General features: G+C 38.0%; 1 protein-coding gene across 2 annotated transcripts; it reads left to right on the top strand.

Annotated features, from left to right (window-relative positions):
- Positions 1–12,106: 12,106 nt before the first annotated feature.
- Positions 12,107–64,687, top strand: ARMC1 (armadillo repeat containing 1). 2 transcript variants are annotated; one of them, XM_003408328.4, is made up of 7 exons: positions 12,107–12,345; positions 17,024–17,244; positions 21,427–21,518; positions 48,835–49,024; positions 59,592–59,708; positions 59,794–59,868; positions 60,651–64,687. In XM_003408328.4, exons 2-7 carry the CDS (start codon positions 17,062–17,064, stop codon positions 60,840–60,842), a joined length of 849 nt encoding a protein of 282 aa, XP_003408376.1. In that variant the 5' UTR covers positions 12,107–12,345; positions 17,024–17,061; the 3' UTR covers positions 60,843–64,687. The 2 variants fall into 2 exon arrangements, with proteins under 2 accessions (XP_003408376.1, XP_023401508.1); XM_023545740.2 differs by having other exon boundaries at positions 12,108–12,341.
- Positions 64,688–72,089: the final 7,402 nt, after the last annotated feature.

Below are 72,089 nucleotides of genomic sequence, written 5' to 3'. Positions count from 1 at the left end.
AGTAGTTTTCTGGAGGATTCCTTAGGGTTTTCTGTGTATAAGATCATGTCATCTGCAAATAGAGATACTTTGACTTCTTCCTTGCCAATCTGGATGCCCTTTATTTCTTTATCTAGCATAATTGCTCTGGCTAGTATTTCCAACACAATGTTGAATAAGAGCGGTGATAAAGGGCATCCTTGTCTGGTTCCCCATCTCAATGGGAATGCTTTCAGGCTCTCTCCCTTTAGGGTGGTGTTGGCTGTTGGCTTTGTATAAATGCCCTTTATTATGCTGAGGAACTTTCCTTCTATTCCTGTTTTTCTGAGAGTTTTTATCATGAATGGGTGTTGGACTTCGTCAAATGCCTTTTCTGCATCAATTGATAAAATCATGTGATTCTAACTTTTGTTTTACTTACGTGGTGAATTACATTAATTCTTTTTCTAATGTTGAACCATCCCTGCATACCTGGTATGAATCCCACTTGGTCATGGTGAATTATTTTTTTGATATGTTGTTGAATTCTATTGGCTAGAATTTTGTTGAGGATTTTTGCATCTATGTTCATGAGGGATATAGGTCTATAATCTTCTTTTCCTGTGGTGTCCTTACCTGGCTTTGGTATAGCATTCCGTTCTTTTTATGCTCTGAAATACCTTTAGTAGTAGTGGTGTTAACTCTTCTCTGAAAGTTTGGTAGAACTCTGCAGTGAAGCCACCCAGACCAGGGCTTTTTTTTTTGTTGGGACTTTTTTGGTTACCTTTTCAATCTCTTCTTTTGTTATGGGTCTATTTCGTTGTTCTACCTCTGTTTGTGTTAGTTTTGGTAGGTAGTGTGTTTCTAGGAATTCATCCATTTCTTCTAGCTTTGCAAATTTGAGTACAGTTTTTCATAGTAATCTGATATGATTCTTTTAATTTCAGTTGGGTCTGTTGTAATAGCGCCCATGTCATTTCTTATTCGGGTTATTTGCTTCCTCTCCTGTTTCTCTTTTATCAGTTTGGCCAGTGGTTTATCAATTTTCTTGATTTTTTCAAAAAACCAGCTTTCGGTCTTGTTAATTCTTTCAATTGTTTTTCTGTTTTCTATTTCATTTAGTTCTGCTCTAATTTTTATTATTTTCTTCTGGTGCCTGTGGGTTTCTTTTGTTGCTCTCTATTTGTTCAATTGTAGGGATAATTCTTTGATTTTGGCCCTTTTTTCTTTTCGGATGTGTGTATTTATTGATATAAATTGGCCTCTGAGCACTGCTTTTGCTGTGTCCCAAAGGTTCTGATAGGGAGTGTTTTCATTCTTATTGGATTCTCTGAATTTCTTTATTCCATCCTTAATGTCTTCTGTAATCCAGCCTTTTTTGAGCAGGGTATTGTTCAGTTTCCAGGTGTTTGATTTCTTTTCCCTGCTTTTCCTGTTCTTGATTTCCACTTTTATGGCCTTATGGTCAGAGAAGATGCTTTGTAATATTTCAGTGTTTTGGATTCTGCTAAGGCTTGCTTTATGACCTAATATGTGGTCTATTCTAAAGAATGTTCCATGTGCACTAGACCAGAAAGTATACTTGGTTGCTGTTGGGTAGAGTGCTCTGTATATGTCTGTGAGGTCAAGTTGGTTGATTGTGGCATTTAGATCTTCCATGTCTTTATCGAGCTTCTTTCTGGATGTCCTGTCCTTCACCAAAAGTGGTGTGTTGAAGTCTCCTACTATTATTGTGGAGCTGTCTATCTCCCTTTTCAATACTGATAGAGTTTGTTTTATGTATCTTGCAGCTCTGTCATTGGGTGCATAAATATTTAATGTGGTTATATCTTCTTGGTGTATTGTCCCTTTAATCATTGTATAGCGTCCTACCTTATCCTTTGTGGTGGATTTAACTTTAAAGTCTATTTTGTCAGAAATTAATATTGCCACTCCTGCTCTTTTTTGATTGTTGTTTGCTTGATATATTTTTTTCCATCCTTTGAGTTTTAGTTTGTTAGTGTCTCTAAGGTGTGTCTCCTGTAGGCAGCATACAGATGGATCTTGTTTTTTAATCCATTCTGCCATTCTCTGCCTCTTTATTGGTGCATTTAGTCCATTTACATTCAGGGTAATTATGGATAGGTATGAATTTAGTGCTATCATTTTGATGTCTTTTTTTGTGTGTTGTTGACAGTTTCTTTTTTCCACTTAATTTTAAGTGCTGAGTAGATTTTCTTTATATATTGTCCCTTTCTCATATTTGTTGTTGATTTTGTTTCTGCTGATTCTCTATTTTTTCTTGTATTTTATTTTGATGAGTAGGATAGTTTGTCTCCTTTGTGATTACCTTATTATTTACCCTATTTTTCTAAATTTAAACCTAACTTTTATTTCTTTGTATCGCTGTATCTTCCTCTTCATTTGGAAGGTGTGCGATTACATTTCTTAATCCGTCTTTATTATTCTAATGTTGCCTTCTTTCATATAATAACATAGCTGTTACCCTGTTTTGAGTTTTTTTTTAATAATCTTGCTTTGTTTTTTTGGATTTCCCTGTCTGGGTTGACTTTTGGTTGCTCTGCCCAGTGTTCTAGTCTTGGGTTGATACCTGATACTATTGATTTTCTAACCAAAGAACTCCCTTTAGTATTTCTTGTAGTTTTTGGTGTGGTTTCTACGAATTCCCTGAACTTGTGTTTATCTGGAAATGTCTTAATTTCACCTTCATATTTACGAGACTGTTTTGCTAGATATATGATTCTTGGCAGGCAACTTTTTTCCTTCAATTTTTTAAATATGTCAACCCATAGCCTCCTTGCCTGCATGGTTTCTGCTGAGTAGTCTGAGTTTATTCTTACTGGCTGTCCTTTTTAGGTTACTTTTCATTTATCCCTAGCTGCTCTTATAATTCTGTCTTTATCTTTGGTTTTGGCAAGTTTGATTATAATATGTCTTGGTAACTTTCTTTTCAGATCTACTTTATGTGGAGTTCGATGAGCATCTTGGATAGATATATTCTCATTAGGGAAGTTTTCTGCCAACAAATCTTCAACAATTTGCTCTGTATTTTCTGTTATCCCTCCCTGTTCTGGTACTCCAATCACTCATAGGTTATTTCTCTTGATAGAGTCCCACATGATTCTTAAGGTTTCTTCCTTTTTTAAAAAATTCTTTTATCTGATTTTTATTCAGATATATTAGTGCCAAGTGATTTATCTTCGAGTTCAGAAATTCTAGCTTCTACTTGCTCAGTTCTGCTCCTCTGACTTTCTATTTAGTTGTCTACTTCTGTAATTTTATTGATAATCTTCTGAATTTCTGATTGCTGCCTGTCTATGGATTTGTCCAGCTTATTAAACTTTTCATTATGTTCCTGAATAATCTTTCTCGTTTCTTCAGTTGCTTTATCTGTGTGTTCCTTGGCGTGTTCTGCGTATTGTCTCATTTCCTTCCTGATGTCTCAAAGGGTTCTGTATATTAAACTTTTGTATTCTGTCTCTGGTAATTCCAGGAAGGCAGTTTCATCTAAAAGATCCCTGGATTCTTTGTTTTGAGAGCCTGTTGAGGTGATCATGGTCTGTTTCTTTATGTGACTTGATATTGACTGTTGTCTCCGAGCTCTCTATAAATTATTAGTTTATGCTTGCTTACTGTTTCATAGCTGCTTGCTTTGTTTTGTTTTGGTATACCCCTATGGGTTTTTTTTTTTTTATGGGTTGCTTGAGTGAGCTAGCTTGATTATTTTCGCATTTGGAGCTCTGACGTCTGGTCCCCAGATGGCTAGAGCTGTTATCAGGTATATCAGTCTAGGAGTCCATTCAGTTTTCTTGTATGAATTCTGCTCAGGTTTCCAGGTATCTGATCATCAAGTGTGTGGTACAGGCTCTGTCCTACAGTCTTAGAGAGGCAGGGGTGATTGGCATATATACCAGTATCTGATTGCAGCAGGGGTTCATGCTCTGAACAAGGCAGGGGGCTGAGAACCAACCCCCAAGTGTCTATGAGGAAAGCGCGTCCCTGTTCCCTAGAGCGTGCAGGTGGGTGGGTGGGTTCTGTAGATGGACCATGGGCACCCAGAGTTTTTGTTTGTAAGGACTGTGAGGTACCAGTTATCTTTGGACCCCTGTCGCGGGTGCCTGGGTGACCTGAGCGGAGCTACCAGTCCTGAGGTCCCTGATGTGGGTAAGTGGGGACCTTGTTTAATAGGCAAAGCAGTGTTAAACATCAAACACCCACCTTTCTACCACACAGCTGAAATGGTTGGGGTCTGCCAGCAAGGGCCTATTCTCTCAAAATAGGCCCACACAGGTACATGCAGAAGGGAAAAGTGGTCAAAGTCCACGGACGGTTTATGCCTACACAGGAGCTGCTTCTGTCCTGAGCTCCCCAGTTAGTGGGGCTAGCAAATTCCCTTTCCCGCCAAATGCAAACTTTTTCTTTCCCCATGGCTGGGAGGATGGCTCTAGGTGCTCAACAGTGACTGTCTCAGGCCCAGGGAATTCAGCTACTAAAGCCATTTTGCGGGTGGGGGGTGCCGTGTTAAAATACATGCAAGTACTTAGCTTTTGCCGAGAGTGCTGTTCTCCTCAGGTTCCGGAGGTGTGAGTTGGCTGTATGGCTTGCTGCTTCTCCCTGAGGAAACTGCAGCCGAACGCTAGGACGAGCCCACCGCCGCTGCCAGTCCGGGAGTGGTGCCTGAGGGCTCCCCGCGATTCAGGTCCAGTAACTCCTCTCCGCTTCTGAACGGTCTCTTCCTCCCCCAGCACCTCAGTTTGCTTTCTAAGCTTGCCTTTGAAGCTCAGGGCTCCCAGCTTGTCACAAATATACTCGTTTCACTTGTTTTTTCAGGCCTTTGTTGTAAAGAGGGCTCACTGGAAGTGTCTCTCTATTCCGCCATCTTCGCTCCGCCTTCCAGAACAATTTCTTAATAAACTTTGTGATGTCAGTTGACCTAGATGTTCCCTGAAACCATGCTCCCCAACCCCTACTACTCTGTCCCTCAAAGTGTTTGGTTGTGTTCAGGAAACTTTTTAGCATTTGGTTTAGTCCAGTTTTTTTTTTTTTTTTTTTTTTAATGTGTTTTATTCTGGAGTTCTTTACCCAGTTTTTTTGGCAGAATCCAGAATAACTGAAACTTCATCTGCTAGTTGTTTTTATTGAATAGAGTGGAAAGAATCAGAGCTCTTTCTTATTCACTGTGTGGCCTTGAAAAAGTCACTTGACCTTTCTGTGCCTCCAAATTCCCAACTGGAAATTATAGGTGTATAAAGTCATTTTCCCCCCAGCATTTATTTAGGCAAAGAGATTTGTCAGTTATTTGGTGTATATTAGACAATAGAATGGTGACCAAGGCAAGCTATTACCCTCCTTGTAGAGATTTAACAAAAGGTCAGATTCCCAATTACTCATATTGGTAAATGGTGGTGAGGCAGGGTATTTTTGTAAAAAGAACGTGGACTTTGAAGCCAGACAGAACCATGATCAAAATATGTTTTTGCCACTTAGCAGCTGTGTGGCCTTGAGTAAGCAGTCAGCCTCCCTCGGTCTCAATTTCCTGACCTGGACAGTGAGGACATTAGCTGCTTTAAAGGGTAGCCTTGGGGGCCAATTGTGTAACATTTGTAAAATGTGAAGGACAGTGCCTACTTAGCTTATCACAAGGGCCCAATGAATAATAGCCAAGAAGTTTATACAGTCAGCCCATGTGGTTGAGTTCAGTGTTTCGTGAAATAAGAAACAGGCTTTTTTTTTTTTTTTTAGCTTTGTTAACTTTCTTCCCCAGGTCCTGTCTACCTTTTCAGGTAGTATATGTCCATATGGTCTGTCAGCCAGTTTATCTTATTAGGTTTAATGATTGCCCCATCTGTTGATGGACTTGAATAGCTCTAGGTGATTCCTTCTCTATAGAAAATATAACATGGTGAATCTTCTGCGTGGTAGAAGACCACTGGGTAGGCCAGTGACGTGCCTATGTGAGGGTGCTTTAAGACCAACCCATTGTCGTTGAGTAGATTCTAACTCATAGCGAGCCTGTAGGGCAGGGTAGAACTGCCCTATAGGGTTTCCAAGGAGTGTCTGGTGGATCCAAACTGCCAACATTTGGTAGCTGTAGCTCTTAACCACTATGCCACCAGGGTTAATATGTCTGGGAGAGATATGTCTTAAAGAGAAGTTGAGGCTTAATATGTCTGGGAGAGATATGTCTACAGGACAGCCAAACCAGAAAAAAAAAACAAAAACCTGTTACCATCCAGTTGATTCCGACTCATAGTGACCCTACAGGACAGAGTAGAACTGCCCCATAGAGTTTACAAGGAGCACCTGGTGGATTTGAACAGCTGACCTTTTGGTTAGCAACCATAGCATTTAACCACTATGCCACCAGGGTTTCCACAGGACAGCTAGTCAAGGCTAATTCCTGGACCAACCTTACACCACATAAGGTGAGAGTTCAGCGATGCCTGTTAATGACTAATAGTTCAAGCCCATTGGTTTACAATTTCTAATTGGTGTTAAAGGCAGATATTGCAGGAATGGGGTTATGTTTTAATATGCTTCATTCATGTAACCAGTGTAAATGAGTGAAACCATGGTGCCCAATGAAGAATTGTTAGCTATTTCACCATACATTATGCAGTATGTTTGGCTATTCTGAGCCTTGAAACTATTTTCTTCTTAGATCAGTGTACAAGGTGCCAAAAAGATCTGCCTCCAGTAGACCAAAGGATCATTGCCTTGCAAAGATTGTGACAATCCTTTCTATAAACCAACTCTTGAGATTGACCCTGACCTGCAGAGCTCTTTTTCATGTTTTGTTTTTAAAACTGTTAAACTATGGAAAATGTCAAATGTACACAAAAGTAAAAGGCATAGTACAATGAATCATGTATATGTCATTCAGCTTCAGCAATCAGCGATTTATAGCTACTGGCTTCATTCCCTTCTTTGAATTCTTTTTAAGCTAATTTCATTTCATCTATAAATATTTCAGTGTGTCTCACTAAAAGAAAAGGATTTTCTTAACGTAACTGCAATACCATTATCAGACCTAAAAAATTATTTTTTAGTACATGAAATCAGTGTTCAAATGTCCCCGATTGTCTCATTTTTAATTTTTTTTTGCAGTTGTTTTTATGAGTCAGCATCCAAAAAGAGCCACACATTACATTTGGTGGATATGTCTCTTAAATCCACAGATTTCTCCCCTCTCCTTTTTTTTTTTTTTTTTTGAAGAAACTGAGATTTTTGTCCTGTAGAAATTTCCCATATTCAGGATGATTGCTTTCCTGTAGTGACATTTAATAAATTCCTTTGTCCCTTTTTAATTTCTGTAAACCAGTAGTTAGATATAAAGGCATCATCTGACTCAGGTTTACTTTTTGGTAAGAAAATTTCTTAGGTGGCTGTGTGTACTTCCAGCGGGAGGCACATGACGTTCGTGTCTCTCTTCCTTGTATCGTTAACAGTTATGAATGGTCATTGCATATATCCAAGATCTTATTAATGGTCTTCAAAATGGTCATATCCCATCATTCCTTTTCATTTCTTACCGGATTGGTTACCTTGAGGCCTGTTTGTAAGAAAAGCAGGTTGAATGCATGTTCCTTCCTATTACCAGTCTTTAGAAGGATTATCCACCGTCTATGGTGTTAACCTGAAGTGCAGTTCATATAAGAAAGGCAAGTGAAAGACTTGACTTGATTCTCTCCTGTTATTCACCAGTTTTCAGAAAAATGAGTTGATTTACTTCAAATCCTCTAAACATCATGTTTATGATGTTTCTTTTTCTCTTCTATTTATTCTTTTCCCTCCTCCCCTCCTCCTCCTCCTTCTTTTTTTTTTTTTTTAGGGTATCAGTCAACACTGATGATGTAACCATTATAAATTTGTTTTTATCTGACCTTTTTTGGGCAGCAGATTTTTATACACAGACATGGGACTGGATTTACACTTATGGAACATGTAAACAGTGGGTTAGGTGCACTCACATACACTGTTTTATTTAATCCCCACATGAGTTTTGGGAAGCAGGTGCCATGATTCCTGTTTTTCACAGAGGAGGAAACTGAGGCCCCCAGTAGCTAAGCGACTAGTCCAAAGTGATACAGTCAGCAAGTGGTTAAAATCGGATTTGTCATCTGACCCACTTCGCACCGTGTGGCTTTTTTAAATGAAGTCCTACAGACACTGAGTCCCTAAGGAGGGCCCACTGAATATCCCTCCCACCTCCTCTTGTACCTTTTGTCATATATCCTCTTCATACTTAACTGTTTTGTCCCTGAGTTTGTCACTCATACCTGAAAAAGCAGTTCCCTGGGACTGAAATTAAAAAACCTTTCTGCCCTATAATCAGACTCTTGGCTTTTTGTTATTATTGAGTACATTTTTATTACATTTACATATATGATCTTACCTAAATGCACACTTAGCACATGATATGTATATATCTACACTACTATTCCCAGTAAAGTTTTCTTTTTTTTTTTTGTTTAACTTTGTTGACTTTCTTCCCCAGGTCCTGTCTACCCTTTCAGGTAATATATGCTGCGAACCTAGACTGTATCTTTCTATTTTCCTTGCACACTTAATAACATACAGATATGTACTTAAATAAACATTTGTAGGAATTGATTTGTCATTGTTTCAAAAAGTGGCATCATATATATACCTTTCAACATCTTTTATCGCTTAACATTGTGGAAATCCCTCTATGTCATCTTCTATAGCTCTGATTTATTTTTCTTAAGGGGTACATAATGGTCCATGGCCTCTAGATGTACCATGACTTACCAAAATATTCCACGATTGACATGAATTCATTTGACGTGTGTTTTTTCTTTTTTGCCAGTATGAACAATGCTACAATAAATATCTTTGATGTTATATATATATACTGGTACTTTTTATTTCTGTGGTTTAGATTCTTAAGCATGGAATTGCTAGGCCAAAGGATATGTTCTTTTTTTAATAATTGATTTTGCTGGATTGCTCTCTAAAAAGCTATAATAACTTCCATTTCCACAGCAATGTATGAGAGTCTTCTGCCAGCAATATTTTATCACTTAGATGTTTGCTGGTCTGATCAACATCAAGTCAATATTCTCATTGTTATATTAATTTGCATTTCCCCAATTACAAGTGAGTTTATATGTCTTTGCATGCTTATTGACCACATGGTTTTCTCTTTATTAAATGCCAATTTATAGCCCAACTTCTATAGGGTTGTTTATTCCCTTTTTGGCAATTTGTAATCACTGAGTTTTGCTCACTGAGTTGCATATTTCCCCCAACCTTTTCTCTGTTAACATGGCTAATTATCTTTTTGTCAATAAAAATTGCTTTTAAAAGCAAGTCAAATAAGTCCACTTTTTTCAACTTCTGACTTTACAGTTTTGATTAAGTTCTCCTCTACTTCCAGCTTTTATCTGTAGTCTCCAAGATTTTCATAAAGGATTTTTGATATTTTTTACACTTGAATATTTAATCCGTGTGGATTTTTTTTTAATGATGAGATATATGGATCCAATTTTATTTTCATCCATATGGATAGCCAGAGGCCCTGTTTTTAATTAACATTCTCATCCTTTAAATTTTTTTATTTTTACATGTTTTATTCTCTACCTAATAGTTTTATAGTAGTTATAGAATTGATGAATAGATACATATGCAGATATCAGAGCTATATGCTCAATTTTTCTTACCTGAAAGGGGTACTTAATCAAAAGTTTCAGAAACCACTGTACTAGACCATGAGCACCTTGAGGGCAGGAATTATGTTTTTACTTATCTTTGAATCCATAGCTAAAATAGTCTTTGGCACATTGTATGTGTTCAAAAAATAGTTGTTAAATAGTTGATTGAATAAGACAGCCATTGTCTGAATCATTCATCCTAAGCAACACACCTGTTGAGAAACTCGACGTTCCAGCTGTGTCCTATGGCAAGCAACCTGAGGCTAAGAATAAGTGATGACTCATAATGGTGGGTAATATAACTTCACTGGTATTAAGTTTATACATTTTTAATATGGGGATATAAATTCTTAAAATCTTAAAGGAATTGCCTGTAGCTTATAACCCATAGGTACTTCAAACCCACTGCCTACAAGTTGATTCCAACTCATAGTGACCTATAGGACAGAGTAGACTGTCCCTTAGAGTTTCCAAGACTGTAAATCTTTACAGAAGCAGATTGCCACATCTTTCTCCCACGGAGCCACTGGTGGTTGCGAATCGCCAAACTTTTTGGTTGCTACTCAAGTGCTTTAATCACCACGCCACCAGGGCTCCTATAGATGTTTACCAAAACCTAAATTCATTGCTGTTGAGTCGATTCCGACTCAAAGCGACCATATAGGACAGAGTAGAACTGCCCCCTATGGTTTTTAAGGAGTGGCTGGTGGATTAGAACCGCTGATCTGTTTGGTTGACAGCCTGAGCTCTTAACCACTATGCCACCAGAGCCCCCATAGGTGCTTAGGCAACTGGTAATTATATTTTGTGACTATATCCCCTGCGTTTTAATGCCAATCTTTGTATAGTAGTTTGCCAGGAAGAATTAGTCTCCTCAATACCTTAGTAGCAGAAGCAAGATTATCTTTCATTTTGGATTGTGAATTTGCAAAGGACAAAGACTCCGTTGAACATACATCCTGGACGATGTCAAAAACCTATGTCCTCAGTTACTAATTGGAAAAATCCCGGTGTCTTTTCCTTAGTAAACAAATTAACCATAGCAAAAATAGCAAGCATACTTTTCCAGGTTATTGAGCCTTTGTTTTTAATAACAATATTGAAGTAAATTTCATTTTCTTATCCAAATGTGTTTAACTTGACTGTGCCCTTTGGACTTCTTATATTTGCTTTTTTTTTTTTTTTTTTTACACAGATTTCTACATTTTACAATTGTTCCTTTTTTCCAATTCCAGCCCCTGATTGGTCTGGCTGGTCGTTACAAATGAACCTGGTGCTTCAAGCATTAGGCATTACGTATGTGTCACCGATTTTTTCTTTTTGTTTTAGACTCAGTGTTCGTCTAGCACCACTCCTTCTTGTGGTTTTGGGAAACAGAAACCACGTCAGACCTGTTTTTCCTACAAGTCCAATAGCGTGAAAAAGAACAGTAACTGTTTTCTACGTAGCTTTACTTTTTTTTTTTTTTTCACTTTGCTCCTATTTTCTTCTTGAGTTGATTAGAAGGAAGAGAAGGATAACAAAGAATTGCAGGGAAATTCAACGGAATGTAAGGAAATTCAAGTTTTAATTCAGTTACTGACAAATCAGAGCGAAAGAGACATTAGCACAGAACACAGTCGGGGAAATTTATTCTTATCAACACTTTTTCCCCGTTAGAGGTATTTCTAATTCTTTTGTCATTAATATATAAGTCAGATGGCAGAATCAATCTGTAAAAAAGAGAATCCAATCTGTTTAGTGGGGTTACTGGGTGCATTATTCTTTCTCAAAAACTGGCTTACAGGATTTAGATTACATTTATATTTAGAGAAATACTTTAAAAAATCAAATCTATACCTAAAAAACAACTTGAGTGCTATCAATAAAACAAGTACATAAATTCTTTGTTAAACTAAACGGAAGACAATATTAAGAAACAAAATCTTCATGTGGAATGTGAGAAAACTCTAAATGATCCAAAATCCCTTAAAAATTCTTTCCAAGAGGAAACTACTGCTTAAAAAAACCCAACCCAACAAATACTACTTTGCGGCCTTCTCGCTGCTAGCAAGACAAGAGTGGACACCCACGGGAAATGAAGGACATTCAAGAAACGTTCACAGTGAAAACTGAAAAAAAAAAAAATGATTATATACTATGAAATCTTATCAAACTGCTTTATTGGAACTGAAAGAGTTGCTAGAGAAGAAACATTCAATCTCAATTTCTCAACACAGGGAAAACGTTCTCTCAGCTTTGGAACGCTGGGAGTTGTAGTCAGCAAAGTGCTACAGTTTCTCAGCTGGAATCAAGTTTCTCTGGCTAGTGCTTGGTGGACGGAGAGTCGCTAGGCCCAATCGAGTGTTTCTGGCTTCTCATTGGACCCGTCCATCCAACGGTTTAGCGCATTGCTCCCGATCACCAATGAGCGCTTTAGTCTAAGAAGGTCTTCACGGATTGGATAGGTCATCCTTGCTTTAGACTCGGTATCAACTAATAGGAGGGCACAACCGACGGAAGTGATAGGGTCTCTCGGGGAGAATCTGCAGCGCCTGTCCTCCCATTGCCTTGGCGTTTTGGCTGTTTGGCATAGTCTGGTCGCCCGCAATCGCCAAGGCCGCAGCTGCGAACGCAGGGCCAGCTCCGCGTCCTCTGGGGCCCTGTACTTAAGTCACTGATGTGGCCCTGATGGTGCGGCAGGCTCTGGACTGCTAAAGCTCTGCAGCGGTAGGTAAGGTCCGCGGGCGGCACACAAAGCGCTGGAGCAGGGAAGGCCGCGAAGAGCGGTCCCTGCACCCAGGCTGCGGAGTTGCCTAGGCGGGGGCGCCGTGCTTCTGTTCGGGAGGACCCAGCAGTGCGTTCCCAGAGAGCCGCGTTAAGACCATGTGTCCCCTGAAAATTTTAGCTTTGTTCACTTCCCATCTTGTCCCTCTCACGTCCAGTTTTTTACTAACGCTGAGCATTATTATTGATGGGTGTCATCTCATAATCTTTCCTACCAGGTTATTTTTTTGTTACTTTCTGTTAGTTTTGCACCTGCATATTTCCTAAAAGGGAAAGGGCATTATTGTGTTTGGCTTAATTGAAGAGACACCAGTGTTCATATCTCTGTATTTTAAAAACTTCTTGGGGAATTTGTGCGGTTGGCAGTTCTGTTCTTGGTACTTAGTGTGCCGATGTGTTAGGGCAGCACAGAATATACCCCAACACCTGCCAGGATTGAGGTTCCCAGAGAATCAGGTATTGATCATGTTTGGAATTTCCCAGGCATGCTGTTGGTTCAGCACGCATTCTTTTTTTTTTTTTTTTCTTCCATTCGTGACAACCATTGATTTTAACTGAGGAATCTGAGGCTTTCAGGAGGTAACTCAGCTTTTCAAAAAGTTACAGTTAGTCACAAGTAAGGGGATCTCAATGCCTATGCTATTTTTTAAAATTCGTTTGATCGAATAAGGTTTTAGTTTGTGTGTTCTCTCTGTGCTGCCCTTAACATGTGAGAGCTAAATAATTATCTGAATGGAATGGTAAATCTTGAGCGAAAGAAAGAAAATCTTTCAGTTATCTCACATGTATCATCTAACTTCTTGTTTCTCAAAATGTGGTTGCCTGTCCAGCAACATAGGCTGGAACTTGTTGAATGCACAATGTCAGATACCACTGCACTACTGAATCGGAATCTGCTTTTTTACAAGATCCCTTAGGTGATCTGAATGCTTGTTAAAGTTTGAGGACCACTCATTGTTTTATAATGATTTGTTTATCCAAAATGAAATAAAGAGAAAATAAAAGTATGCAGTGTACCCACTTATGTTCTAATAAGATTGGAAAGCAGAAGTCAAGGAGAAAAGTTTTTCACGTTTTCCTCATTTTCTAGTGAGGCTATGATAATTGTAATTAAATATATAATATTTTAATTTAGTGGCCAAAATTTTAAAATAGCTATGAATAAATAGTAATTCAGAAATACCATATAATACATCAGGTGCTGGTTTTTAAAACAAAGAGCAAGCTGAGACAAAAGAAATGTTAAATATTACTGCTGGCAAACATGCTGTTGGTAGAGACTAATTCTCCGCTGGAGTTTTCCCCCACTATTTTGTTTCATTGATCAAGAGCTTCCAGCCAGTTTCTTTGGAGGGAAGAGGTAGATTTGTTACTGCTAGTGGTTTTTCTAGTTTATTGATTTATCTGGTAATAAAACTGAAACCTAGTTCTAAATTGTTGCTCGCTAATGAAAGAAAGTAATTTTAGAGTTTTAATGTTTAGGGTTTTATTCAGATGTTCATAACCATGTTAAAAAAGGCATGAATTTATAGACCATCATAAAGTTTTTGTGGCTCCTATTTGAACCAGAAATCACATGATGTATGTATTAAAATGCAAAGTCTTGGATCCTATCCTTAAAGATACCTGTTTAGGTCTTGGGGTTGGGCCTGGGAATCTGAATTAACAATCCCAGCAGAATCTGATATAGGCTACCCAACAGGTTTTAGAAGGCAACTTTCCCCCCCTACACCACTTAGCCTAATCTCTGAGTATTGAGTCTATTGCTTTTTTCTTTTATCTTGGCTTTTTTTTTTTTTGCAATACTAATTATAATATTTTCATTTTGAGAAAATTACCTGCCAAATACTGTTTTGTAATTGTGTGCCATCGAGTCAATTCTGACACCTAGCAGCCCTATAGGGCAGAGTGAAACTTACCCATAGAGTTTCCCGTTGCCCATAGAGTTTACCAGGCTACAAACTTTATGGGAGCTGATGGCCTGGTCTTTTCTCCGAGAGCCGTTAGTGAATTTGAATACTGACCTTTTGGTTAGCAGCCAAGTGCTTGAACCACCACACAGACATCACACCCCTTGCTGTCGAGTTGATTGTGACCGTATGGACAGAGTAGAACTGCCTCATAGGGTTTCCAGGGCTGTAAACCTTTATGGAAGCAGACTACCACATTTTTCTCCTGCACAGCGGCTGGTGGATTCGAACCACCAGCCTTTCAGTTAGCAGCCAAGTGCTTAACTAGTTGCCACCAAGGCTACTTAATGTACCATCAGGGCTCCTTAAATACTATTCTAGTAAAACCTTTATTTTGCATTTGCTGCAAATTTTTTTTGTTTTAATTTAACTGTTTAATGTATATTATCTGGAGTATGATTGTTTCTTGCCATGTGATGTGAGTTGAAGGTCTTTAGCAGTAGTTTTAAAATCGCTAAGAAGTTATTCCTATTCCATTTATTGAATAATTTTACTATTTTTCATTGATTTAGACGTATGTAACTTGTTGGTTGCTGTCGAGTTGATTCTGACTCATTAACTAATATATTGAACACTTAATGTACTCAGGCAGTAGTCTGTTGTCATTTAATCTGGATGGTAACCTATTTGGTACCTGTTACAGTCAGTATGAATTTATAGATGAAGACCCGAGGCAAAGAGAGTTTAAGTGATTTGCCTAAAATCACAGTGTTACCAGTGGTGAAGCCTGGCCTGACACAGGAGTCTTCTTTCTTACACTGAATGTCTAAGATAGCTTTCTTGAGAGAAGTGTCTTTACATCCTGCCACCCCAGCCAATACAACTGCTTTAGGTTTTATGTTGTTGTTAGTTGCTGTTGAGTTGGCCTCCAACACTTGGTGACCCCATGCACAATGGGATCAGACTATTGTGATCCATAGGATTTTTATTCGCTAAATATTTGGAAGTAAGTTGCCAGGCTTTTCTACCTAGTCCTTCTTAGACCTGTTCAGCATTATAGCAATATGCAAGCCTCCACTGACAGATGGGTCGTGGCTGTGCTTGAGGTGCATTGGCCGGGAATCAAACCCAGGTCTCCTGCTTGGAAGGTGAGAATTCTCCCTCTGACCCATCGCTGTCCTCACTTAATCTTCATAGCTTTGTATATTTCAAACATGATAAGGCCAGTTCTGCTTCATTACCTTTTTCTCCAAAAATAGCTTTAATAGTATCTCTGGAGTTATAGAATAATAATTTTGACTCCTCCCCAAAGTTGGAATTTTTCTTGAACCTGCATTAAACTTATTAAGAGTCTTCACTGAGATAGTTATAAAACAGTATAAATTTAAATTATGATTAGTATTTTTCCCTTTTGGCATTTGATAAATGTTAATTAGGAAAAAGCCAACAAAATAACTTATTAATTTGTGGAAAATATTTATATCTTTTTATTCTTCCTAAAAAGGAATATGGTTTGTAACTTGGTTAATTGAAGTTATTATTTTTAACTTTGTGCATACATGAAAATTATTCCTTAATATTGTTTCTCTGACTTTTGTCTGTTTAGCGTGTTACATTTTCTAAAATATCGTGTTTACTTTTACAGAAAATAGATATGCTGAATTTAAAATGACTGTGTGAAAAGTAGAGCCCTGGTGGTGCAGTGGTTAAGCATTTGGCTGCTGACAAAAAGGTTGCCAGTTAGAATTCACCAGCTGCTTCTTGGAAACCCTGTGGGGCAGTTCTGTTGTGTCCTATAGGGTCAGAGAGTCAGAATTGACTCGATGGCAGTGGGTTTGGGTTTTTTTTTTTTGGCGTGGAAAGTGGAAAGACTGCTGACCAGTTTCCAAACCAAAACCAAGCCCATTGCTTTCGATTCCCCATAGTAAAGAAGGTTTTACTCTAGTTTACACTAACTTTTGTGACATGCGGCAAATTATTTAACTTCTCTGTGACTGTTTCCTTATCTGTCAAATGAAGGATTAGGCTGAATTACCTCAAATTCCACTTCACTCTTCCTGTTCTTACTTCTCTCTTAGGCAGTAGAATACTGCACACTCAGAGATGAACTGGTAGGCTTAGGTTCAGTTGTGGTTCACTGGGATCTCCCAAACTCCACCGCCCAAGGCATAGGACAAGATCCCCTTCCTAGCTTCTTTGTTAACTGACCTCTTTGACACAATTCCTTTTCCTAGAAGATTTTATTTTTCTTAGATCCAGTATCTTAGTATGCTGGGTCTTGTTATTAGATAAACAAGAAAAAAAAGTTGTTGGCTAGCCTGAGGCACTTGTTTTAGGCTCAGAAATGTTCTGCAGAGGAAGTAAAAACATTGGCAGTGCTACACTTTGGAAGTACAGCGAAGGTTACAAGCATGAACTATAAAGATCTTGTTTATTATGACTTTAGTGTTAAAATATGTATGCTAAAAAGGAATTTATTGGAATATTGAGGATGGCATATGTTCTTTGAACATTGTGCACACATAGATAACTTGATTTCTTCAGTTAGCTTCTGATGTTCATTTTACTCTTCTTGAACTGTGGAATTGCCAATTCTTAAGTTTGTGTGAGTTGAATTCATCAGTTTCTTTTAAAGGTATTATAATCTTGGTTATTTAGTAAATGCCGTAATATACCTTGGTATCCTAGAACTAATTTTGCAAACTATTTCTACAGAGTTTAAGAAGATCTTGTTCAAGTGTATGGCATAGAAGATGAATTCCTCCTCCTCCACCATGAGTGAAGAACCTGATGCTCTATCCGTAGTTAACCAGCTACGGGATCTAGCAGCAGACCCGTTAAACAGAAGAGCCATTGTCCAAGATCAAGGATGTCTACCTGGCCTTATTTTATTTATGGACCATCCTAACCCCTCTGTTGTTCACTCGGCTTTGCTTGTAAGTTGTCTTTAGTAATTCCAGTCCCAGTGTTTTTATTTTTGCCATTAAGGAGAATTTGAAGAAGTGTTAGATGACATGGTAAAAAATTCAGAGAGGCTAGAGTGAATAGTAGTAAGTCTCCTTCTTGTCTGTACGTGTATGTGTGTGTGTGTGTGTATGTATATATAAATATATGTTGTTGTTTGGCGCCTTTGAGTTGTTTCTGACTCAATAGCGACCTTAGTACAACAGAGTGAATCACCGCCCAGTCCTAAGGTTTTCCCTGGCCAGTTATTTTAGAAGTAAATCACCAGGTCCTTCTTCCTAGTCTGCCTTAGTCTGGAAACTCCACTGAAACCTGTCTACCATGGGTGACCGTGCTGGTATTTGAAATACTACTAGCATAACTTCTAGCATCACAGCAACACGCAAGTCACCACAGTATAACAAACTGACTTATATGTATATAGAAGGCTACATACATACGTATGTCCGTATGCATGTGTATAGTCTTTACACAAATACGTGGAATGTTCTTCAACTTGTTTTTTTCACTTGACAAGAAATCTTGAGGATTGTATCATATCAGTACAGATAGACACTCAAACTAAAAGGGCATTTGGGTTGTTTTTTTGTAACAACTTTTTTTGGGGGAAATGTACCATACAATTCAGCTATTTAAAGTGTACAAATTGTTGGTTTTTATTTTAGTCACAGAGTTGTACAGCCTTTACCACCATTAATTTTACAATCTTATCATCTTAAAAAGAAACTTGTACCCTTTAAGTGTCACCCCCAACACTTCCCCAGCCTTACCTGCCCTAGGCATCCACTAATCTACTTTCTGTCTCTATATATTTGCCAGTTTTGGACATTTCATATGAATGAAATCATATAATATGTGGACTTTTTGACTTTTTTTTTTCCACATAGCACGATGTTTTCAGGGTTATCCTATTGTAGTATGTATTAGTACTTCATGGCCAAGTTACATTCCATTATATGGATATGCCATATTTTCTTTTCCCATTCATCGGTTGATGTACATGGACTTCTTGTTTTAATATAAAGTGAAAAAGAAAAAATAACAAAAAGGGAGGAAAAAAGAGAAAGAAAAGAGAAAAAATTACAGAGAGCTGAAACCCAGAGGTAAAATTTGGTGTTTGTCTACGGAATCTGAAATGTTCAGTTAGTTTAGCCGTTGTTCTAAAGCTTGATCAGATAAAAGGTTCATTAGCCCAGATTGAAAACACAATTATCGTCGCAGTCACAAATTGCTCCAATTCATAGAGAAAAAGAACTGATTTATTTCAGGAGTCAGTATATGCAGCAGTGAGGTAAGGAATGGGTTGGAAAACTTAACGTACGGCAGTATATTTTATGGTCATTCTAAGTTTTTACTTTAGTCAATAAAATATTAGTATGAAATTGAGTAACAGATAAAAGTGGTTGGCTAGAAAGTGGTCATTCAAGAAATTGATTACATAATTTGAATATCCTTGTAACCTTTAAGAGGATTTCTAACATTGACATTTTCCCTTTTCTCCTTAAGAGCTCCCTTTTCTCTCCATTTTCTTCCTTCTTCACACATGAATTTCTCACCATGTCATCGTACCCCATGTCATCTACTACTGCAGCCTTTTCTGTGACCTTTTTTCCTATATTGCAGACACCCAAACTAACAAAATTTTGTTTAAGGGTCTATTCAACTAGGCTGCCTTCTTCATTTCTATTCCTGATTTGTTAAATGATGCTGCGGAAAATTCCAGTTTGCGTTTTTATTTGACTTTCTATGTTGTTTCTTAAGATTTATCCATTTTTAATAGCTGTATAATATTCTTCTGAACTGTTACAGAATTTACTTAACCATTTCTTTTTTTTAATTTTTAAGTTCTATTTTTCCTTGCCTTCATAATAGTGTGTGTAAAAGAAACTAATGTTACCTTAACCAGGGAAGGATGGGAGGGCTGTTATAAGAAAGTAAGGGTACTGGAACCTAAGAGTGAGAAGTGCAGGACTAAAACTAGTGATGAGAATGCATACTGAGACTGTGGGAGATGATCTGTGTCTCTTCCTGGGGCTTTGCAGGTATCGGTTTCTGTTTCTGCCTTCTCCCCTCCTTCTCTGCTGACCTGTTGGTGTACAAAGTTCCCGTGTGGCTGCTCCTAGATAGCAGCCTTGTTTGACTCACAGTGATCCCATGTAACCGAGTAAACTGTTGCATAGGGACTTCTAGGCTGTAATCTTTACGGGAGCAGATCTCGAGGCCTTTCTCCCATGGAGCCTCTGGGTGGGTTCAAACTGCCAGCCTTTCAGTTAGCAACTGAGTGCTTAACCATTGTGCCACCAGGGCTCCTTAGCTCCTGGTTAACATGTCCCTGTAGCATGACCCCCCAACTGGTGTTTTTGAGTTCCCAGTTCCAATTGTAGGAGAGGAAATCTGGTCCCCTTAGCTAGGGCCACGGGAGGGCAGATGGTCTCTGCCATCTGAGCAGCTGAGACCTGGGAGAGCATACTCCTAGGAGAAGGTGTGGCCAGTCTCTTCAAACTGAAAACAGATGGAATATTGGCATCTCTAGTATACTCACATATCTATGATTTCCCTTTTAAATTTTTCCTTTGCTACATCAGAGTGAATATTTTTGACTTCTGATCCCAAAACTACTTTGCAGTAAATTTAGGATTATGGAATTGGTAGTTTCAACTTTAGTGTGGTCTTTTCAGCAGTGAGTTTAGTGACTCAGATTTTAGCATATTGCTTTTAGTGAGTAGGATTCACCCTCGGGGCTGTGGTGCCTTACTAGTGGTTATAGTCTTCTGGCAAAGCCCTCTCTGAAGCTTTTCTAGGTTGTTGTATGTTACGTAAACTGGACTCTCTGGATCTCTGAAGCCCTCTTGCTGTGTAACTCCCTTCTCTTCATTTTTCTGCTCTTCATAATGTAGCCAATCCTGCCGCCTCGACTCTGATCCCTGTCTTTATAGCTCAGCAGGGCTGCTGGGCTCTATTTGGCTTATCTCTCCATGTGCTGCAGCCTGGAAACTGCCTCCAAGGCAGTAAGCTAGGGCAGCTGTAGGGCTCACCTCATCGTTGCCATTCTCTCAGTTATAGGTTGCCTTTTGCTCATTGTCTGAAAGCTTTTTTTTTTTTTTTTAATATACGCTATTCTGTTTGCTTTTTTTTTTTTTTTTTTTTTAATGAGGTCCGGGTAGATCTCATAGCAGGTGATTCCTTTAGGGACTGAAGTGGAAGTCATGGCGGGAGTAATGGAGAAGAGTAAGAAGAAAGGATAGGAAGTTGTAGTCTGAGGGAGGTCTTTGAACTTGTGATTTGTAGATGTCACTGTGTTGGATAATGACAAAGCATTTTGGAAATGGTGAAGGTCATTTGACTGAGATGGCAGAGTTTGGGTGGTGGTGTCCACAGAGGTATTCCTCAGAGAGCCACATATGAATGATGAGAAGTGATAGGAGCTCTGTAGATGGTAGCAGTAGTGGGAGGGGACAGCTAAATGTAATCCCTAAAGAAGCAGCTTGTGAAGGAAAATGTATATTAAATATTTTGAGAAAAGCACCCTAGAAATGTTAGTTTAACTCACAAAATAGAAAATTTAATAAAAAAAGATATTTTAAAGATGAATTGTTTCGAGGTAAGAACTAGCTCATTCTGTAAAGGTTTTGTTCCCTCAGCAGTTAACGTACAAAAAACATCTGGGGAAACGATGGCTATTGAGACTTTTCCCTGAAATTAAGGACAACAAGAGATTAAGTTCCTTGTATCTTATGTTGTCAAAATGGAGTGGTGAAAATAAAATCGGAACAACCTAGTTCTGACCCTGCAAATAAGAACCTTCACTTCAAAGAGTAGGTCCAGCTACTACAGGATCATTCCTACCCTAGGGGACTGCTCTGATTTTCACATTTAAAGGAGAGTTTCTAAACAGTTCAAAACCTATTGATTCTTCAAACAAAAACCTATTTTTTTCTTTTTCCTCTTTGCCCTCTCCCCTTTTGTCTCCTACTTTACTCTGGCTCTACTTTTTCTTTTTCTTTACAAAGATCAACGTATTATTTTTGTAATGGATATGTTCCAAGTAACACTGGCTAAAGAGTGGAATAAAGTCCTCCTGCAGTAAGTGAGAAGTGGTTTTAATTTTGAGTAGTTTGGACATGTGAATTAACCTATTACCATTTTTGCTGTAGGCCCTTCGATACTTGGCAGAATGCCGTGTTAACAGAGAAAAAATGAAAGGAGAACTGGGTATGATGTTAAGCTTGCAAAATGTTATACAAAAGTAAGTACAGTATGTAGTGTCTCCTGATGAAGTAGAAAAATGGATTTTCTTGTTAAATGTATACTGTTTGTTAATGTATAATTTTATTGAAACTTTCATTCTTAACATAAAGGTGTACTTTTTTTAGGTTATATGCCCAAAAATATTCTGATGGTTAATGTCTGATTATTCCTAAACATTGGTATTGATAATAATCCATGTGAAAATGTTTAGATTTTGTTTAAAATGCTGATAATCATTGTACTTATAAATTTTTTTTTAAAGAAAATCCTACATTTTGTGATGTTTTGTAAATTGATTTGCTAACAAGAGTAACACAGGTGACTAATCACATTTGAAAACATTCAGTATAATACTAGTGGTACAAAGTTTTCTTGTTACTTCATTCTGGTCTTACTCAAAAAAAGCTTCATCAAGATTATGGATATAAAAAGGGCTTTGGTGAGATTTTATAAGCATCATTGACAGGTCTTAGAGACTTAGAACCAGTTAATTTGACTAATTTTAAGAAATTGATTTTTTTGTTGTCGTTTTTTATAATTTATTTTATTGTTGAGAATATACAGCAGAACATACACAAATTCAACAATTTCTACATGTACAATTCAGTGACATTGATTACATTCTTCAAGTTTTGCAACCATTCTCACCTTCCTTTTCTGAGTTGTCTCCCCCATTAACATAAACTCACTGCCCCCTAAGTTTCCTATGTAATCTTTCAAGTTGCTGTTGTCAGTTTGATCCCATATAGGTAGATCTTAAAAGAGCACAATGCTCAAGGCAAACATTCTTTACTAGTTAAGCTAAACAATTGTTTGGTTTTAAGAAGACTTTAGGGAATATTTCTGGTTTAAGGTTTAAAGATTATCCTAGGGCAATAGTTCAGGGGTTCATTCACCCTCCATGGCTCCAGAAAGTCTGGAGTCTATGAGAATTTGAAATGCTGTTTGATCAGGATTCTTCTATAGAATCTTTGATCAAAATGTTTGGTAATGTTAGCCAGGCATCATCTAGTTCTTCTGGTCTCATGGCAAAGGAGGAATTTGTTAATGGAGGCAGTTAGCCACATACTGGTTTCATTCTCCTGTTCTTGACTCTTCTTCTTGCTCTGTTGCTCAAGGTGAATAGAGATCAGTTATTGTGTCTTGGATGCCCAGTTGCAAGTTTTTAAGACCTAGGCACTATACAGTGAACTAGGAGGTATACCAGCACTGAACATGTTATTAGGCCAGTTAACTGGGATGTCCCATGAAACCATCACCTTAAACCTCCAAGTCAAGGAACCAAATCCCTTGAGGTGTTTGGTTGTACATAACCACCCTCAGCATCTTTTTTTTTTTTTTTTGTCATTGTTGCAAATGTATTTATTAGACAACTTCTGCCAATTCAGCTTTTTATAGATGTACACCTTATTGACAGCAACTACATTAATTGGTTATGCAACCCAGCAAAACATACACCAATTCAAAAATTTCTGCATGTCTAATTCAGTGACATTGATTACATTCTTCCAAGTCATGTGCCCATTCTCACCCTTCTTTCTCGAGTTGTTTCTCCACTACTAACACGAAGCCACTGCCCTCTAAGTTTCTTCTCTTTTTGAGTTGCCATGGTCAGTTTAATCCCATGTAGATAGTTCTTTGAAAGAACACAGTGCTCAAGGCAGACACTCTTTACTAATTAAGCTAAATTGTTGTTTGGTTTAAAGAAGACTTCAGAGGATATTTTTGATTTAAGATTATTTTAGGACAGTAGTTTCAGGGTTCATCCAGTCCTTATGGCTTTAGAAAGGTAGGATTCCATGACAGCTTGAGATTCTGCTCTGTATTTTTCCCTCTTTGATCAGAATTCTTCTATAGAATCTTTGATTAAAACTTTCAGTAATGGTAGCTGGGCACCATCTAGTTATGGTCTTATGGTAAAGAAGAGTTGTTTATGGAGGCAATTAGCCACCTAGTCTGAGGAAATGGATGGTTTTTAACTGTACCCTTATTTTTCTAAGATTTTCATATACATTGCCTCTTTTTGATAGTTACAACTTTTGGAGGCGGGCTTGATAGAAATTAACTTGGTTTTGTGGGTGAGGAAAATACAGAGACACCACATTCCTTATCTAAATCTCCCCAACTGTATTTGGTGTAGCGGTTAAGAGCTTGGCTGCTAACCAGAAGGTCAGCAGTTCGAATCCACTAGCCGCTCCTTGGAAACCGTATGGGGCAGTTCTACTCTGTACTGCAGGGTCACTATGAATATCAGTCGACTCGATGGCAGTGAGTTTGGTTTTTGGTTTTGTTGCCTCTAGTGATATTTGGTTTTGCTCTGTTTTGGGACCTTGCTGATTTCCTTGTAAAAAGCTAGAAATTGAAGATTGAGTGTTTTGACATTTTACGATATTTGAAAGCAAAAAAGTCTAGCTTTCTCAGTTAACATCTTAGTTTGTATCTTGATCTTAACTAACATGGTATACAAGGTGTGGCTGTCTTTAAAACTATAGTAAGTAACCATTTAATTTATTTGTTTTTTTAAAAAACTTATCTTGCAGTTTCTTTGACTTCAGTGATCACAAAAGTCCTCCTATAATTCCCAGACATTTTAAATGAAATTGTATCAGTGGAGAATCATCTCAACTGACATCCAAGACAACATATAAGCAACATCATGATAAATGAAGAAAACATTGAAGTTGTCAGGATTTCATCTTACTTGGATCCATGATCAACACCCATGGAAGCAGCAGTCAAGAAACCAAACAAGGCATTGCATTGGGCATATCTCTTGGAAAACACCCCTTTAAAGTGTTAAAAAGCAAAGATGTCACTTTGGCAATTAGGGTGCGCCTGACCCAAACCTTGGTATTTTCAATTGCCTCATAAATACATGCAGAAGCTGGACAGTGAATAAGGAAGACCAAAGAAGAATTGATGCCTTTGAATTATGGTGTTGAAGAATATTGAATATACTGTGGACTACCAGAAGAATGAACAAATCTGTCTTGGAAAAAGTACAGCTAGAATGCTCCTTAGCAGTGAGAGTGGTGAGACTTAGTCTCACATACTTCGGACATGTTATCAGGAGGGACCAGTCCCTGGAAACGGACATCATGTTTGGTAAAGTAGAAGGTCAGCAAAGAGAGGAAGACTCTCAACAAGATGGATTGTCACAGTGGCTGCAACAATGGGCTCAAGCATAGTAACGATGATGAGGATGGTGAAGGACTGGATAGTGTTTCGTTCTGTTGTACATAGAGTCTCTGTGAGTCGGAACTGACTGGACAGCATCTAACAATAGTTATATATTTTAGTAGTCTTGGCTTCTAGGTAAATGTTTTTAAATTTTTATTAACCTTATGTTGAGAGATTTTTAAAATATTTATTGTCATACTCTTACGTTACAGAGTAGTTCTACAATGTGTTGATATTTGGTAATGGTATGCCAAGATAAAGACTGATGCTTTTCTTTTAGTTCGTTTTTATTCATTTGATCACTTAGGAATGAATAACAAAAAGTACTAATTGCCAACAATAGCTTATGGTTTGGGGGGAAAATCTGTTAGAAGTAAGAATTTTTATTCTAGTCTGGCTTAAAGCAAGCAACCTCTGACTCTCATTTTCCTTATCTGTAAAGCCTGATGTTCTACCTGGCTTTACCTACCTCAAAGAGTGACCGATGATCCAATAGGATAGTATGTGTAGAAATGATTTGTAAATTCTAAACTGTTGTCAAAAATATAAGGGTGCATTATTGTTCCTAAAAAAAAAAAAAAAAAACCCAAACGTGTTCCTAAACAAAAAAAAAAACTTTTTTTTTTTTTTTAATTCCTCACTCCTCTGTCAGTTTGTGGTACTGTGGTGGCTTGTGTGTTGCTGTGATGCTGGAAGCTATGCCAACCGTTATTTCAAATACCAGCAGGGTTACCTGTGGTGGATAGGTTTCAGTGGGCCTTCCAGACTAAGACTAGGAAGGATGGACCTGGCAATCTTCTTTTTAAAAAATTGACCAGTGAAAACCTTACAAACAGCAGCGGAACATCTGACAAGAGTGCCAGAAGATCAGCTCCTCAGGTTGGAAGTCACTCAAAATACTACTGGCGAAAAGCTGCATCCTCAAAAGTAGAGTCGACCTTAATGACTTGAATAGAGTCAAGCTCTTGGAGCCTCCATTTGTTGGTGTGGCATGACTCAAAATGAGAAGAAAGAATTGCAGACATCCATTAATTAATTGGGATGTGACATTTACGAAGTATGAATCTAGGAAAACTGGATGTTGTCAAAATTGAAATGGAGTGATTGAAGATAGATATCCTAGGCCTTAGTGAGCTGAAATGGAGTTATATTGGCCATTTTGAATTGGACAATCGTAATGGTCTAATATGCCAGGAATGACAAATTGAAGAGGAGTGGTGTCACATTGTCAAAAAGAACACTTCAAGGTCTATCCTGAAATACAGTGCTGTCGGTGATAGGATGATATCCATACGCCTACAAGGAAGACCAGTTACTTAAATTTGTGCACCAGCCACTAATGCCAAAGGTGAAGAAACTGAAGATTTTTACCACCTTCCGCAGTCTGAAATTCATCAACCTTGCAGTCAAGATGCATTGATAATTACTGGTGATTGGAATGTGAAAGTTGGAAACAAAGAAGAATAGTAGTTGGAAACACTGGCCTTGGTGATAGAAATGACACTGGAGATTGCATGATAGAGTTTGGCAAGACCAAGGACCTGTTCACTGAAAATACCTTTTTTCAACAACATAAATGGCGACTATACATGTGGACCTCACCAGATGAAATACACAGGAATCAAATCGACTACATCTGTAGAAAGAGATGATACAGAAGCTCAATATCATCAGTCAGAACAAGGCCAGAGTCCAGCTGTGGAACAGATCATCAGTTGTCCATATGCAAGTTCAAGTTGAAAGCTGAAGAAAATTAAAACAAGTCCACGAAAGACAAAGTACGACTTTGAGTATATCCCAACTGAATTTAGAGGCCGTCTCAAGAATAGATTTGATACGTTGAACACTAATGACCGAAAACCAGACAAGTTGTGGGATAACATCAAGGACATCATGCATAAAGAAAACAAAAAGTCATTAAAAAGACAGAAATGAAAGAAAAGACCAGATGGATGTCAGGAGAGACTCTGAAACTTGCTCTTAAACCGTCCAGTAGCTAAAACAAATAGATGAGATGATGAAGTAAAAGAGCTGATCAGACAGTTTCAAAGGGTGACTTGAGAAGACAAAGTCAAATATTATAAAAGAAAAATGTGCAAATACCTGAAGGTGGAAAACCAAAGGGGAAGAGTATGTTTGGCATTTCCCAAGCTGAAAGAACAGAAGAAAAAAACAAAGCTTGGAGTTGCAATATTGAAGACTTCTATGGACAAGATACTGAGCGACACAAGAAGCATCAAAAGAAGATGGAAAGAATACACAGAGTCACTGTGCCAAAAAGGATTGATGGACATTCAGCCGTTTCACTACCACCACCCACCCGTTGCCCCCGAGTCAACTCTGACTCATAGCGACCCTATAGAACAGAGTAGAACTGCACGGTAGAGTTTCCAGGGAGTGCCTGGTGGATTTGGACTGCTGACCTTTTGGTTCGCAACCACAGCTGTTACCCACTACACCACCAGTGTTTTCTCGGTCATTTCAGGAAATAGTGTATGATAAAAAACAATGGCATTTAAAGGAGTCCAAGCTGCACTGAAGGCATTGGTAAAAAACGAGACTCCAGGAATTGATGGGATACCAATTGAGATGTTTCAGCAAACAGATGCTATGCTGGAAGCACTGCCTTGACTATGCAAGACATTTAGAAGACAGCTACTTGGCCAGCCGACTAGAAGGGATGCACATTTGAGCCCATTCCAAAGATAGGTGAGCCAACAGAATGCAGAAATTATCAAACAATATTATTAATAACTCATGCAAATAAAATTTTGCTGAAGATAATTCAAAAAGGGTTGCAGCAGTACTTTGACAGGGAACTGCCAGAAATTCAGGACAAATTCAGAAGAAGACATGGAACGAGGGATATCATTGCTGATAGCTGAAAGCAGAAGATACCAGAAAGATGTTTACCTGTGTTTTGTTGACTATGCAAAGGATTTGACTGTGTGGATCATAAGGAATTATGGATAATGTTTCGCAGAATGGTAATTCCAGGATACTGAATTGTGCTCATGTGGAAGCTGTACATAGACCAAGAGGCAGTTGTTTGAACAGAACAGGGGGATAGGGCGTGCTTTAAAATGATGAAAGGTATATGCTAGGGTTGTGTCCTTTCACCATACTTACTCAATATGTATGCTGAGCGGACAGTTTGAGAAGCTGAACTATGTGAAGAACACAGCATCAGGATTGGAGGAAGACTCAGTAACAACCTGCATTATGTGGGTAACGCAACCTTGGTCGTGGAAAGCAAAGAGGACTTGAAGCACTTACTGATGAAGATCAAAGACTACAGGCTTCAGTATGGATTATACCTCAACATAAAGAAAACAAAAATCCTCAGAACTGGACCAATAAGCAACATCATGATAAATGGAGAAAATATTGAAGTTTTAAAGGATTTCAATTACTTGGCTCTAGTTTGTTTTACTTGGATTCATTTACAATCAGTGCCCATGTAAGCAGTAGTCAAGAAATCAAACGATTGCTGCATTGTATGAATTGCTGCAAAAGACTTTTTTAAAGTGTTGAAAAGTGAAGAGGTCACTGAGTACTAAGACACGCCTGAACCGAGCCACGATATTTTCATTTGCGTCATATGCATGCAGGGAGACTGAAGACAAATTGATGCCTTTGGATTATGCTGTTGGTAAAGAGTACTGAATATACCAGGGACTGCCAGAAGAAAACAGATCTGTCTTGGAAGAAGTACAGCCAGAAGGCTCTTCAAAAGGGAGGATGGCGAGACTTTGTCTTACATACTTTGGACATGTTATCAGGAGAGACCAGTCCTGGAGAAGGACATTATGCTTGGTAAAGTAGAGGGTCAGTGAAAAAAAGGAAGACCTTCAATGAGATGAATTGATACAGTGGCCGCAACAGTGGGCTTAAACATAGCAAGGATTGTGAGGATGGTGCAGTGTTTTGTTCTTTTGTACATATGGCCACTATGAGTTGGAACCAACTGTACATCACCTAACAACAGTGACTCACAGTGACTCTATAGGACAGAGTACAGCTGCCCCATAGAGTTTCCAAGGAGCGCCTGGTGTATTCCAACTGCCGCACTTTTGATTAGCACACAAAGCTCTTAACCACTGTGCCACCAGGGTTTCATATAGTTAACAATTTTTAATCTTTTAACTGGCCTATTAGGTCTATGGTAAACGGTAAAATAAGCATAATATAAATGCTTCTGTGGGGGGTTTTAACTTCCTTAACAGATTTCATGATTGAAGTTGAAAATAATTGAATAAGATTTTAAAAAACAACATTGTAAGAATAAAAAGAGGTAGGAATTTTGATTAAAAATAATATTGACATTTTAAAATATACTTTAGATTTGAACTTTAAAAAGGTGCCATAGATTTAACCTGTAAAACAATTTTTAAGTTGGTTGGCTCATAGTTATATATGTGTTTGTGAATGTATGTGTGTATGAGAGCGAGAGGTACATCTATAAAATAATTGGGAAACTACTTACATCTTTGTAAGAGAGGTTGTGTGTCAGTTCAGCTATCCTGGAAGGCAGATCCTGAGTTGGAGTTAGAAGTGGAAGAGACTTACTTTGGGGTAATGTATGTAAAGATAAATGGGGGAGGAAGCAGAATTGGGCAGGGAAAACCTTTAGACTGAAATGCAGATCTGACATCAGTGAAAGAGGTGAAGAGGAAACAGAATTAGGCAAGGAGAGCCTTGGATTGCGATGCAGATCAGACAGTGTTGGCCAACCCCATGGGGAGCTCCTGAGCAAATACTGACCCGAGAAGGAATTGGTGTCGGGCAGAAATGGCTAGGTAGTAGTTCTCCTCACTGCTTAGTCATCGCCTGGGGGCTGCCCAGGCAGAGCGTAGCCTTGGTTTGGATTGAGTGCTGTGGTGGATCCCGGAGCCACTGACAGCTGGCCGCTGTACTACTTAATGTATTTCCTGCAGCCGAAGGAAGTGCAGGTTCTTTCTTTAGGAAGATCCAAACCTCGTACCTCCATGGCTGCTGCAAGTAGCCTGTTTTTTTAATTCAGATAAACTGTATCTTTGAGAATAATGTGGTGATCGTTGCTAGCACCTCTGGTAGTAAAACAGATATACCAAAAGAGGAAAAAAAAAAAACCTGGTGCAGTTGAGTCAATTCCAACTCATAGCAACCCTATAGGACAGAGTAGAACTGCCCCATAGGATTCCCAAGGCTGTAAATCTTTACGGAAGCAGACTGCCACATCATTCTTCCACGGAGCAGCTGGTGGGTTCAAACTACGGACCTTTCTGTTAGCAGCTGAGCGCTTAACCACTGCACCACCAGGGCTCCTTAAGCAGATGTACATCCGTTACATATTCTGTTATAATTTGGTCCTATAATCAACTTCCGAAAGTGGAAATATGGTGTAATAACTTTTATATACATTTTGCAGCTCACTTTGCTGCTAGAAATCTCAGGGTGAGTTTTATATTTGCATAACTGATAAGACCCTATAAACATCTGTTTTGGGGCATTATTTTGCATTTTGACATGTGTTAACAGATTCAGATGATTGATTTATCATTATCCGAATTTAACTAGCTTATGAACTAACTGGCATCCTGTTCTTACACAGGTCTCCTTGTAAGCTGTATCACAAAAGATTGATACATGTACCCTAATTGTTTTCTTGCATGTGGCTGCCCCACTCCAGCCAGCCACCAAGAATGGAATTAGAAGCAGACTTTCAGATAAGCATCTCTCAGTTTAGGAGTACTGAGTTAGGGGGAAATTTAGTTATGCTGCTGTGGAATGATACAGCTAAGAAAGTACCAGAAGGATATTCCCATACCTCAGAAAGCTCCAAAGAGCAAAGAAAATCTGTTGTGGAGGGATGCTACTTTATTAACTGAAGAGGAACCTTACGCCCGGGAGCGATCGATGGGGAGACCCCAAAACAGAAGTAAGGGGGGACAGTGAAGGTTATTCTTCACATGGGAAGCAGGGAAGAATATTTTATAATAGGGAAATTATGGATACTAAATTTTTGCCCTTTAATTCCCATATTATGCTTTCCTACTATAGAATTTTGCTGGGATTTTAACCTGGTCACAGTAGGCTTTACTTGCATTGAGGTCAAATTTGTGCTTACAGATTGACAATTGGATTGGTTTCAAAGTCACCGTTACTTTCATTTCTTAAATTTTGAAGACAATTTTAAATTCTGTCACTCAAAATGAATCTGGGATTATTTCCTAATTTTAGTCTCTTCCATAAGACCAGTCATTAGAGGTTAGAGCCTTTTTATATTGTATTTTTAGCCCTGAATCCCTTTGTGAAGAGTATTTTCAAAATTTCAACTTAGGAGAACATCTAAGTCCGGTTTAAGACATTTGCTATTTGGTATTTCAAGAGTAATAGTTGATATAAGATGCACTTTCATAAAACACTTACAAATATCTAACACGAAGTGCAGTATAAATAAAAATGGCTTCAATAAAATATGGCAGCTCAACTTTAAAATATTTCGTCTGGGGAACTTCCTAATATTCTAGCTTTTGAAACAGTGCTATAATAAATGGTGATCGATTCTTCCTGTTAAAATCTTTGGTGTAGATGAAAAGTCTGGGCTTAATTTCTTTATTTTATTTTACTGTTGGTGAAAGTATACACAGCAAAACCTGCTCCCATTCCACAATTTCTAGACATAATGATTAGGGACATTGGTTAAATTCTTCACAGTGTGTCAATATTCTCTTGATTTCCGTTCTCATTGTTTCCCTTCCATTTACTTAATCTCCTTGCCCCCTAACCTTTACAGTAGCTGTTGACTCTTTGGTTTTACACCATTTTTTTTTTTAATAATCCAGCACTCCAGGGCAATAATCTTTACTCTGTTACTTAGTTTAAAGGTGCCTTTGAGGAACAGTTTCAATTCATGGTTTGAAAAGCACCTCAGGACTATAGACTCAGGGACGCCTTCAGCCTCAGTAGGTCCAGTAAGTCTGGATTCATTAAGAATTTGAAGTACTGTTCCACATTTTTCTGTCTTTTTATCAGGATTTCTCTGTTCCGTTCCTCATCACAGCATTCAGTTGTGGTAGCCTGACACAATCTAGTTTAGTTCTCAAGGTGGAGGAGGCAGTGGTTCGTGTAGACAGTCCTGAAGTCCAGTTCCTTCTCTGATTCCTGGGTTTCCTTCTTTCTATTTTGCTCCAGACAAATAAAGACCAGTAGTTGTATTTTAGATGCCTACTTGTAAGCTTTTAAGACCCCAAACAATACTCACCATACTGGGAGGTAGAACACAGATTTTAAGAACTGTCTTAGGCCAGTTGACTAGGTTGTCCCACAGGATCATGGCCTTATGGGCTTTGTTTCTCTGTGCTTTGTTTGTGTGTTCTTGTAATTTTTTTTCAGTGTCATTTTGGAATCTTAGTACAGGTTTGTAGTATGTGGTTTATTTAGAAAGATTAGAAAATATTTAAAAATAAAATCCACAATGTCATTTATCAAGGGATAACTTTTTTTTTAAATGAGCATTTTGACTTCACATCTTTACCGTGCAAGTGTGTGTGTGTATTTTAAAACTTTAAATAATGCCAGATTTACAGAAAAGCTATAAGATTGTACAAAGAATCCCCTTATATCCTACACCTAGATCCCCCAAATGGTAGCATTTTGTCATATCTGCCATATCATTCTCTATACATATTGCTGTTTTTAGGTATAGATCTTTGTAACATATATTCATTGTGAAATGTGTTTTTTAGGATTAAAAACGTAGTTTTGTTATGTTTAATGCTCGGATTTGGATCTGGAGCTGGAGTTCTACTTTGTCTGATATCAGCATCACAACCCCCACTCTCATTGTTTCCATTTGCCTTGTCTACCTTTGTCCTTCTTTGTATTTCTGATTCATTTTGTTTTAGCTGTGTCTTGCTTTGTGAGCCAAATTTAAAATCTTTTTTTAAATTGGTGAGTTCAGTCCATTTGTATTAATTGACATGACTGAAATGTTTCACCTTAACTCTTATATTTTTGCTGTAGTTACCATGCAGATTATGTTAACACTTGCTGTGAGTCTCTCTCTATGTGAAGTTTTCTTCGTTTATGTTTAAGATTCCTTCTGATGTTTAGGAAGGTTTGAATTATTTTGGTTACTTTTGTACTTAGACTGTTTTAAATGTTTTACATTTCCTGGTTTTTTTTTTTTTTCACTATTTTGCTTGCTAGATTTTTTTTTTCTTTCTTAGTTCTGACTATAGTTTTTTTTTTTTGATTGTGCTTTAGGTAAAAGTTTGTAACATAAATTAGTTTCTCATTCAAAAATGTATACACAAATTGTTTTGTGACCTTGGTTGCAGTCCCTGCAATGGGTTTCCCATGTCCGTTTGTCCAGTTTTCTTTTCCCTTCCTGCTTCTCATCTTTGCTTTTGCGCAGGGGTCACCCATTTGTTCTTGTATACTTGATTGAAGTAAGAAGCACGTTCTTCACATTTGTGATAGTTCGTTTTATAGGCCTGTCTAATTTTTGGCTGAAAGGTGGACTTTGGGAGTAGTTTCATTTCTGAGTTAGCAGGGTGTCCAGGGACCATAGTCTTGGGAATTCCTCCAGTTTCTGTCAGACCAGTAAGTCTGGTCTTCTTTTTGTGAGTTTGAGTACTGTTCAACATTTTTCTCCTGCTCTGTCCGGGACCCTCTGTTGTGATTTCTGTCGGAGCAGTTGGTGGTGGTACCTGGGTACCATCTAGTTTTTCTGGGCTCAGGCTGGTGGAGGCTGTGGTTCATGTGGTCTGTTAGTCCTCTGTACTAATATTTTCCTTGTGTCTTTGATTTTCTTTGCTAGTTTTTTTTTTTTTTTAATCGTATTTTAGATGAAGGTTTACAGAACCAACTAGCTTCTCATTAAACAGTTAGTGCACATATTGTTTTGTGACATTGGTTGCCAACCCTATGACATGTCAACCCTCTCAAACTTGGGTTCCCTATTGCCAGCTTTCCTGTCCACTCCTGCTTTCTAGTCTTTGCCCCTGGGCTGGTGTGCCCATTTAGTCTCGTTTTGTTTTATGGGCCTGGCTAAAGGGTAAACCTTAGGAGTGACTTCATTTCTGCACTAAAAGGGTGTCCAGGGCCCATACTCTTGGGATTTTTCCAGTCTCTGTCAGACCAGTAAGTCTGTTTTTGTTTTTGTTTTTGTTTTTTAATCCTTTTTGTGTGTGTGTGAGTTAGAATTTTGTTCTACATTTTTCTCCAGCTCCGTCTGGGACCCTCTAATGTGATCCCTGTCAGAGCAGTTGGTGGTAGTAGCTGGGTTCTGTCTAGTTGTGCCGGACCCAGTGTGGTGGAGGCTGTAGTACTTGTGGTCCATTGGTCATTTGGACTAATCTTTCCCTTGTGTCTTTGGTTTTCTTCATTCTCCCTTGCTCCAGATGGAGTGAGACCAGTGGAGTGTCTTAGATGGCTGCTCACAAGCTTTTAAGACCCCAGATGCTACTCACCAAAATAGAATGTAGAACATTGTCTTTATAAACTATGTTATGCCATTATTGCTAGATGTTGCCCGAGACCATGGTCCCACAGCCCGCAGCCCAGTAATTCAGTCCCTCAGGGAGTTTGGATGTGTTTATGGAGCTTTCATGACCTTGCCTTTCCCTAGTTTTTAATGGTATCTTTTGATGTCCTCTTCTTACCTGTTAAACAGTCATTGAGGTTATTCTTTGTGCTTCTTTACCTCTTCATTCTCTTTTCTTTTTTTATTTCTATTTTGTAAGAGCATTTATATATTCTTTCATTCTCTTCCCCACCTTTGTTTTAGCCTTAGATCTACAATTAAATTATAAAATGCTCATCAGCAGTCCTTCCCCACTCATTTCTTGGTTGATTAAAGCTCCTTTTGTAGTAGATTGCTCAAGAAGGGATCATGGGTTCAGTATTCCTTGAGTTCTTTCATGTTGACAACTCTATATAGCTTTGATACATGAAGCACCACTGAGCTAGATCCTTGGTTCACATTTTATTTTCTTGAGATTTTTTAAAAAATGCTGCTCCATGTTGCTTTTTTATGTTGTTTTTGAGCAGTCTGATGCCACCCTTTCTCTTGTAGTAGCTTTGTATAGACATAGGCTGTTCACGGCTCTGCATTTCATGGGTAGACTTGGCAGTTGGAGGTGGGTTATGAGATTCCTCGTTCAGAAGCTTAATCTCCTCTCTGTGTAATGATTTAAGGTCTCATTACTGAATAGATTTTGGCATGGGATGGTGGAGGGGAGGAATTCAATGATGATAATTTTCTGTTCATACTCAGGGTAACTCAGTTCCTTTATTTTTTTTCTTTTTTCCAATATTTTGGGACTATTTTAGACTTACAGAGAAGTTGAATAGAGAGTTTCTATTTACCCCTCATCCGGCTTTCCTTTACATTTAACCAAAAGACCAAACCTGTTACTGTCGAGTCGATTCCGACTCATGGTGACCCCTATGTGTTACAGAGTAGAACTGTTCCATAGAGTATTCTTGGCTGTAATCTTTATGGAGGCAGTTTGCCAGGTCTTTCTTCCATGGAGCCATTGGGTGAGTTTGAACCACCAACCTTTAGCAGCCTATTACAAACTGCTTGTGCCACCCATACTCCTTACGTTACCATAGTATAATTATTAAAACAAGGAAATCAACACTAGTATGATATAGTACTGTTATAGTACTATTAACTAAAGACCTTATTTGAATTTTACCAGTTTTGCACTCTTACGATTCAGGACCCCACATTGCATTTGGTTGTTATTTCTCCATAGTTTTCTGCAGTCTGTAAAAGTTCCTGAGTCTTTTTTTGATAACTTGGAAGAGTGTTGATCAATTATTTGTTCAAAACCTTCAGTTTATGTTTGTTTGATTATCTCATTATTGGACTGAGGTTAAGCATTTTGGCAAGAGCACCACAGAAATGATGCTGAGTCCTTCACAGTACATGATTTCACAGGACTTCTGTTACCAGTATATCATATTACTAGTAATGTTGGCATTGATCATTTGGTTAATGGTTTTTGCTGAGTATCCACTGTAAAATTACTGTGTTTCCCTTTTTAGTTGGTATACAGCTCAAGGAGATGCTTCGAAATTATGGAAATCCTGTTTTCTTTTCAAGCTTTCACTATCGGGGATCTTGAATACAAGAATCGTTGTGGTATTGGCCTATTGGTTATTTTTATATTTCTCTTTTTCCTTCTACACTTCTCTCCCATTTGTTTAATTATTTATATCAGGCTAGACTCATGGATTATGATCCAGTACTATCATTATTTATTTTTTTGCTCAGATTGTTCCAGCTTTGGCCTTTAGGAATTCCTTCGATTGACTCCCATGTTCTTTCAACAAGTCCCATCTTTTTATTAAGCATTTCATTATTTTCTGGTACCAGGAGATGTTCCAAGCTTATCTTGTATTTTCCCTACCCCAGCCCTGGAATCTCCTACTTTTCCAAGGAGCCCTGGCTCCTTTAATTAGAAAATGGTGTTTAGAAGCCAAGATCTAGATGCTAGGCGCTCGTTGATACTGAGGTATCATTGCTGCTAGGCCCTCTCAGGAGATAGAGCTAGAAAAAATATATGTGTGTGTTTTTCTGTGTTGTATATGTGCACTGGTGGCATAAGTTGCAAATGGTTAAGCACTCGGCTGCTAACTAAAAGGTTGGTGGTTTAAACCTACTCAGCCACTCTGCAGGAGAAAGACCTGGTGATTTGTTTCTATAAAGATTACAGCCAGGAAATATCTATGGGACAGTTCCCCTCTATCGCATGGGGTAGCTATGAGTCAAAAATTGACTCCATGATACCCAGCAACAACAAAGTATACACAGTTTCAGAATTGCTAACCCATACTGCTGTGAGAAGCACATTTACTAACTAGTTTACAGCATTCATGTATAGGTCTTTTTGTCTGTAGCCTTAAAGTAACCAGTCAGAATATTTTCCAGAGTTACTTAGGTTAGTTCTTCCTCCTTCAACTCCATGCCCTTTAGTGTTATGCTATTCATTTGTAATTTAGTTAGATTCATTTATTAGTTTTTTATTCCATTTTTGGTTCTTACCATACCCTGGTTGGTTTTGTTTATTTTTGAGGTATGTAAAGGGTCTGTGAAATGTTATTATGGTTATAAGAGGGTTTTTTTTTTTTTTTCTTTTTTATACAAAAAGATGTACTTAGAGAAATGCCACTGCTTCCTGATACCTGCTACCCCATGCCTATACCCCTCTTCTTCCTACCCCTTTTCCACCTGCCTCTTGTAGGTAACCAGTCTCTTGAGTTTCTGATTTATCCTTCATGTGTTTCTTTTGCATAGAGGAGCCAACACACGTGCATTTTCTTATGCCCCTTCCTTCTTCATGAAGGGTAGTATATTAAAGATTCCCTTTGATGCATTACTTTTTTCATTTAACAATATGACCAGGAAATCATATCAGCTTATAGCTTTCTTCCTCATACTTTTTTAGAGTTGCATGGTATTCCATTATATGAATATACCAGGGTTTATTCGGCATTCTCCTATATATGGGCATTTAGGTTGTTCTCAGCATTTTGCACTTATAAAAAGTGCTGCAGTAGAAACCTCGTGTTTGTGTCTTTTTGTGTTGTTGGGGGTATATCTTCAGGTTAGGTTCCTAGAAGTGGGATTGGTGGGTGAAATGTAAGTTTATGTGTAGTTTAGTTACATATTGCCAGATTTCCCTCAAGAAAGGTTGTACGAGGTTCCCACCAGCATTGTATAAGACTGCCTGTTTCCCCAGCCTCATTAAAAGAATGTGTTGTCGTGCCATTTGATTTTTCAATTTTGTTTTGTTTTACAATATCTTCAGTACTTACCTTGCTTTCCCCTCACCATACAGTTCCCATAGGGCACCTCTCCATTGCTTAGAGAAGCGCTGCATCTAAGACCACTTCCTTGCGTCCCCTGTGCAGTTTTAATTTCCTTCCCTGGAGTCTGCTCTGACCTACCAGTACTCTTTTTCAGCGTTTTGCACACATTGGGTGGACATTTTCATTCTTGGGCTGATTTAAATTTAATCTTAGGCATTCCATTCTATTCTCTCTCCCAAAAAAAAAAAAAAATATATATATATATCTCTGCTAGGAGTTGTACTTTTATTTTTCTCTCTGTATTCTAGTTATGATGAAGGTGTAGTTTTATTTATTCTTCTCGTTGGTCATATAGTTTTTGGATCATGTGTTGGGAGATTTGATTTTACAGTGGATATCATTCACTTAATTACTCCAGAAGTCTCTATATGTTGTTTTTATTAAACCAAAGTGGGAATGTAATATTTTTACTTAACAATATATTAGGAGCACTCTTCTCCTCCCTAAAACCATTCTCCTACAACATCATTTTAATGGCTACAGTTATATCCCACATCCTTTGTAGGTTTTTTTTTTTCCTATTTCTTTTTTGTACTCATTGAAAATAAGGGTCAGCAGATTTTTTCTGTAAAAGTCCAGATAGCAAATATTTTAGGCTTTGCGGACATACAGTCTCTTTCATAACTATTCAACTTTACTGCTGTAGGGTGAAAACCGCTTTGACAGTACTTAAAGGAATGGACAAGCCTTGGTTTGCTTATCTCTGACTTCATCATTACCAAAACAGAGTGGTTGATTCCTTCTTACCAAAAACCCTTTGTTGTTGAGTTGATTCCTACTCTTAGTGACCCTGTAAGTCAGAGTGGAACTGCTTGATAGGGTTTCCAAGGCTGTAAATCTTTAGGGAAGCAAACTGCCTCACCTGTCTCCCAGGGAGCAGCTGGTGGATTCTAACTGGTGACCTTGAGGTTAGCAGCCAAGCGCTTAACCACTGTGCCACCAGAGCTCCTTGACCCTTTTTTAATTAGGAAAGTTTTTGCTAGTTAAAAGGTGAGGGGTGATTTTCTGTGTTACATAAATGTTACAGGAACACTTCTTAGCAAACAACACAGAAAAAGTTACAAAACTTGCTCCTAAAGGAAGAGTTAGGAAGTTTTTCAAGAGATGGCAGCAAGTCTTTTACCATAATACAGTATATTCACAGCTTTTATGTAGTATATGGAAGTCTGAACTGGGCTTTATGGGTGATCTCAATTATTAGCAGAATCTAAAATTAGAATAAATTCATGTTTATGCCTGATAAAGAAATACACTTTTATTCAGAATGACAATTATTTTTGATATATAATAAAGGTCAGAGTTCACTTTTCAGTCGTATTTTATGAATAGTATTTTGAAACTTTTGAAAATCACTAATTAGAAAAAGTGACTGAGAGTCGGTATACCTTATTAGCATAGCAAATTACTGAGAACAAAATTTTACTTACTTAGATGGAAGAGCTTTTCAAGATAATCTTTTTTCTAGATGTCAGATTTTACAGGTTAAACTAAATTCAGAGCATGAATCAGCTTTTCTAATTTTCACTTGTCCAAGAAGATTAGGGCAATTAATGTCTGTTCAATTATACTTTTGCTCTTCAGTTTATCGCCAAATGTACCATTGTAACTCTAGACTTTTTTTTTGTAAATCTAAATTTGTTTTGAATCATAGTATTTGAAAAGTAATTTTTGGTTTATTTAAAAAGAAAAGAAAAAAGGCAGCTTCCAAACCTGTAGATGGCTTGGCTTTTTCTTTCTGGTCTAAAAAGTGTTTTTTGTTGTTGTTGTTGTTTTTTTTTAAATCAGGAAATGATTATTTATAACTTTTGTTGAATAGTGGTATGCATAGATGTTTACAATTCTCCATTTAATACACAGAAATAACTGAGTTTGGCATTCTGTTTTTGTTTATAAGCTTATATAAGTTTCATTATGCCTCCTCTAAATCTGTAAATAGAGGTGCTACCTAAACCATTTCATAAGAAAGGAGGCAGTAAAATTAGTCATATAAAATATACAAGAAGAAAATACTTAAAATAACATTGGGACCGTCACACTGATTTATTTCATCCTTTAAAAATCTTTCAATTTTACATATCCAACAAGGATCTAATCTCTGAAACCTATGAAATACCTCAACACCTCAACAACAAAAAGACAAATAATCCAATTAAGAAATGGGCACAGGACATGAACAGGCACTTAGCTAAAGGAAGACATTCAAGTGACTAACAGACACATGAGGAAATGCTTGCGTCAGTAGCCATTAGAGAAATGCAAATCGAGATTACAATGAGATACCATCTCAACCTAACATTACTGGCACTAATCAAAAAAAAAATCCAGAAAATAACAAATGTTGGTGAGGTTATGGGGAGATTGGAACTCTTATTTATTGCTGGTGGGAATGTAAAATGGTATGACCACTATGGAAAATGATATGGTACCTCCTTAAAGCTAAAAATAGAAATACTATACAATCCAACAGCCCCACTCTTAGGAGTATATCCTAGAGAAATAAGAGCCATCTCATGAATAGATATTTGCATACCCATGTTCACTGCAGCGTTACAATAGCAAAAAGATGGAAACAGCCTAAGTGCCCATCATCACATGAATGTATAAACAAATTATGGTACATACACAATGGAGTACTATGCAACAATAAAGAACAATGATGAATCTGCAAAGCTTCTCACAACATGGATGAATCTGGAGGGCATTATGCTGAGAAAAATAAGTCAGTCACAAAAGGACAAATACTGTATGAGACCACTGTTATAAAAACTTATGAAAAGGCTTACACATGGAAAGAAATAATCTTTGATGATTACGAGGGAGGAGAGGGTTAGGGAAGGGAAATCACTAGGTAGTAGACAACCGTTAACTTTGGTGAAGGGAAAGATAACACAGTATAGGGAAAACCGTCACAGCTTGGTCGAGGCAAAGTCATAGAAGCTTTGCAGACACATCCAAACATCTTGAGGGACTGAGTTATTGGGGTTGAGGGCTGGGGAGTATAGCCTCGAGTAACATCTAGGTCATTTGGCATAGTATAGTTCATAAAATGTTGTACACTCTACTTCGGTGAGTAGCATCTGGGACCTTAAAAGTTTGTGAGTGATCATCTAAGATACATTTATTAGTCCCATCCCGTCCAGGGCAAAGGAGAATGAAGAAAACCAAAGACACAAGGAAAACATTAGTCCAAAAGATTAATGGACCACATGAGCCACAGCCTCCACCAGCCTGAGCCCAGAAGAATTAGATGGTGCCTGGCTACTACCACTGAAGGCTCTGACAGGAATCACAGTAGAGGGTCCTGGACAGAACAGAAGAAAAACATAGAACAAAATTCAAATTTTCAAAAAAAGACCAGACTTACTCTTTTGACAGAGACTGGAGGAACCCTTGAGGCTATGGTGCCTGTACACCCTGCAAACTCAGAACCGAACGTACTACCAAAGTCTACCTTTCAGCCAAAGATTAGAGAGGCCTATAAAACAGATAATAACATACATGAGGAACGTACTGCTTAATTGAATCACGTATACGAAACCAAATGGGCAATACCTGCCCAAAAGCAAAGACAGGATTTCAGAAGGGACAGGAAAACTGGATAAGTGGACACGAGAAACCCAGGGTGTAAAGGGAGAGAGTGCTGACACATTGCCGGGATTGCAGCCAATGTCTAAAACCAATTTGTGTATACATTTTTGAATGAGAGACTAATATGCACTGTAAACTTTCACCTAAAGCACAATAAAATTAAAAAAAAAAAAAAAAAGATTACAGCCTTGGAAAGCCTATGGGGCAGTTCATTTCTCTTATAGGGTCACCATGAGTTGGAATAAACTTGGTGGCAGTGGGTTTATAGTTGGGCAATGCATTATTTTGTATCTTTTTTTTTCCTATTATGAACATAGATTGCTGGTGTACAAAATAAATTTTTAAAAACTCATTGTGAGATTGAAAAAAAAATCCATTTTAAATGGCAAGAAATTGAAAATCTTCCAGAAAGAAATGTATTACTATAAATGATGAGCCATGGAACCATGAAGTGAGGAAGTTAAGAAGGGTAGTGATGGTGGTGGTGGGGAGGGGTTATTAATATTTCACATGGCCAGTTTTGCTAACCTCATTGTAATTGATTTATCTAAGTAGACACAAACTCGTGACTGTAGATACAATATAATTTTGTTGTAAATCTTCAGCTTTATAACTGAAAGTGTGAGCAGCCTCTGTGCTATACAGGCAATAAGTGCACATGTAGTACTTTTGCAGATTATCCTTATGAATAAATGACTATTTCTCCCCTTACTCTGTTGCTGCTACTATGGAAGCCGCTAAAATGGGCCTTTTTCTGATAATTAAGCCATTCATTATACGTAATGAATTATCTTCTCTCCTGTGGATCTGGAATGTTTCTACTCTGTGCCATCCTCAAAAGAACTGAGAAAAATAGGCATACAGTTCGATTTTTGTGGAGCTAAATTCTTTCGCAGAACCTCAGTTCAGAAAGGGTGCTAGAGAAATGCTAAACTGCAGGCATAAAGTAACAATTCACTGGTAAAAGGATGGGTAGTTCAAGGAAGCTGACAGCCGAGGAAGTCTTCCTTTTTTCTCAGATTGCTCTATCCAATACGGTAGTCTCTAGGCACATGTGACAATTTAAATTAAATTAAAAATTTAGTTCCTCAGTCAGAATAGCCACATTCCGAGTGCCCAGTAGCCATGTAGTGGCTAGTGACTATATTTCCATTAGCTGGGAAAGTTTTGTTGGACAGTGCTGTTTTTTGCTTTTTCAAATTATGGTTAAGTGTATATATATATGTGTATATATATATATGTTTACTGAATTATGGATAAATATATATACCTATATAACCCTGTGAAATAAACCAGTGCCATCGAGTCAATTCCGACTCATAGCGACCCTACATTTATATTTATATAAACGAAACATTTGCCAATTCAGCAGTTTTTACAGGTACGATTCAGTGACATTGATTACGTTCATCGTGCTGCCCAACCATCATCACTATCCCTTTCCCAGTTACTCCACGGGGCAGTGCTGTTTTAAAATGCCTTTGTATAACAGCGTATAAGGACTCTTTTTATATTTTAGTTTATTTTTATTTCACAGATTTTTTTTAAAACAAATTTCAACGGAAGAATTAGAGTGTAGATGTTTTTATGTGTTTTATTACTGTTAACATTTTCAATAGGTATCAATTTATACTCACACTAGCAGTTTCTATTTTACTGGACTTTTCCAACATTGGGTATAGGGTGTCTACATCATAGTTCTTCACTCTCCAATTATAAAACAGTTTTTTTTTTTCTAAATTTTATTTTGTTGTTGAGAATATACACAGCAAAACATAACACCAATTCAACAATTTCTACATGCACAATTTAGTAACATTGATTACATTTTTCGAGTTGTGCGGCCATTTTCACCCTCCTTTTCTAAAGAGTTGTTTCTCCCTCATTTACATACTTCTCCCTAAGGTTCCTATGTAATCTCTCAAGTTGCTTTTGTCAATTTGATCCCATATAGATAGATCTTAAAAAAGTATAATGTTCAAGGCAGAACTTTCTCACTTGTTAAGCTAAACTATTGTTCAGTTTTAAGATGACTTCAGGGGATATTTTTGGATTAAGGTTTGAAGATTATTTCAAGGCTGTAGTTTCAGGGGTTCATCTAGCTTCTATGGCTTCAGAAAAGCTAGAGTCCATGAGAATTTCAAATTCTTCCTGCGTTTTCCTCCTTTTCATCAGGATTCTTCTCTAGAGTCTTTGATCAAAGTGTTCGGTAATGGTACCCAGGCACCATCCAGTTCTTCTGGTCTCGTGGCAAGAGAGACAGTTGTTCAGGGAAACCATTAGCCACATGTGCTATATATCCTCCTAGTCCTGGCTCTCCTTCTTCCTCTCTTGCTTCATGTGAATAGAAAAAATTTATGGTGCCTTGGATGGCCACTTGAAAGCTTTTAAAACCCCATGCACTATGCAGCGAACTAGGAGGTAGAACAGAAGCACTAAACGTTACTAGGCCAATTAACTGGGATGTCCCATGAAACTCTGGCCCTAAACCTCCAAACCAAGGCACCAAATCCCATGAGGTGTTTGGTTGTACATAAGCAGCCCCAGCAGCTACTCTGTTGTTGTTGTTGTTGTAAATATATCTATCACACAGTTTTTGCCGGTTCAACTTTTTACAGATGTACAACCTACTGACAACAATTACAATAATCAAACGTGCAACCCTACCCTTAATTGGTGCTATTTTTCCATCACCGTCAGCCCCCCTTTTCCCTCCCTCCCAACTTTGGTCTCTGTACATTAGCCTTTTCTTGTCTTTTTGTTGTATCAATGATGTTGTACAATATTTGTCCCTTTGTGGTTGGCGTATTTTGCTCAGCATAATGTCTTCAAGCTCCAGCCATACTGTAGCATGTATCAAAACTTCTTTTCTCCCTCTGGCTGAGTAGTGTTCTATTGTATGTATGTACCATGCTACATTGATCAGTTCATCTGTTGATGGACATTTAGGTTGTTTCCACCTTTTGTCTATTATGAGTAGTGCTCTAGTGAACGTTGGTGTACTTGTCTCTTTTTGAGTCTGTGCTTTCAAGTCTTTTGAGTATATTCCTAGGAGTGGAATTGTTGGGTCATATAGTAGTTCTATTTTTAGTTTTTTGAGGAACTGCCACCCTGTTTCCCACAATGACTGTACCATTTTGCATTCCCACCGGCAATGGATAAGTGTTCCAATTGCCCCACATCCTTGCCAACATTTGTTATTTTCTGTTTTTTTAATCTTAGCCATCCAAAAAAACCCCAAAACTGTCGAGTCAATTCCAACTCATAGCAACCCTAAAGGACAGAGTAGAACTGCGTTTCCAAGGAGTGGCTGGTGGGTTTGAACTGGCGACCTTTTTGGTTAGTAGCCGTAGCTCTTAATGACTGCGCCACCAGCGCTCCAAACCACACCCACTGCTGTGAAGTTGATTCCTACTCGTAGTGACCCCATAGGGTTTGCAAGGCTGTTATTCTCTACGGAAGCAGACTGCCACATTTTTCTCCCACAGAACCACTGGTGGTTTCGAACTGCTGGCCTCTCAGGTGGCAAGCAATCACTTTAACCACTACACTGCCAGGCTCCTACTAGCCATCCTAGTGTGAGTGAAATGGTATCTCATTGTGGTTTTGATTTGCAGCTGCCTGATGGCTAATGACACCAAGCATCTTTTCATGTGTTTGGTGGCCATTTGAATATCCTCTTAGGTGAATTGTCTGTTTAAGCTCTTTACCTGTTTTTGTGATTGGGTTGTCTTTTTGTTGTCAAGTTGTGTAAGTTTTATATATATATACTTTCGTTATTAGATTCTTGTCTGGTATGTGGTTTCTGAAGATTTTCCCTCATTTGGTAGCTTGTCGTTTTACTTTTTTGGTAAAATTTTTTGATGAACAATTTTTTTAAATTTTTATGAGGTACTATTTATTTATTTTGTATTTTGCTGTTTGTGCTTTTCCATTGTTGAAAGCTAGGCCCCACAGCTTTGATCCTCCTTGTTCGTCTAAGGATTTTATGGTTTTAGTTTTCATGTTTAGGTCCTTAATCCATTTTCAATTGGTTTTTGTATATGATATGAGCCATGAATCCTGTTTCATTTTTCTGCATGTGGAAATCCAATTTTCCCAGAACCATTTATTGAAGAGACTCTTCTTTCCTCATCATATGGACTTGGCACCTTTGTCAAAAATCTGAACCCTCAGTTCTATTCCATTGGTTTAAGTTTCTGTTGTTATAGCGGTACCAGGCTGTTTTGATTACTGTAGCTGTATAGTATATTTTAAAATCAGGAAGTCTGAATTTTACTTTGCTCTTCTCTTTCAACATTGTTTTAGCTATTCGAGGGCCTCTTGCCATTTCATATAAAGTTGGGGATTGATTTTTCTGTTTCTGTAAAGAAGGCTTTTGGAATTTTGATTGCATTGGATTTGTAGATCGCTTTGGATAATGTTAACTTTGCTTTGGGTAGTACTGACATCTTGACAATATTAAGTCTTCCAGTCCATGAACGTGGAGCATCTTTCCATTTATTTAAGTCTTCTTTAATCTCTTTGAGCAGCGTTTTATAGTTTTTATTGTCTAAGTCCGTCACGTCCCGGGTTAAATTTATTCCTAAGTATTTATTTTCTTAATTGCTATTGTAAATAGAATTGTTTCCCTAACTTCCCTTTCACATTTCTTATTGTTGGTATATAGAAACCCAACTGATTTTCGTTTGTTGACCTTGTACACTGTAACTTTGCTAAATTCCTCTATTAGCTTTAGACACTTTCCTGTGGACTTTTTGGGATTTTCTACGTATAGGATCGTATGAGCCGTGAATAGAGATCATTTTACTTACTTCTTTTCCAGTCAGGATACCCTTTTTTTTTTTGGTCATATTGCTCTGGCTAGTACTTCTAATACAATGTTAAATAGAAGTAGTGAGAGTGGGCACCCTTGTCTTGCTCTTGATTTTAGGGAGAAAGCTCTCAGTCTTTTTCCGTTAAGTATAATGTTGTCTGTTGGCTTTTCATACATACCCTGAATCATATTGAGGAATTTCCCCTCTATTTCAGTCTTCTTTAGGGTTTTCATCAAGAAACGGTGTTAGGTTTTAGCAAATGCTTTTTCTGCATCCATAGAGATGATCATGTCGTTCTTTTACTTTGTTCTATTGATGTGGAGTATTACGTTGATTGGTTTTGTAATGTTCAACCATCCCTGATTTCCTGGAATAAATCCTCCTTGGTTATGGTGTATGACTCTTTTAATATGCTATTGGATTCTGTTTGCTAGTATTTTCTTGAGAATTTTTGCATTTATACCTATAAGATACATTAGCCTATTGTTTTCTTGGTGGTATCTTTGTCTGGTTTTGGTATCAGGATTATGTTTGCTTCATAGAATGAATTAGGGGGTACTCCTTTCTGTGTCTTTTGGAAGAGTTTAAACAGTATTGGTGTCAATTGTTCTCTACATTTTTGGTAGAATTCTCCAGTGAAGCTATCTGGTAGAGGACTTTTTTTATTGAAAGACTTTTGATCACTGATTTGCCAAATCAATTTTTAAAACAGTTTAAACCATCTCTGTTGCTTGAAGTTGATAGAAGATGGATGGTTTGAGAAGGGGCATAAACTCACTAAAATTTATTTTAGAATTTTTTTTACTTGCATTTTTCCTATGAAAAGGTCTCAAGTTTCAGGTCCTCAGAGGGTTCAGTAGCCCTAAAAGGGTAAGGACTACTGTTATAGTTCTTATTCTGCAGAACAGGAAGATAGTAATTTGATGTTGGAGCATTTTAATGCTTTTTGTCAGTATTGGTTCATCAGAAAGTACACAGAGGAGTTTTGAAATAGAGTATTTTAAAAAAAATTATAAAAAGGTCATTAGTTACATCTTCTGTTATGTGTTGTGATGATGTTTTTTCTGTTTGATTCAAATACCTAAAAACAATATTGACGGTGGTAGGTGCTAACAAAAGCATACTGGTTTTTTCCTCCAAAATTCACAGGTGCCTCTAACCAGCATATCCTTATACTCTTTAAACCTTGTGGTTGGGTAGTGTTTAAAATATCTCCAAACTGCAGTGACCTTTTCTATAAACTGTAAAATAGCTATCAAAAGAAAAAGTGCTGAGACATCTCCAAAAACAGTCTTTTGGATAACTTCCTGAAATACAGAGTCAGAATCATTCAAGGTAATTTATCTCTGTGAGCAGCAATCACCCAGAAAAGCACTTGGGGCTGGGAAACTGTCAGATTAGCGCACCTGGAATTGAAACTGTTTATAGCTAGAACATATATATAGTCTGCATATCAGAAATTGAAGTGTTCCTACTCATTCAGTTAAAAAAAAAAAAAAATTCTGCAGAGCATTTTGTCAAGTTTTGTGGAAGGTAGAGGGAGAGTACATCCCTACTCTTGAGTTTATACACTTCTGGAGGGAATAGAAAATTAAAAGCAGTAGTATAAGTACTATCAGTAGTGTAGTATAAGTACTATCAGTAGTATAAATACAAGCATAGTACTTTGAGTGCAGAAGGAGGAGTGGGTTGTTGGGGGTGGGCTTCACAAAGAAGGTGGTTGTTGAGCGGAGCCTTTAAGAGAGGAATAAGATTTTGAAAGCATAGGGCTTAGGTGAAGCACTTCTGGGTCAGGAAAAGGCATGAACAAAGCTTAAAGTTTGAAAGGCATCCTAGGGCAAAGGAACAGCAAAGAATATGTAAAAATGTGTGGGCTTTTTATGAAATGGCCGCGTATCATACTAGATTAACCTGAAGAATTGTAAAAAGACAAAATGAGCTGGTGTTGGTAAAGCTGAATGGGGGCAAATTTTAAAGGCCTCGAATGTATGTTAGAATTTGGAGTTTATTCAGCCCATTTATAAGTAAAATGAGAGTTATTATCTTACAGTTATGTGTACAGTTTAACTATTTAATAAGAACCACTAGATCTATGCTGACCAATATGGTAGCCACTCACCACATGTGGCTATTTAGATTTTAACTAAGACTAAATAAAATTTATTTCTTTAGTTGCCCTAGCCATATTTTAAGTGCTCAATAACCACATGTGGTGAGTGGCTACTATATTGGACAGCACAGATATAGAATATTTCCATCATTGTAGAAATTCTGTTGGACAGCGTGTTGATGTGAGAAGCTGTAGTAGGAATTAAAAGTTTAAGAATAAAAATTTTTGTTTGAGTTGTGGTTTTATGATACGTGCATGCTTTATGAAAGATATATAAAAATATAAATTAAAAATTAATTTGTTTAAATTTACTGCAAAGTCTCTCTAAATAAATTCTAATAATATGAATGGTCTTACCCTCATTTGTTTCTCCTTTGGATTTTCATATATCGTATTTTCTTAAAGTACAGGATACTTCAGATTTAAGGCTGAATGTTAGTTCATCCAGGGGTATGTTATATCCTGATTTCCTATTTAATTAGTGATTTCAATTAAATGTGCTTTTATTCCTCTATACAGATGTGTTTTGAATATCAATGAAGTATAAGTTTAACCTGGAATTAGGATTTGTTATAGACTAATGCTTTTTCTACACTATTGATTTTTCTAGGATTCACTAGTATTGCTTTTACGTTAAACAGAATATCAGAATGAGGAAAACAAGTCTCTTTAAAGTTAAGAAATAAAATTAAAGTATCAATAGAAGAAATATGACTAATTTATTAATTTATACCTGTTTCTTTTTCAAGGACTACGACTCCAGGAGAAACAAAACTGCTGGCCTCGGAAATCTATGACATTCTTCAATCCTGTAATATGGCAGATGGTGATAGTTTCAATGAAATGAATTCACGTCGAAGGAAAGCTCAGTTTTTTCTAGGAACTTCAAACAAACGTGCCAAAACAGTGGTTTTGCATATAGATGGTCTTGATGATACAGTAAGTGTTTTTTAAATATATGGCTTATAAGATGGGGAAGAGAAATCGTATTAGCTGAATAGTTTCTTCAATGTCATCTGCTAACAGTCTTCAGAATTAAATCTCAACATCAGTATTTTATACTGATAAAGAAGGTCATTTGTATTAAAACCAAGGGAAAAAAAACCCCACTGCTGTCGAGTTGCCTCCAACTCATAGCAACCCTATAGCACAGGGTAGAATTGTCCCATACAGTTTCCAGGGAGCACCTGGTGGATTCAAACAGTCAACTCTTTGGTTATCAGCTGTAGTTCTTAACCACTAGGCCACCAGGATTTATTAAAGGGGTCCGTTAATCAGAGAGTGTAACAGTCTTAAGTATTTATCTCTCTAATAACAGAGCCTCAAAATATATGAAGCAAAAATTGACAGAAATGCAAAGAAATACAGACAAATCCACAAGTAGAGCTGGAGATTTCAACACTGTTCTCTCAATTAATGGAAGGAGTATGCACAAAATCACCAAGGATATAAAAGACTTGAATAACACTGTCAACCAACTGAACTTAATTGACATTTATAGAATACCTGCCCAACAACAGAATAATATTCATACTTTTTACATGTGCATGGAACATTTACCAAATTCTAGGCCATAAAAGGATTAATATCATAAAAAGTATGTTCTGTAACCATAATAAAAGCTAATGACAAATCAGTAACAGAAAGATACATGGAAAATGCACCAAATATTTGAAAACTCTGTAACACACTTCTGAAATAATCCGTGGGTAAATGAAGAAATCAAAAGAGAAATTAGAAAGCATTTTGAACTCAATAAAAATGAAAACATAACATATCAAAAATTGTTGGAAGCAGCTAAAGCAGCGTTTAGATCAGAAATTCAGCGTCAAATGCCCGTGTAGAAGGAGGGAAAGATTTTAGATCAATGACTTAAGCTTTTACCTTAAAAACTAGAAAAAGAAGACCAAATAAAACCTAAAGAGAGGAAGCAAAAAGAACAGATATCAGTGAAATAGAAAACAGGAAAATGATAGAGAAAAATTGATGAAATCGAAGTTTGGTTCTTCAACATGGTCATTAAATTGATAAACCTCTGGCCAAACTGATCAAGACTAAAAGAGAGAAGTCAAATTAACAGTGTGAAAATGAAGAGAGGGGACATCTCTGTAGAGCCTACAGACATTGAAAGAATAATAAGTAAATATTTTACATAGCTTTATGCCATTGAACTTGATAGCATAGATGAAAAGGGCAAATTTCTTGAAAGACAAAATTTACCAAAGCTGACTTAAGAATAAATAGATATCCTGAATAACTCTATTATCTATTAAAGGACTTTGTAGTTAAAAGATTTTATAGTTAAATTCCTACTAAAGGAATTTGTTGTTAAAAAACCTTTCCATAAAGAAAACTCCAGGCTCAGGTGGCTTTACCAGTGAATTCTGTTAAACATTTAAGAAAGAAATAATACCAATTGTATACAAAATCCTTTAGAACACTGTAGAGAAGGAAACATTTCTCAACTTATTCTACTTTGTTATTGAGGTGGTTGGGTTTAAAATAACTGCCTTGCTAATTGCTTTCTATTTGTCCCATCTGTTCTTTGTTCCCTTTTACTTTTTTTCTTCCTTCTTTTGGACTAATTGTGTGTGTGTATGTTTTATGATTCTATTTTATTTCCTTTGTTGGCTTATTAGGTGAAATTCTTTTTTTTTTTTTTTTTTTGCTTTTTCTTCAGTGGTTGGTGTAGTTAATTGTATATATCTTTAATCAGAGTCTACTGTCAATTAATATTATTTCATGTATAGTATAAGAACCTCATAACGTACTTCCATTTTTCCTGTCTCTGCCTTTATGCAATATGCTGTCACACATTTTACTTCTATATATGTTATAAATCCCACAATATATTTTATTACTTTTGCTTTAAACAATCTTTTTTTAAATGTTATTGTGGTGAGAAATGTATATGACAAAAGCTTGCCATTTTAAGTGTACAGTTCAGTGACATTGATTACTTTCACCTTGTTGTGCTATCCTGTCACCACTGTCCATTTCCAAAAGTTTTACAGAACAGACAGAAACTCAGTACCCCTTCAACAATAACTCCTATTCGTTCCTCCTTCCATCCCCAGGTAACTACTGATAAACTTTCTGTATGCATTTCCTATTCTAGATATTTCATATAAATGGAATCAGACAGTATTTATCCTTTTGAGTCTGACTTATTTCACTTAGCATGATGTTGTCAAGGTTCATCCATATCAGTATGTATCAAAACTTCATTTCTCTTCATGGCCGAATAATATTCCATTGTGTGTATACATACATAAATGCATATGTATATATGTGTGTGTGTGTATGTACTCACACACACATATATATATTTTTTTGAGGTTATCTAATATATTGATTGTATTTTCTTATAGTCCTTATTATTTTAAGTTGTTCAGCTTGTTTCATGGACTGACATGAACATGCTAAAGAATGCTCTTTGTGCACTTGAGAAAAATGTATATTCTGATGTTCAGTGGAATGTTCTATATACGCCTGTTAGGTTTAGCTGGTTTATGTTGTTCAGGTCTTTTTTTTCTTTTTGCTGATCTTCTATTTAGTTGTTCTATCCATTTTTGAAAGTCAGGCATTGAAGTCTCCAACTCTTCCAATTTTTGTATGTCTAGAAAAGTCTTTATTTCACCTTTGTTTATGAAATATACTTTCACTGGGTATAGAATTCTGGATGACAGATTTTTTTTTCTTTCTGTACTTTAAGATGTTGCTCCATTATCTCTGGCTTACATTGTTTCTAACAAGAATTCTGCCATTGTTCTTATTTTTGTTCCCCTGTATGTAATGTGTCATATATTTCCTCCTCTGGCTTTTTTTTTTTTTAAGATTTTCTCCTTATCACTGATTTTGAGTACTTTGTTTATCATGTGCATTGGTGTAATTTGCTTCATGTTTATTTTGCTTCAGATTCATTCAGTTTCTTGGATGTCAGTGGTTTATACCCATTACCATTGAGTCGATTCCGACTCATCCAACCCTATAGGACAGAATAGAACTGGCCCATAGAGTTTCCAAGGAGTGCCTGGTGAATTCAAACTGCCAGCCTTTTGGTTAGCAGCTGTAGCTCTTAACCACTCTGCCACCAGAGTTTCCTCTGGGTTTATAAAAAAATATATAGTTTGCAACAAATGTGGACAGTTCTCATCCATTCCCTTTCAGAGTTTTTGGCCCTGCCCTCCAGTTCTGTAGGGATTCCACCTACACGTATATCTGATCACCAGAAGTTGCCTCACGGCTCACTGAGGCTCGGTTCCTTTCATTTTCAGTATTCCTCTGTGGCATTTTGTTTAGTTTCCGTTGCTATATTTGGTAAATTTTTCTTCTGCAAGTCTTTAATTTGTTGTTAATCTCATCCAGTGTATTTTTCTACACAGACATTGTTTTATTGCATCTCTACGGGTTAGATTTAGGTCTTTTTATATCTCCATAACTTGCTTTTGCTTTTCTCTGTCTGCTTGAACATACAGAACATTGTTAGTATAACGGTTCAGTGTCCTTTCCAGTTGTCTGTGTTATTTATAGGTATGGTTCTGTTGGTTGATTTTTAAATTATAGTTCTTATTTTCCTTCTTCTTTGCATACCTGGTAATTTTTGCTTGGATGCCAGGCGTGCATTTTACCTTGTTTGGGACAGCATATTTTTGTATGCAGTGCCTTTAAATAATCTTGCGCTTTGCTCTGTATGGAAGTTACTTATAAACAGTTTAATTCTTTCTAGATTTGCTTTTAAGGTTTGTTAGGCAGAAACAGAGCAGCCTTTAGCCTAGGGATACTTTTGCTACATTACTGAGACAGCACCCTTCTGGGAACTCTACCTAGGCCCTGTGTGTATGGATAATTTTCCACCCTAGCTTATGGGAAATTTTCCGAGCTCTTTGTGAGCCCACAGAATTGTTCCTTTTATTCCTTTGCAGTGGTTCCATGTAGTTTCCTCACATGCATCTACTGATCAGTACTCAGCTGAAGACTTGAGGGGAATCCTACAGATTCCTAGAGTGTGCACGCTCTCAGTGTGGTCCTTTCCTTGTCATTTAACTCTTCTCTCGCCAGTGTTCTGCCTGTGATATCTATCTGAATTCTCAGGGCCTCCCTGAATTCTCAACTCCATGTCCTCAACTCAAGGAGACTGCTGACGTCCGCGTGGCCTCTCCCTTTCTGCACTGCAGCCTGGAAACTGCCTGGGCAATAAGTTGCTGTACATGTAGTGCTCTCCTCATTTGTTTCCCTTCTGTCAGGAACCACTCTCTTGGGCTGTCTGTTTTCCAATAACTTGCAATCATTGTTTTTATATGTTTTGTCTAGATTTTTGGTTGTTTAAGGCAGGAGGGTAAATCTAGTCTGTTTTTTTTATTTTGACTGGAATTAGAAGTCCCCCTGAAGTTATCTTGAGCAGTAATTAGTTATATAACTTTACATATTTAGGGTTGGCAATTGGTGGATTACCACTTATTTCTTTAACTAGGTTACATTAGATTATCCACAGCTTTTTGTAGGTGTGGTGGGAGACATGTAGGCCTCAGAATTTAGAATTTATTAGATGAAGATGAGGAGGGAAGCGTTTCATATGCATATTACCATGACAAAGCCAAATAAGTTAACAGCTATCTTACTGAACCTGGGAGAGACAAAGTTGTGAAGTTTCTAATAACCATGTTCTGGTAAATGTGAGTTGATTGAATGGAAGATATTAAGATATATAAAACATCACCGATGCCATCTGTTTAATGTTAATGAATAAGGACAGTAGAGTTTCTTTTTTAAAGCTGGCATAGCCCAAGTAATAAAATTCACGAAAGCCTACACAAAGTATACTACCAGAATTCAATGGTCAAAGTCCAAAAGTTGGCTCTCACAGTGTGTTACTGATGAAGTTAACATTTTTTTGGTAACGTAGCCTGGCAGTAGAGATTCAAGTATGTTCCATCAATATCTCATTTGATTTTGACAATCAATAAAGAGAGAGGTACGTCATTATCTTCTTCTTTTTATAGAAGGGGAAATTGAGTGTTAGAATGGTTGAGTGGCTTTATCTGAAGTTACATGGGTAGAGGAAATGGTTGAGTCCATATCTGAACCTAGATAGTCTGACTCCAGAATTGAGTTTTTAACTGCAGTGTTATAATTAGCTGATGCCTGAAAGTTGAAGTTTGGTTTAGTATTTTGGTCCCTGCCTTCAAGAGATAGAACTTTTTTGGTCATTTGTACTTGTGTGAATGGGTCTATGAGGTTCCTTCTGGAAAGGAAAGAGGAGGGAGGTGAAGCACAGGGACGCCGGGCCTCTGAGGGGCTCAGTGCCAGGAGCCAGAAGGGGCTACAGACTGCTCTACGCTGACAGCTTCACCATCTGTCCAGAGCCAGGCTTGGAAGCCAGAAGGATTGGAAGGAAATGGAGGCTGGAGGCAGGAAAGGACTGGGGAAGAGGGAGAAACTGAGGACTGACGGTTCCCAGAAAGTTTCATCTGTCCTGAGCCTGAGTGGGGTCTGGGCTCCAGGAAGCCACAGCGTTCACCATCGCCACGGGTGGTCACAGTCTCTTTGCAGGAACTTCCCAGGCTTCCTCCGCAGCCAAAACACCGCATGCGATTTCCTGGCAGGAGAGAGGAGGCACTGGATGGGGATACCTGGGCCCTCCAGGGGAGCTGGCTGGCAGAGGGGAGGGCAGACTGGATGAGACGTACCTGGCCTCCTTCTTACCCAAGGCAGCCCCCAGCAAGGTGCCCAGCAGGATCCCAACTAGTTGGTGGTTCATTGTGTCTGCCTATGTCTATAGTGCCTCTCCCTCCCACCCACCCCGCTCCCTGGCTCTGTTCTGGCAGCCTTATATCCCCCTTGCCTTGATCTTTATAGGGCAATAAAATATAAAAAGGGGAGGGAAGAGTTGTGTGTCAGCCCAAGGGCTTGTGGGGGGGACCCCTAAATGGGGATGGGGACAGGGAGGTGTCCCCACAGGACAAAGAGCTTTCAGCATCCTCTGGAGTCCCCAAATATATATAATTTATATATTATGACTGTTAAAATTTCCTACAAGTATGTCATTTTATCTTGAGAATTTAAGTATGATTTAATGTAATAAAGTACTTTAGTATAACATCAGCAAGTCAAAAAAATGGTAATTTGCTGTTAGTATGATTGTAAATATAGAAAATCTAGGAGAATCATCTGAAATTTGTAAAAATCAGTGTGATTTTTAAAAATCTAGTGACATTTTTAAATTTGTGAAAATCAGTCGCTTTCTAAAAGGGGAAAATATTTTTATTCCTTGCAGTGTAATGGGTTTCTCTCATATATGGCCTTTTTGGCCTCAGGTTTGTAATTCTGCCAAAAATTATTGGTTGGACCACAGCCTGCCCCTGTGATTGGTCTGTTTTACATGTTTTGCAGGGATTGGTCAGTTTACTATGCAAATACGGTGCATAAAACCACCCAGTAGGATTAAATGACCTTGTAGGGATTGGTTGATTTGTGGCTTGGCTAGAAGGGCCATGCCTTGAAATTGATAAGGAGCTTGTGTATATAAGCAAGCAGCCAACTCAACAGAGATAGAGAGGCAGTGAGAGAGAGAGGGAAACTTTTTAAAGAGCTGTAACACTGAAGATGGCATGAGATGGCAGCATCAGCACAAGCAGTGAGAATCACAGGACTGGCAGACAGCTACAGTGGTACTTGCTAGAGGAGCTGAGTGCCGTCTGGCAGGAGGCTGGCTAGCAGAGCGGGATACCTCCAGACACTCGTCGACAGAGCCAAAAGAGCTGTAACACTTGTCTGAGCAGGGCAGAGGCCCAGGAAGGCCCAGTAGCAGAGACAAGGCCCTCTGGGGCCCAGCTGCAGAGACGAGGTCCAATCACTGAGAGAAGGGCCACCAGCTAGCATGGCCAAGAGAAAAGCTACCGGCAGGCATGGCCTAGAAAAGGCTGAGAGTTGTCGTAGTTGGAAACTATCCTGTTTGACGAACTGTATTCTGAGTTGGATCCACTTCTGAGTTGATCCTTATCCTGAATTATAGCCCTTTACTTCCCTAACAAACCATGTAATCTTGAGTATGGTCTGTGAGTTCTATGTGGCCATTGCAATGAATTAGCAAACCCAGCAGAGAAGTAGAACGTGCTGTTAGGGGAATGACTGGTGTCAAATGGTGAAAAAGTTGGAGAGTGAATGTATGTCTGAACTCCACTTCACAGGGACCAGCTTTGTGCTGATCCTGATTCTTATCCCTCAGGGATATAGATGAGTTCTGACACTCCCCAAAACAAAATAAAACCTAAAAAGATAGAAATTAAGGGTATTCCTAATAAGAAAGTATAGGATTTATAAGAAGAAAATTGAAGATCTTCATTGAATTAAGAAGACTGGGTATAAGTTGAGTTAAAAGCCCATTTCTGGGTAGGAGATCTGTCCAGGTAGTGTGAGTCTAGCCGTCTAGCCCCACTCTTTTTTTTTTTTAATAATTTTTATTGTGCTTTAAGTGAAAGTTTACAAATCAAGTCAGTCTCTCACACAAGAACCCATATACACCTTGCTACACACTCCCAATTACGTTCCCCCTAATGAGGCAGCCCACTCTCTCCCTCCACTCTCTCTTTTCGTGTCCTTTTCGCCAGCGTCTAACTCCCTCCACCCTCTCCTCCCCTCCAGGCAGGAGATGCCAACATAGTCTCAAGTGTCCACCTGATCCAAGAAGCTCACTCCTCACCAGCATCCCTCTCCAACCCATTGTCCAGCCCAATCCATGTCTGAAGAGTTGTCTTCGAGAATGGTTCCTGTCCTGGGCCAACAGAAGGTCTGGGGGCCATGACCACCGGGGTCCTTCCCGTCTCAGTCAGACCATTAAGTCTGGTCTTAACGAGAATTTGTCTAGCCCCACTCTTAATGGCTACTTTGGACAGCCCACATGTGGATACATGTTTATTCTCACTAGTAATGAAAGAAATGTACTTATTTTAGTGTATATATCAGGGCTTTTAGAAAGTTATCCCTAAACTTTGGTCCCCACAGACATTTTTCCCTTTGCTTTATTTCCCTAACTACAGATTATGCTACTATGGAGTTTAGTCTCTCAGATTTGCTACCATGGAGTAACTAATCCCAGAATTAGAAGTGGGAGGGAGTCTACTATCTATGTTCTTTCAGTTTATACTCTCTAACACATAGGTACACGCAGATACACCCACAATTTTCTCCTTGCCATTGCCAGGCAGTTTGCTTTAGCTCAGCTGCCTCCTTATCCAGCTCCTAATTTCATCTACCAGTGATTCTTTGAATCTAATTTTGACCCTGAGCCTTGGTGGTGCAGTGGTTAAGTGCTCGTCTGCTAACTGAAAGGTCAGCGGTTTGAACCCACCAGCAGCTCTGTTGGGGAAAAGACCTGGCGATTTGCTCCTGTAAAGATTACAGCCTAGGAAACCCTATGGGGCAGGTTTGCTGTGCCCTATAGTGTTGCCATGAGTCGGAGTTGATTCGATGACACGCAACAACAATAACAACATCTTAGCTGACTCTATGGTACACAACAATATCGCAGCCTGCAGTGGTGCTTGCCAGAGATTGCTGAGTACCTTCGAGCGGAAGGGTTGCTAGCAGAGCGGGGTGTCTCTGTCCTTTGTGAATAATTCTTGATCCTGTTTGCTCTGCTGAAGATCTTCTGTTTACCCAGAAATAGACTGCCTTGAGATCAAATTATGGAATTGAATTTCCCCCCCCAGGCTTTGCCTGGAGAAGATGTATAAATTCGTGTTGAAGTAAATAAAGATAAATTGGCCTCATGAATTTGGTTTCTTACAGCCACATGTGATTGGTATTTCGTGGCAAACTACCTGTGGTAAACTAAGCAAGTTCTCTAACTTTTCTATTTTTCACCTTCTTCACATTTTAAATGAGGAATTAGATTAGACCGGTAGTACCCTAACAGTTATGTTGTATATGCTGCACAACCTTTACTTGTAAGTTTCCCTGGTATTGGACATACGGAAGAGATAAACTTGGGCTGTTTGATTCCAGTCCCTGCGAGGTTTCACAGAACGCAGGTCTTTGCAGATCAGAGTCCAAAAATTCTGGACTAGCTGAGCCCCCTCTGGGTGTATGCTACCAGAGATTGGACTCCAGATACTTGGCCTAAGTAGTGCTGAAATGTAGACATGAGCACCTGGTTTAAGTAGGGAGATAGTAGATAATGTGAGTGTTGTTTTGAAGAATGAGGGGATAGATTTGAAAACTTGATTTTATTCAATGGAAGAGAAGAATGAACTGGGTAGTTTGAAGGCAGTGCTTCTTAGAGTGTGGTCCACAGACTTGGGGAAGGAGTGCAGTGCAGATTACTATCCCCTCAGAAGTACTTAATCAGAACCTGGTCTCCATACAGAAACAGGAAAACTGAGAGAGTGACTTAGCATGTGGGCTGGGGATGAAGGGACGATGAGGAGACACAAGTTACCTTTTAGTCCGTTTTGACTTTGTACCTTGTATTTAAGATGACCACTTGATACCTAAGAGTATGTCTGATAGACAAATGGGAGCAAAGTCAAATTAGAGATGTACATGAGTGCTTCTACATAGTGATGACAGTCAAAGTGACGAGAATAGGTTAATTATCTGAGGGAAAAGTAGAATGAAAATAACTTCGCTTCAGGCACTGGACCTTGGATGTAAGAAGAGACAGAGATGACAATGGTGTAGTTGAAAAACCAGGGTGGTATGTAGTATGAAAAGCAGAAAGCATTGAAAGTGTGTTACATTGTGTTATCAGCACTATCAGAAGAAAATGAGAACCAAAAAGAGGATATTGATAACCTCTAAGGCTGTAGTGGTAACTACTAAGAATGCCGTAAATGAAGGATGTGGTGACTCCATGACTTTATAAATACCACGTGGTTTAAGGAATAGTGATGTAAACACTGAATGCTCTATTAGAATTTAGTCCTAGAGATTTTTAAGTTAGAGCAGGGGTTATCAAATTTTCCATAAAGGATCAGATAGTATATAGGCTTTGCAGACATATCATCTCTGTTGTAACTCCTGGCTCTGCCTTAGCATGAAAGTTGCCTTATTTAGACAGTGTATAAAGAAATGTGCATGGCTATGTTCCAATAAAACTTTATTTACAAAAGCAGATGGTGGGCCATATTTTACCCACCCTTGAGCTAGAGGAACATTTGCTTTTCAGCATTTTCTCTGTTATTTATTCTTAGTTCCATTCTCTTACCTTCAAGATGCAAATTGATATTGGTTAAATTATTTCTGATGAAAATTATTAAAACTTAATATTAGTAATGGAGCTTGAATGAAATCTAGCAGAAGTAGGAATTATTACTCTCTTGGTCTTGTAAAATTTAATAAACTTAATTAAGCACTGTGCCCTCAAGAATGAGATAGTAGAACTGAATCAGGGACATTTGCAACATTTTGCCCCTAGAATGTAATGACTGGTTCACTGTGGCTTGAGTTGATTTATTCCCTTTTATTATTTAGCTATTTTAATAACAATTTGCTTTGGTTTTTTCAGTCTCGAAGAAATCTATGTGAAGAGGCCTTGTTAAAAATTAAAGGAGTTATTAGCTTTACTTTTCAAATGGCTGTTCAAAGATGTGTGGTGCGCATTCGTTCAGATTTGAAAGCAGAGGTTAGTATTTTAAATGGCTAAATTTTTTTGAGATTACAGAAAAACACATCGTTGTTCAAAATGTGTCCTTTTTATCCTGGACTAGGCTTTGGCGTCAGCAATAGCATCAACTAAGGTTATGAAAGCTCAGCAAGTTGTGAAAAGTGAAAGTGGAGAAGAGGTAAAAGCTTTTAAAAATTTTATTTATGCCTAACTCTAACGCTTGATTATAGCCAGCAGATGGCCGGTATTTCTAGCCCAACACTTGCCAAATACTTAGGAGGCTGGATAGGAGTATCTTCATGTATTCTTGGTTAATAGTTAACCCTTTTAGAAACAGCCCTTTTGTGGGTTTCAAAGTCTGCTCTTGTGAATAGAACTTCTTTTACTTCTGTGGAGATATCTTACTGGTTTTATATGGATATAAAGGATATGTGGTTTCTAAAAACATGGTATTTAAAAACATTGGCTTTTGAATACTTTCTTCATTACCTTAACTAGTTTTGCCAATCCAAAAAATAAAGGTCTAAACACTGGGCAAGTAAATATGGTGAAAATCTTTGCCTGTTGGTACTATTTCTATTAGCTTTGTGATAGGGAGAAGGAATCCATAGACCTTTAACTCATTGGGATTTCCACAGAAAGGAGGGGCAGTGGCATTTCACGGTCCCATTGTGAGCAGACACTTGCTTGAGTCTTCTTTAAGTAGACAGAGGTTGCACATTTACTTCTAGAACCTCATGAGATCAACATCTGAGCTCTCATTTATGGTTCTACTTTTCTGCACTCACGCAATGTTCAGCACTTGGACCTACCTTCCAGTGAGAATAAAACTTAAGAGGGACTGCAGTCACTGAGAATAAATGTGGCAATTAGAATGAGTACATTTTTAAACTTATGATATATATATATGTATCATATAAAGTTGATTTGTAATAACTCCTGACATTTTCTATATATCAGATGTTGGTCCCATTCCAAGATACTCCTGTGGAAGTAGAACAGAACACAGACCTACCAGACTACCTGCCTGAGGATGAGAGTCCCACGAAAGAGCAAGATAAAGCCGTGTCCCGGGTTGGCTCGCACCCAGAAGGTGGAGCCAGCTGGTTGAGCACAGCTGCAAATTTTTTATCCAGATCGTTTTACTGGTGACTTAAATTTAAAGCTCAAGGACTGTGTGAACCAACAAGGGGCCAGTGTTCCATTGTTGTGGTGAACTGTCAAGTGCAATTTGCAATAAATTATCATGAAAAGTTTTTAGATTATATAATCGCGTATGCTGCATTTTACATTTTATTGGACATCTTACTCCACTAAGTGGTTAAGAAAGGCAGAGGCTACAGGTGGAATTGCTTTGCCTATGAAGGTATTTTTGGTTTTGCTTCATTGCCTCACTGCTTTCTTTTTTACACGGGTCCGCTGTTAAACCAAACATGTATGTGCGGCTTTACATTTTATTGTACATTAAGCACGTGATTAGGAAAATCCGTTTTCTCCTCAAACCTCAGGACCTGTCTGAAGGGAATTTTTTTTTTTTAAGCTCAAGTTGTGCATGTATTACTGAACTTTTTTTTTTTTCCTGCTTTTTTCCATGAAAGATACTTGCTTTGGTACGCTTAACTGAAAGTCAAAAGAAAGTGTTTCTCATTGTCCCCCTTTTGTGCCTTTTTTATTTTGCCAACCATGTTTATAGAAAGGACATTATTAATGCCAGTTTATGAATTAAAATACAGTAACCCCTTATGATACAATGCTTACAAAAACTTTACAGTCTAATTTGTCATAATTGTAATAAGATTAACATAAAATCAGCCGAGAAAAGGAAGCTTGTATATTAGCGGGAGTGCTTTTGGAGACTCTATTTGAATGTGAAAAATGCAGTTGTAGTTGACAACTATTGAGTTTGGTGTATATCAGCTCTTGAGTGTTATGTCCACCCTAATATTGCAGGCAACCGTAAATGGTCTCTAGGCCTTACTCTGTGACTGTACACTATCCCCTGCTAGGAAAAAAGTAATCGTAGTAAAGAACTGACAGACTTGAAAAAAGAAAACATTTGAATGCCTGTAATGCCATAGTGCCACTTTGAGAGAGGCTAACCTTAAAGCATGAATTTCCTGGCAGAAGCGTGTTCTGTAGGTGCTTCCTTTGATTACTTTTTGTGAATTTATTATGAAAATGCTGCAGTGGTATTGATGAAAAAAGACCCAAATTATTGCCTATAAAGAAAGAAAGCCAGTGTTGGGCTCTTAATCTTGTTTCCCATATCCAGCCAGGAAAAAAGACATCAGTGAAGGTAAAATATATATATATATGTATATAAGATAGATATACATATCTGTTTGTATAGATGTGTATCTTGATAGATAAGTGCTAATTACATGTATACAGTGCTTACCAAGTTTCTGAAATACTTGGCAACTGATTTTTTTTTTTAAGTCCAGATAAATACTAATGCTAGTATGACTGAAAACGAATAGGAAAAAATTGAAATTATTTTTCATCAACATTCAGAGCTGCTATTTTACTACTTGGGGAATGTGAAATGAAAATTAAACCCTGGAGGATTTCTTTGTGTTTTCGTCCTTTCTCTTTTAGAAAAAAGTAAAAGCATCCACTGTCACTGGGGAAAAATTATTGTGAAATGTCATCACCAGTGAGAGTCTTGAGCTCACTAGCATTGTGACCTAGAGGAATGGGTGTTGAGAAGCATATTTGCAGACTAGATATTTGCTTATATTTTTTCTTTTGTCTAGACCCTGATTCAAGTGATACACACAGACTTAAAGTACAAGCTTTCAGGGGCACATACTGCTTTAAACGCATTATATAACTTGCTGCCAGAACCACCTGTGTTAAAAAGAAACAAAACCACCTCCTTTCTATAGCCATTAAAACAGGGTTTACTGTTCTAACAAGTGTGTATTTTATTTTACATTGCCACACATCTGCTTATTTAAAAAACAACATCCCTTTGGTAATAATAGTTCCGTACAAGTAGATACTCCAACTTGATGTTTGTGTGTTCTAATTCTAAGTGTTCTTTTATTCCAGGTCTTATAGAGCAGTTAAGGCTTCTGTAAAGGCATTTTTTGAAATATATTGTAAAATAATAAAAGGTAACAATTAAAACTGAATGGATATTGCATTTTTGTGATAGAAGCATTATGGGTTGCTCTTAAGCCTGTTTATATACGCAGTCTCCTAGTTTCCCACAGTTGTGTTACCTGACTCATTTCCATTCATCTCCCATTCATCTCCTTCCCGACGCCACCCTCTTCTGTCCCCACGATTAGCTGCTCCTGCACGTGTACTCATTGTAGCATTTATCACATATTTTTGAAGTTGCCTGTGTACCGTGAATCTCCCCTACTAAGCTCGTTGGGAACGCGAGAGCCTTCTTCACCATTAACACTGTTAGCTGTCCTTTCTTTGTAGTAAGTGCTAGAATAATTTTTGGAAGAATGAAAAGACTTTTTAAAAAAATTGATTAAAATAAATGGATGGTACTTATTTGTTGGGCAAGTAGGAAAAACATAAGGTATTTTTTTTTTTTTTCTGGGCAAGAGTTTATTTCTGATTTATGGGTTATTATTTAGCAAATGCCTTAATTTATTCTGCCATTGGATTTTTATTTAAAAAAAAGTTGGAGGGTGTAATCCTTGCTCCGTTGAATGGAGTTAGGGTTAATGTGTACTGTCCTGATTCTTAACGAATTGTTACAGGAGACTCTTATATACGATATAAAAATAGCAGTGGTTTGGATTTCCTGTTGTTTAACTTACTAGCTGTGTGACCTGAGGCAAATAATTTAATCTCTGAACTTTTTCATCCTTAGTAAAATGGAGATAAAGTTCTCTGCTTCGTGGGGTCATTATTAGGGTTCAGTGAAGTCAGTAGCGCTTTGAAAACCAGAACCTTATGTGTAAAATGGAATTGTTGCTGGAAGTCTGACAGGGTTCTCTTTGGCCTTGACACTCAAGTGATCCATGATACTTTTCTAATCATACTTCGACACTTCATCTTCTAAGAACCAATCAGAGAGTTGTTTTTTTTTTTTTTAATTCAGTCCTCAGCTCTTTGATTTCTATCTTAATTTTGTCTCTTGAAGAATTTACCTGTTGTTATCACTTACCTTTGTGTAAACGACTTTTAAATCCCCTTTTTTATGCTGTACCCTTCAAGTGCAAACTCTGTAAATCTTTTTATTTCTAGCGGAACCAAGCTCATGGTAGGCATGCAATAAATTTAACAAAACCACCTTTGTGCCAGGCACTGTGCCAAGTACTTTACAAATATCTATTCATTTAACCCTTAACAGCTATGAGGTAGGTACTGTCATGTCCTTATTTTACAGATGGGGGAGATGAGAGAGATTAAGTAACTCATTAGTCCCAGGTTACACAGCCACTGTATAGTGAAACCAGGACTCCAGCCCAGACAGCCTGACGCTCAGCCTGTGCGTTCTCACAAGGCAGCTTGCAGCTGATGTCTCGTGGCTGTGCCTTTCCATTTCTCCTGCCACCATTTTAGTCTAGACCTTTCTGCCTGCTGCATTTCAAGTGACTCAATTCAGGTATCTTACTAGCAAGCAAAAAGTCTGTGTCAACAAAGGTTAGAAAAGGTAGGAAAAGGCAAGAAATAAGCCTGGACAGGTGACTATAAGAAAACCCAGGGAGAGCCCATGTTCTGTCTAAATGGGCATTGTTGGCTTTTAAGAATGCAGGTCCAGATTTTCAGTGCTGCTGGATTTGTGGGCTCTTTCAGACCCTTAAAACACCGCCTGGGCCAGGTAGATAGAACTTGTTTGTGGGCCAGAAATTGGCTACCTGTATATGTCCGGTCTCAGCCCATTCAAATCTACCAGATTAATCTTAATAGTATTTTTATCAGTTTCCACTCTGAAGTCTACAAAGGCCTGTAGGTTAAAGTCTGAACTACTTTGGCCTCAAAAATGCCCTGAGAGTTGAGTCCCAATCTAGTCTTCCATATGTTCTGTGAGCCTTAGTACATACTTGCTGTATGTGAGGCACAGTTGTGCTTCTCTCTGTTACAGAAACTGCTTTGTTTAGGCTTTTTTTTTTTTTTTTAATCATATTCATACTGCCCTCTAGATCTTTGTATTGTTTCTTATCTGTAATTTCATCCTTTACACACTCATTTCCTTCATTGTATTATGAAAATAACAAGCTCAGTATATTACCAAAATGCTTAAAGAAAGCACAGAGCACCCATCATCACACAATATAGACAATATAGGTTAACAGTTCTCATTTATGTACACTTCAAACTTTGTAACCTGTTCAAAATCGGTACCCAGTGAAGAGTAAGTCTCCTTTTGGACCTTAGTAACCTGGTTCACCTCTCCAGAGACAGCACCGGTCATTAATATTTTGTACCGATCCAGAGATACTATGTGCAATTACCAGCCCTTTCATTTTTCCCCACACAAGTGGTAGTATCATGTCCTGTACCTTTTTCAATGTAACAGTGTATCTTAGAAATTACCACACATCTGTATATAAAGCAGCTTCCTTCTTTCACAGCTTCAGAGAATTCCATTGTATTGGTGCTCCGTTTATTTTGCTGCGCTTTGATTGTAATCTTCTGCCCTTGCAAATGGTGCTGGGGAAGTACATCTGTAGAATCTATTCCTAGAGATGGAATTGCTGGGTCAAAAGTATAAGCGTTTATAATTTTGAAAGTTCCTGCCTCCATAGAATTATTCCAGTTTACACTCTCACCAGCAAAGTAGGAGAGAGTTCCTGGTTCCCTTCAGCCTCTCCAGCTCTGTAACACTATGTTTGGCTCTTTGCCATCTTAAAAAAAATGTTTCTTTGGTGTTTTAATCAGCACCTCATGGATGAGTGAGAGTGACCTTTTCATATATTTGAGCTGCTTAAATGTTTTTTTTCCCCTGTCACCTGTCTCTATCCTTTATTCATTTTTTATTTGCATTGTTGGTCTTACTGACTTATAGGAGCTCTTGAACATGTCACATTTTCCCACTCTTTTAACACATGAAACATATTTTCCCATTCCTAACACCTCTTTGTATAACAGTATTTCCCACTGCTTCCTGTCCAAATCCATTGTAGCTCTGTGATCACTTTTACACCCATGATTCCTTCCTCCTCTGAACTACTGTGGCACTTACTCTAATTTGGTGCCTGTCACTTATGGTACTTTACTTTCCGTAAGTAAATTTCTTCTTGTTGAGATCATGAGATCTGTAAAGAGGGAGGGTTTCTTAAGTTTTCTTAGCATTGGGCACGATACCTACCTGAGCGCTTGTGAAGTGTTTACTGAGTAAGTTAAGGTGGTGAAGCAAACTATATGAAGCTCTACTGCCCTTGTCCGGACCTTAATTATCACACATCTGGATTACTTCCACCAAAAAAAAAAAACCCACTGCTGTCAAGTCAATTCTGACTCATAGCTGCCACCAGGTCCTGAAATAACATTCTTTGCTTGTGTTATCTCTAATCATCACAATGGTCTAGTGAGCTGGGGTTTTTTTGTACCCAGTTTACAGACAAAACTGAGGCTTGGGAATAAAGCTAACTAGATTTGAATATAGCTAATAAGGGGCTGAGTTGGTATTGCAATCTCAGAGGTCCTTTTTAGTGGCCTTTTGGTATATTGCCAAAGTGATAGTTATACATTTTAATTTTTTATTCTGTTCATAAATCTTGGGTGACTTTTACTATGTCAAGTCTAAATTCTTCTAATGTTTTTAAGGTTTTCTGTAACCTGCCCCACTCTCTGTCCATCTGTTTTCCTACTGATTGACCTAGCACTGGTGTTTTTAGTTAAATTGACATCTTTTGTCTTGCATAAATGTATAGTACTCTTGGAATTCTACTTACCTGGAATACACTCTCTTCTCAACTCCCCAAATTCTATCTATTCTTCAAGAACTGACTATTCCATGAAGCCTCCCTTGTCTGTTTTGACCCTTGCCAATCTACCTCCCAATCCTTGAAACACTTCCAGCTCCTAAGTGGTCTGCTGTACACCTGGCCACTTAGCGTGCCATTTTGTCTATTCATTGCTAATTATGGTAGTTCTGTAGACTATGACAGCAGAGATTGCTTTAAAAGCTTCTGCTTGCCTCTCTTGCACTGCCCTTTCTTTTCAAGGTTGAATTGAACCCCCATCCCAAGCCTCCTCAGTGCCGGTGGCTTTAAAACCAGCCTGGGTCCTGAGGTTGTTTCCAGCCCTTGATGGCTCTGAAGTCCTTTTCTAACCTCTTTGCTTCTGATGAGGAGTTGTATGTGAAAATGTATGTTGTATAAGCACAGATTTTCTCATGTTTAAATATTTCAGTTGGGAGGATAGTTGCATTCCAAAAAAAAAACCCCAAACTGGTTGCCTTCGATTCAGGACAGAGTAGGACTGCCTCATAGAATTTCCAAGGAGCGCCTGGTGGATTTGAACTGCTGCCTGACCTTTTGGTTAGCAGCCATAGCATTTAACCACTATGCCATCAGTTGCATTAGGACACACTGAAAATAATGCTCAGTGTGTAGTCTGTGGTATATAGAAATACTCCATTTACCCAAAGGGAGCACAAGGAGGCAATGGAACGTGCACTAGCAGGGGCAAAGGTACTTGTCTGATTGGTAGGGGAAAAAAGGAATGGTTTGAACTATGCTCAATTATTTGAAGACTGGTACTGTGGTACAGAATGAATTAAAAATGACAGGGAAAGTCATAGGGAATTTAAAGAAGATGTGAAAAGATACACGGCAAATCCAGAAAGTTGAGCTGGAGGACAGGAGTCAAGTTGAGGAGATAAACGTCTCAGGGAGGAAGGAATGATGACTTCTCAGTACAGAAGCTCAGAGAAAAAGTGCCTGACTTGCACTTTCAGTTCTGATTTTGTATTTCATCATCATCATCTTTTTTTAATGTATCAAGTTCCTCCAGGCAATTTAAGGTCTGTTTTTTAAAAATTATATTCACATGATGCTTGTCAAAGTATTAAAGCAAGACACATCTGGTAAGGAAGAAGGCTTAAGGGTTTCTGGCCCCATTGAGATGGGTAGACTAGTTAAAATGAGCTTTATGATTCAGCAGTCAATAGCTTAAAGACAGGAAACAATGTATAAAAACACTTCTGAGTGAGGATATTTATAGTGCTTGGTGAAAGGACTGTTGTTATTGGTTGCCACTGAGTCAATTCCAACTCCTGGCAACCCCAAGTGTTTAGAGCAGAACTGCTTCATCGGGTTTCCAAGGCCGTGACCTTTTCTGAAGCAGATCTCCAGACCTCCCTTCCAAGGCACTCTGGGTGGTTTCCAGCTGCCAGCCTTTTTGCTAGTAGTCACACGCTTAACTGTTTGCACCACCCAGGGACTGCTGGTTTTTGTTTTATGGAAGGAGGTGTATAATACAAATCTGGAGATGACGATCTAATGTAGATTCCCTTTTCACTCTGTAATTGGATAGTAAGTAGCAAGTGTAGGCAGGCATAAGGTAATGAGTTAAAAATATATTCTAAATTCAGATTCTGATCTTTGAGCTATTCATTATAATCCAGGATGGGAAATCAAATCAGCATTTTTCCTTCAGTATACGATTTCTTAATATTGTGAAAGCAAAACAAAATAGGCCAAGCAGATGTTTTGTCACCTCCACAAAAGTTATAGTCAAAATAAATAATGGAGGTACTTTCTTGATCTTCCTGGTTGGTGAAGCTCAAGAAAAGCACAGCGATAGAGAGATGCCAACAATTACTGATAGATGTTGAAGGGAGTCAGGAGCTTCTATGTGAACATAACCCCTAAGGGTAGTTTTTAGTTACGTCGTTAAGGTCAGCTACCAAATATTTGAAAACCTGTGCTGTCCCAGTTGTGGTGCTAATTGGTAGGATTATAGGGATGACCCATCACTGCACTCACAGTCTAGTGGGAAGGAAGGTCACGGAACAGATCTTCACAAGTGTGATGTACAAGGAAGTAAGTAGTACAGGAGGCTTGGGAGTAGAAACCATAGAGACCCGATGGTGGTGGAGGAGGGGGGTGGTCAGGAAAGGCTTCCTAGAAAGAGTTAAAGTTAAACCAGAGCTGAAAGGTGAACAGAAATTAGTTGGCTAGGTGGGGCAGGCGAAAGCATCCCAGGTAAAAGGAACAATGTTGCAAAGGCTCAAAGGTAGGAGAGAGCCTAGTGTGTTGAGTCTAAAATTATGATACTGGAATGTGGTTGGAAACCAGATTGAACAAGGCTTTGCAGGCCCTTTCATTTAGTTTCTGGATATTACACTATTTCCTTCCCTAATGGAAGTAGCCCAAACCAAAACCAAACCCACTGCCATTGAGTCGATTCTGACTCATAGAGACCCTGTAAGACAGAGTAGAACTGCCCCCATAGAGTTTCCAAGGAGCGCCTGGTAGATTTGAACTGCTGACCTTTTGGTTCACAGCCATAGCACTGTACCACTACACCACCAGGGTTTCCACATGTAAGTAGCCAGTTGCTATTAAAGATTTGCTTGTTAATAAACTCAGAATAGCTACCACTAATGTGCCACAGTGGCTGAGGGCTTTCGTCTATTACTCACTTGATCTTCACAACAATCCTATGAGGTCTGTAAAATCTCCCGTTTAACAGATGAAAACTGAAGCACGAGTTAGGTGACTTGCTTAAAATGAGAGTAGTCAGGCTAGAGTGAGAGTGGATTTGAGGGGAGAACAGTAAATCTGAAGATATGAGATTGTAAGGCTGTTTTAAGTGCTGTACAGGGGCAGTGGTAGCAGTGGACGTGGATAGTCAAGGAATAGTCAGGGAAGACTACAGGATTCTGAATGAGCGGCTGCACTGATGGAGATGTGGACACTGAGCTAGGAGACACTGGGAGAATAGGGTTGCGGGCAAGGATGATGATGGGGGATCTAGTAGTGGCATTTGAAGATGGGAGACACTGGGATGTTTAAATATTGATGAGATGGATCCAGGAGAGAGATGATATTATGATATAAAAAATAGAAGATTTAATTAGTATCTGATGAGAGTCAGCAACAAGTAAAATTCAAAATGTGTGTGTGTATGTGTGTGTGTGTGTGTGTGTGTGGTGGGGGGGATAGGTCCCTCCCTAAGGGTGGAAAAAGAATTGCTGGGATTGACCCATTATGAAATTTCTTTTGTTCTTATATCCATTATTGAATTCTTATATCACTGTTCTTAAATTCGTAGTGGATTAAAAAGACAAGTTGAATTCGTTTTATCCTAGGGCCATTTACAATTAACCAGAAAGAGAATGTGCTCGGTCTTAACAACTTAGTCACTAATAATTTTTCTCTTAGCATGGATGAGGTAATTTCCATGAGAGATCTTCAGACTCCTAGATTACCATCTGCTTGTTGTGATCCTTTCATTTGATTCTTGCATCTGTTTGGTGTGTCTCAACTGCGTCTGCGCATTAGAATTACCTGCATACTTTTAATAAATAGCATTGTCTATCTCCACTCTAGGCAATGGAACCAGAGTATCTGGATAAGGGCATCAGTAGATTTCAACACCTCTGAGGTCATGCTAATTAGGCACCCAAGGTTGAGAACCACTGACTGAGTTCTTGCACTTTTTAAGATCTAAAGATCTTCTAAGGTTTCTTCTTATCTTCAAGCTTTTGCTCAGTTCAGCAAAGCCTCTTGCCTCCAACCAACTGGTTTCAGAAACTAGTTTCACAAAACAGAATTTGGAACAAAAGCTTGTATGAAAACTGATTGTTGGATATCTTTACTGTTTTATTTATTATTTCCTTGGATTTGTATGGTTTCTAGTGTGGTCACTTTGCCCTCGGGTGCTTGTGTTTGATGTGTTCCACGTTACAAATGTCAGGGTTCCCTAAATAGCATCTAGCACAATGCTACTGATTTATTGGCAGACATCCTTTATAGGTTTGAGGTTTCTTAACCTTGAAAGTCTCCTTTATTTTAGCCCCAAATTGTATTACCTACCCTAAAATAAGTGGTTCAACAACGCACACACTCAAAAATGTTTGGATTCTCCATCCATGTGGAATCTAGACCATGACAAAGTAAAAAAAAAAATTAAAAGGCAAAAGCACAGTTAAAAAATTTCTGAAGACACTGCTGGGCAGAAAGCTTAAATTTAAGCAATTGGATACTTAAGAAAATGGAAATAAATTTTTTAAAACTAGTAACCAAAAAGCATAAATAAATGTTTTGGAATGCCTTTGATAGTTGTAATAATCTCACATGGTTATTTGGTACCTGTTATAAATTACGGCTTTTATTGTACATACGTAGAGTTATGTTGGCGTATAAACCTTAGTTAGTTGGGTGCCACACGTTTCCTGTGTATTGATAAATTCTCCAAATTAAAAATAGGAAACCGAAACACTAGAAGCAAAAATGTCATCAGTAGAAAAGCAGCTATTTTATATGACTTTTTAGCAAGTTATGGCTATTATTTCTCTTTACCTGTTTGGTAGGAATACATAGACTGCTTTTGTAAGTGTTTTTGTTCATGTAGGAAATATTTATTAGTGCTTACTGTAGAGGAATGGTGTTGACTACTTAACTTCAGTTGTCTACATTTTCAAGACAATGAAGACATATCACTGACCGTAAAATGGGAATAGCAACCGTTCAAAATAGTTGAACATTTATTGTGTCATTTGCTCTACAAGAACCAATGCTGTTATTAAAGTAAATACAGTCCATTTATGTGCATATGTAGATGCACAGATCTATAATGTTCATTACAATTTGTAACTATCAAATACAGAAGTGTAATGGATATTTGGGGTTATTCTCAATACAAGCTTATATAAAACAAAGATTCTGTGTCTGTGTGCTCTCTAAGGAATGGTTTCAATTTCAGCTGAAGATTTGGAAGTTGTTTATGAAATGTTACCACCCTCCTTTTATTTGCAGATAAACCATTAAAGAAAAAGTAAAAAAAAGATCGATTTTATTGCCACTTTTTGGATATCAGACTTACATGATTTTTAAGTTGCCTCCATGTATCCTTATTCAGTAAGAGCTTTCTAGCTTGTTGCTTATACATCATTGTGCAAGGGCTGCGTAGTGTAATATATTTGCAATATGTGTAGGCTTAATAATTTTCCAAAAATAAGTCTAAAACTAATATATAAATGTTTATGCTCTATTAAATCAATAATAGTAATAGATCTGAATCATATTAAAGAAAAATCTTGCATGATATGTGAAATTTACAAATAGAGAGAACCTCAATTTTCAATTTTGTGTTATTTTTTTCAACTTAAGAGGAAATTCATCTCCTTTGTGGTGACTGGGGCTGGGGTAGGAGGACAGAGTAGAAGGCAGAGGAGAAGTACAAATTCTCGAGTTTAGAGTTCTGACTTAGTCCTTTCTTTAATTTAAATGAACACAATTATCTACTTGAATA

The sequence above is a fragment of the Loxodonta africana genome, chromosome 14 (genome assembly GCF_030014295.1).
Source record: "Loxodonta africana isolate mLoxAfr1 chromosome 14, mLoxAfr1.hap2, whole genome shotgun sequence".
Classification (NCBI taxonomy): domain Eukaryota; kingdom Metazoa; phylum Chordata; class Mammalia; order Proboscidea; family Elephantidae; genus Loxodonta; species Loxodonta africana.
This window is presented reverse-complemented; position numbering and strand designations above follow the sequence as displayed.

Bases quoted from the DNA above. Each gene is read 5' to 3' on its own strand.
- ARMC1 (XM_003408328.4), top strand. From the start codon at position 17,062: ATGAATTCCTCCTCCTCCACCATGAGTGAAGAACCTGATGCTCTATCC. The intron at 49,025-59,591 runs GTAAGTGTTTTT...TGGTTTTTTCAG, and splicing joins TAGATGGTCTTGATGATACA to TCTCGAAGAAATCTATGTGA. The intron at 59,869-60,650 runs GTAAAAGCTTTT...TCTATATATCAG, and splicing joins AAAGTGAAAGTGGAGAAGAG to ATGTTGGTCCCATTCCAAGA.